This window comes from Mytilus galloprovincialis, chromosome 6 (assembly GCF_965363235.1).
Source record: "Mytilus galloprovincialis chromosome 6, xbMytGall1.hap1.1, whole genome shotgun sequence".
NCBI classification, from domain to species: Eukaryota; Metazoa; Mollusca; class Bivalvia; order Mytilida; family Mytilidae; genus Mytilus; species Mytilus galloprovincialis.
In genome coordinates this window covers 43,569,453-43,641,541 of record NC_134843.1, presented here as the reverse complement: position 1 = coordinate 43,641,541, position 72,089 = coordinate 43,569,453, and the positions used below count along the sequence as shown (strand labels likewise).

At 31.3% G+C, this 72,089-nt stretch overlaps 1 protein-coding gene and 1 long non-coding RNA gene across 3 annotated transcripts; one reads left to right on the top strand and one right to left on the bottom strand.

The window, feature by feature from the left end:
* Positions 1-26,227: 26,227 nt before the first annotated feature.
* On the bottom strand, positions 26,228-65,438 carry LOC143079653 (sal-like protein 1). Of its 2 annotated transcripts, XM_076255113.1 has the most exons (5): positions 65,271-65,437; positions 48,679-49,506; positions 48,136-48,324; positions 36,030-36,146; positions 26,228-30,394 (listed from the first exon to the last, which is right to left on the bottom strand). In XM_076255113.1, exons 1-5 carry the CDS (start codon positions 65,341-65,343, stop codon positions 27,474-27,476), a joined length of 4,128 nt encoding a protein of 1,375 aa, XP_076111228.1. In that variant the 5' UTR covers positions 65,344-65,437; the 3' UTR covers positions 26,228-27,473. The 2 variants fall into 2 exon arrangements, with proteins under 2 accessions (XP_076111228.1, XP_076111229.1); XM_076255114.1 differs by lacking the exon at positions 36,030-36,146 and having other exon boundaries at positions 65,271-65,438.
* On the top strand, positions 33,906-71,606 carry LOC143079654 (uncharacterized). Its single transcript, XR_012979455.1, has 2 exons — positions 33,906-34,108; positions 70,502-71,606. It is a non-coding gene; the product is annotated as an uncharacterized LOC143079654 (long non-coding RNA).
* The last annotated feature ends 483 nt before the right edge of the window (positions 71,607-72,089 follow it).

The window sequence follows — 72,089 nt, the reverse complement described above, 5'->3', positions numbered from 1 at the left end:
GTTTATAATTTCCAAAATTATTGAGAAACTAAGGTTTCAACTCCCTCTGGTAAAGTTGACCATAGATGAACTGGGCTATCATTTAATGTCTTTTCTCGTCATACAACTCTTTAACTATTTTGTTTCTTATACATCTTTGGCTTTCAATTCGACTTTGAGCGTTCCTGGTGAAGTAAATCAAGAAAAGCGCTTCGAACGCACGAAATTTATAAAGTGATGTTTTCATATTTTTGTAATAGAAAGGGGGGGGGGTCATTGCAAAATATCTCCTCGTGATATGATTTAATTAATTTTGGGGACTCAAAGAATGTATAAATTTCATTAGGCATGCGCAAAAAAACATCTGAAATATTTCAACGAGGGCGGTCGGTGTGATAGGCTTACTTTTAATTTAAAATAAAATGTGTTTTTCTTCCAATGGGTGTCCGACTTCTAATTTGGCCTTTCACAAATACCACCGTGAAATTAAAAATGTTACAGTGATACTTCATGAAACGTCTTAGGAGTTATATATTTGTATCCATTCAACAGTTGAATTTACCTTTGTTACCTTTCTGTAGTAGATAGCACAAGTTAACGCTAATTGTTTTTGCATTTCTGTTATTTCCTTATGTTCATCCTAACTATTGCGGCGTTCACACAGTGCCGATTATGGGTCCAATTTGAATTCAGACAGCGATAAGACACGACAAGTTGAAAAGTCGGTTTACTATCCCCAATAATATGGAATGTCCTTGTATTGTCAGAACGCAGTCGTTTACGTTCTAAACATATATTCCAACGGATGGAACGGGCCTAATCTGGAGATTTTTTTATTTATTTTTTTTTTTGGGCCGATTGAGATTGCATCTAGATCTTGCCGAATACGAACTCTCTTTGTCGAAACCGTTCCGGTGCAGTCCCGTTATCAATACAAAATTCGGCAATGCTTACCACATAAGCGTCCCGACAATCACAGAACACAATACGACTGAGACCATGGCAGACAAAGTCATTTGCTATGCGGTACAGCAGTCTGTGATAGGATTGCGTTCCGACAGTACTAGAACCTTCAGCGTCGGTTCGTTGTCTGTTCACGGCTGTCTGAACTCTATCGAATCCCATTCGGTAGAATCGGGACGCTGTCGGGACAGATTCTGTATTTTTTTACAATGCGAAAGATACAAAACTCTTCCTGAGTAATATCTGATTGTTGTCGTGATTTAATAAATAATTTGACAAGTTTTAATTAGAGTTTGAAGTTCCAGCCACGATTCACATGATCTTGATGAGACGTTAAAATAGGTTACCGATTGGGTCTTGCTTCATTTTAGGTGCCCAACAGGGTGAAAATGAAAGATAAATTGCGTAACGATTGTTTTAATTCTGCTTTTTGGTGGGGTAGTCTTTTTGACACATTCCCAGTTTCCATTCTCAATTTTATATTTAACCAAAAGCATTAAATATATAACTGCATCTTCTTCAGGTACCAAGTCTTGTATTACAACTCCAGTCAAAACATGGAGGGAAACAAGATAGTCCATTTTTTTCTGAATTTTTTTCTAAACTCATTTTTTTCTGTTTGATTATAGGTTTATGCTGAATTGAAACATATGAATAGATTTTCAAAAATCTTCCATGTTTTTTTGGGAAAGTGGAAGGATATCAAGTTTATTGGAAGTGGTGCGGCTTAGTAAACACAGCAAACAAAAAGTAGAAAAAAACATGTTTTAACTTCAGGGTTACGTAACTTTTTATTCTTCGTGGCATGACCCACTTTTTTCGATTAAATCACAATTTCACATTAGTACATACATGATGTAGCATTTTTTTATTTTCTTATTTTCAAAGATCAGCTGTTTTGCTCTTCAACTTCGTACTTTATTTGGCTTTTTTTTAAACTTTCAGTTTGGATTCGAGCGTCACTGATGAATCTTTTGTAGACGAAACTCGCGTCTGGCGTATATATATAAATTTTAGTCCTGGTATCTATGATGAGTTTATTTGCATGTAAGCCTATGGAGCAGTCAATTACAAGACTGCAACCTTCATAGTACTAATACTTGGACTGTATGATAGGAGAGCAATTATGCTACTATGAGTCAACGAGACTAATGTAAATTAATCGTGATTAATAAAATAATCTAAATGTTTTAAAATATTTTAGTAAACTGGAAAATTTGTTAAGACTCGCCGAGTCGGTGTTGTGTTTTATAACAGACTACAACTGACAATTGTAACTTATACTTTATACAAATGAAACGGCTCAAATATTTTTGAAGATTTTTTTATTTAGCATATCGAGATATAAAGAACAGATAAAAATGAAAATGATTTGTTTTGTAACATGGATGTTTTGACATTTTGTTATTTTCCCAAGGTAATTTTGTACCAAATTGCAAGATATGATTTCTGCAAAAATACATCAGACCATCAATATGTCTCTAAGATTTCAAGTGTCCATCCATTATTTCTTTTATATTTTGATAAGAAATTATTGCATACGATTAATAATACTAATATATCTTGTGAACTTCAATTGAACCTTTCAAAGAATTATATCTGGAATATGTCTAGCATGTATATATGTATATACAACGTATCAAATATGTTTAATGTTCAGAAAGTGTGATGCCATAAATATTACGTTTTCATAAATATTAAATCCGTGGCCACCCTTCCGTCAATTGTAATAAGTTCACTCAGTGTTTGGTGTTTGTATTAATAGTAAGTTGTTCATTTTGATAAAGGCTGTTACCAAATATACTATCGACTATGTCTCTTTTTTCAGGCCAGTTTTATTTTCTTCACATATAAGTGAGAGAACAAGAAATGTCATCTATATACTAGTACTCCTGGTATATATGTTAGCGGTAATAAGTAAAATTAGGCATTAAGCTTAAATCCTAGGCAATAAGCTAGCGCCTAGGCAGTAAGTCTATTGCCTAAATGATGTTAGGCATTAGTCTTAATTCCTAGGATTTAAGCTTAAATCCTGAAAAATGTGTACAGGCATTAAGCTTAATGCCTAAAATATAAATGTAAAAGACATTTATTCATTTAAATAAAAATATATTTGTTACATAATAACATTATGAGAACTGGGGCCTGTTTATTGGAACTGGTCTTAGATCGGTCCTATAAGATCTGCTTAGTTCGGATCGACTTACGACATGTCTCAGCATGCACATCGGAGCTATCTGAGGATTATCTTTGCTATGATGTCCTAACCGCTGCCCTAGGTATTGGCGTAAAAGAAAATAGCAAATGAAAAAATTGAAATTTTTTATCAAATTTAATGAACAACTTTAATTCAAAAACCGATTAATTATTAGAAAATAATTATGAGTTTTAATTTTAAGGGTTATAAATAATTTTGATATTATAAGTGTGCATTTAAACTCTTTGAAACAATACATAGGTAAAAAAAATATATAGCAACGCTTTATATTAGAATTGAACAAACTAATTGAAAATAGTTTAAATTAAATATATAATTGTGCATCTTTCTTATAAATATTGAGTACTTCAAATATATTTTATTTTATTACTGCAATTAACATGGTACGTTTGAATATGAGCAAAAGGAAAAAATCTAATTTGACCGATGCAAAACAGGGCCCAGTTTCATCCTAATTATAAAAAAGGAGATTTAGTATGATTGCCAATAAAACAACTGTCCACAAGAGACCTGAAATAAAATCACTAATAAAATCTGTTATTTATATTAAAAAGCATCAAATAATAATTTAAAAATATGAAAACTTGATAGAAATTTGTGTTAAAATCATTTTGTTATCACAAGTTGTGGAACTGTTAACAAAGAAAATTTACTAATCCAATAAAAAAAAAATGGGAAATGGTGTCAGCAAAAAATCATATCTTAATTTTGTCTACTTATGACCAGTTTAAACCAGCTCGACAAGTGAAGTGTACACATTTTCAAATAAATATTATAGTTATTCTAAACTGAGCATCTCCCCCTTTTTTAATGGGATACAATTAATTTGTAATATTTTGTAATACCACAAAAACATGAAAAAAGTATGAGTTATTTCATATAGTATTTTATTTAAGTTTTTAATTGTTAAAATTACTAGTAATAAACTCATCAGAGATACCAGGACTAAATTTTATGTATACGCCAGACGTGCGTTTCGTCTACAAAAGATTCATCAGTGACGCTCGAATCCAAAAAAGTTGAAAAAAGCCAAATAAAGTACGAAGTTGAAGAGCATTGAGATCCAAAATTCCTAAAAGTGTTGCCAAATACAGCTAACTTACTTTTAAAAATCTGTCATATGTATGTACATTTATACATGCAATATAAGAAATATAATTGAGAAACGACTGTATATCAAGAATAAATCACTAAATATGCATAAATTCAAGAGTTTACTTATTGCCTAAAATTATGTTCGGCAATAGGATGAATAATCATCTTCAGATTTCAGGAAATAAGCTTAATGCCTGAAAATTTCAGGCAATAACTTAATGCCTAGGCGTTAGGTTATTGCCTAGGAGTTAAGCTTAATGCCTAATTTCACTTATTGCCGCTAACATATAACTTAATTATAGTTGTCATTAAGCTCTTCAAGTGTTTCAGTTCTTATACTAGTATATCCTTCCAAATATTCGGCTTTGGACGTTACTTATTAAAGTAAATCCAGAAAAGCCTTTCGAACACATGAAATTTATAAAATTGTTGTTTTTACATTTTTTATAGCCGAATGTGATCCGGTCTTTTTATATATATGCACTTTGTTCTACAATTAATAGTGCTTAGAAATGTACTGATTTTTGTTGACATTTGGGTTCATACTCATCAGAATGGTTAGAACTCTCTTTCATATTATTACTGAATTTCTTGTTTCAAATATTTGGCAGCGAAACAAGATGTTTGCTTTGCACATACATATTCTTTTTTATATTTACTGTGAGAACATTGGGTGCAATACGAAACAAATATGGAAATATGCTTTTTTACTTCGAGATGGATAAAGTAGTATGGTTGGGCAAAAGACATTTGGCTTTGAGGATTGAAATTGTCCAAATCTGAGCAAAAAAGAGTGGTTTGATGCGCTCCGTTGAAAATAAGCAGCTTTATGTGCTGTCTAATTTTTGTAGTTCATACAATGCATGTGCTATAAGTAAATGTATGGATATGAGGCCTGCTTTGTTCTAGGCTGATAGGCTTGTCTTATTCAAGTTTTGAATAGGTAACGCATGTTATTCAAGTGTGTTAACTACCTTGATCGCATATATACATGTACCAACGAAGCCGATTTACTATAGATGCAGTTAATAAACTCATCAGAGATACCAGGGTTAAATTTGTATTTACGCCAGGCGCGCGTTTTGTCAACCAGTGACGCATGAATCCAAAAAAAATATAAAGGTCTGCGTCATATATAAATATGTTACATAATAAAATCTCCTTATGTAGCTTCAGTCTAAATACACGTGTACCTCAATGTCAAACTTATTGAATTTCAGAAGATTATATTGAAATGTGCACTATACGTCAGGCGATAATTTTAAAGAAAAGTATGCCTTTGTGAATTTTCTAAAATAAAATAAGTGCAGAAAAGCATTTATATCTATTGTTTATCATTTTCTAGACACTTAAGTTTTGAAAACAAAGAGTAATCGATTCATATATTGAATCGTTTGAAATCATTTTCCGTACAATAAACCAGAGAACGCGGATATTGTTGAAATACAGAGTTCTATATTAAAAGGTGGTATACACCTTGAAAATTATAAGCTAGTTAAATATGGATTTTGTGTTATGAACAGTTTTATTAATCTGAGAATCATAGAAATTGACTCATTTCCACTGAATTGAATTTGCACAAATTATGCACGAAACGAATATTTATATATAACCATATTTTATTTATTCAGAATAGCGCACAAAATGAGAATATGAAGCCATTAATAACAATCTTTTAATGTAAAGTTTATTATACGATACAATACCGATAATACTTTGATCCATATTTTTCCATATCAAATATACTTGTCATAAACTTGCAGGCTCTTTTGATAATTACGTATTAACGCAAAATAATCGCATCAAACTTGTTAAACCACAAATAAATTTTTGTCATGCAAATTTTTTACGAGTTCAACCGTCGTTTTAATACACCTCCATAGAATTAGCTGTTTTAGTTAGCAGTGGTATTAGGTACGAGTCCGGCATCACCTTTGGGAATTTATGGAAAAGAGCAGATCTTTACTAATATTAAAATATTAGCATTTTAACAATTTACTAAAAGCATCCAATAGTGTTTTTGATGTGCTTGGGCTTAATGGATATATTTCTGCATATTTGGTGATAGAGCTAATTGACGATGAAGGCAACATCTCCGATATACTTAATTCATATATGATGGTACCATTTGATGTTTTATATATTGCAAAAAATTATAATCCTATCAAATCAAAACGTTCATTAAATTACTTGATAATACTTTCAAATGAAGATTTAATTATTAAATTCACATTGACTTCAGCGATACATGTCTGCGGTTTTCTGAGAAATGTCAAAGTATTTAAAATTCTTTAGTGATCAGTGAGTGTGTGAGAGTGAATTCCATGACGTGTCCGTTAATTACAGAGACAAAAAGGAAGCCGATACGTTTACCTAAATGTACTCAAACAAAAGTACAAAGTATACAAGAGAAATAAAAAGAAAAAGTATCTCTCTCTCCACGACGGGTGCCATACGTTGAGCTGGACCTGATTACCCTTCCGGAGCACCTGAGACCACTCCACAGTTTTTGATGGGGTTCGTGTTGCTCAGTCTTTAGTTTTTTATGTTGTTTTTGTGTACTTTTGTTTGTCTGTTCGTTTGTTTGTTTTTTAGTTCTATTTTAGCCATAGCGTTGTCAGTTTATTTTTGACGTACGAGTCTGAATGTCCCTCTCGTATCTTTTGCTTCTCCTACACAAGTTTTGTTGTAAATGTTTTTTCCCCAAGAACAAATATAAAGGTTGTTCCACAATTAAAGGTTTTTTGATGTCTCTGTTTTTCTATTGTCTGACATATATGTACTATAGATGTATTTTGGCATTAAAGCACATGGTAATGTTTTTTTCCTGAATGTAAATGATGTCTTTATGCTAAATCCATTGGATGTTAGATGTGTTCTGATTGATTTTAGTCTTAGATGCATAATTTTTCATTTGTTGTTTTAGGCTTTGAACTAGCTGTCAGTAACTGTGAGTCTTCTCAAATCTATCTTTTTTTGTTGTGGGGATGTAAAAATCTGCCACGTCCGGTCTTTGTTTTTACTTGTTTTTCTGCTGATAAGTTAAGCCCTTTTCAAATGATTTTAATAGTTTGTTAATATGTTGTGCTGTCCAATGTTAGGGGAAGTTGGGCACCCACATACATATTTAACCCTGTCACATTCTGTATATATTTTAAAAAAAAAATAAGGTGTGGTTTTATTGCCAATGAGACAGCTCTCCACAAGAGACCAAATGACACAGAAATTAATAGCTATAGGTCACCGTATGGCCTTTAACAATGAGCAAAACCCATACATCATACTAAGATATAAAAGGCCCCCAAATCAAAATTGTAAAACAATTCAAACGAGAAAATCAATGGCCTAATTATATAATGTACAAAAAAATAAGGAAAAACAAATATGTAACACAGCAACAAATGCATGACAACCACTGAACTACAAGCTCCTGACTTGGAAGCAGGCACATACATTCAGAATGTGGCGGGGTCCCAAGCCTCTCCTTACCTGGGACAGTGGTGTAACACTACAACATAAGAACGAACTACAAAAATCAGTTAAAAAGACTTAACTCATCAGATGGATACAAATAGAAATACATTTAACGAAAACACAGTGTTGACGTGACCGAGTACTTGTACATCCCAACAACAAAAAACACTTAAGTACATACCTGAGAGTAGTTCTGAGAGTATATGCCTGTCCCAAGTCAGGCGGCTCCGAGCCTGTAATTCAGTGGTTGCAGTTTGTTGCTGGATATCATATTTGTATTACTTTCATTGTTTTGTTCCTAAACAAGAGGTTTATGTTATCATCTGTTTAATTGGTGACCCCATTACTACCTTGATCTTCTGAATGTTAAGGATACCAGATATTGTGGATAAAGGGTACTCGTCACGATACATACTGTACTGGATATCAATGTCCTCGAAATCCATAACTAAACATGGTGTTTACCTATCCTTTCAACCCATGGCTATCAAAATTTCCATCTTCGCATTTTCCTATTTGTCACCTCAAACTAAAATGGGAATTCATTTCCTAAAATTGTGATCAAAAGCCCTCTATATCTACTGATTTAAAAGGGATAAAAAGGCATAGCCATGCAAGAATGTAGTCCAGTACCAGCTATTTAGAATGTTCAGTTCTAGACCAAAACACGAGACCATACAATCAGTATATGGTTAGACGTCTGGATCTACAAAAGAAGACACTCATATCACATTTGTATCACTACAAATTTCAGACAAGACATAGATAATATTCAGTTTCATTCAATTTAAGAAAAAGCAATCACACTTTTCAGATTTCTGATGCGCTTTTCTGGTTATATTATACCGTCATCAGGAAAACTCACTCTCGAACATATGTGGAGTGAGGAATGTATAAATACGTAGAAACGTCAGAAGTTGTATGACAAAAAGGATTTAGTTAAAAACAAAAGTCAAATTCATCTTAAGTCAGATGTGTTTGGGAGGATTGAATCATTTCAATTCTAGTTACTTCATCTTACAGCAAAACACCAAAATCTGTGAACAAGATTTCTTCATTTCAAGGCAAAACATGCAAATCATTTCAATTTATGCAAAATAATCTAAATCATTTAAATTTAAAACAATTCATTACACGAAATCAAAACTTTCAAATCTTTTCAATTTAAGACCAGAAATCAAAACATTAAATTTCGTTTTTAAACAATCAAAATATTAAAATCCTATGACTGGATTTGACTTTTATAGTGTCTAATTCAATTAATCCCAGACAGTCGCATGTCCTTAATCCAGACGTTTGCATCTCCTAAGTTTCTGATTTGATATTTACGTTACCTGACAAAGAATTTAATTCATTTCCTTGATTTAAGACCATGTATTTTAACATCACGTATGAAGAATGATGAGTTCATACATATCCTGGTTAAGCTCATTTTTAGATGCAAGTTTTTAATAATCTCCTACGTTTTCTTTGGTTGCACTGTAAATATGTCTCAGGATCTGCTTATCTTTTGAAGAGCACCCCAGGTCATCCCACAGTTCTCTCTTAACCCTGTCTCATCCCCCGTCTATTGTTGGCTTCATGTTCCTCAATTTTCAGTTTGCTCTGTGATAATTTGTAAGGTTTTGTCGTTTTTCGTGTTTTGCCCAGACATTCCTGGACAACACACTAACGTATTATTTATTCATGACAGAACTTAAAGACAATACAAGACATTAATATTTCTTAAATCCAAAATTGCATGCCCACCGTTTTTCAATTGTAGCTCTTACCTCCTTTTAACAATATAACTGACAGTTTCTCGTATCATTGATCTAAAGAATAACAGTGACATTAAAAACTAGATCATGATGAGAAAAATGCTATGTATAAATTTGAAACGAAAAAATTTCCAGATTCCTCGTATGAGTTTCAAAATATTATATACGATGTCTTGACATTTTCGGAGAGTCTCGACTAGTGGTATAGTCTATAGGACGCAAAAGTACAATTACTTTTATGAGAAATAAAAAAAATGGACATGTTTATGTTTTGTGAGGATTAAAAATTTAAAACATACATGACAGGACGTCTAAATTGAAAGGAGTCGATCCCCGATTGAATTATTTTAAAGGCATTCCACACGCGATATTATGGTTTTTTATTTCATCATTGAGAGATTCAAGTTATTATATATCATAAACGTCTCCGCGGCAGACGTTTTTACGTAACGAGGAATGTAACTTCTGACGTTAACTACGATAAAATAACAAAAATATTATATTTGTTTAATCTATTTCCATCTAAATATTCCCATATGACATGAATATGTATGGCTGTTATTCAAAAATAGGGTAAAAAATTAAGAAAGGTCTGTGATCGAAAGTGAATTGTTTTTATTTAACGTCAGATTCAGGTGCAATTATAACCTGCGGTTACGTTTACGTTGATATGTTGGATATAATTGTCAAAGTGGGGAATATCATTTCATAGCAAATTAGTGCTTTATTGTGGCGTGTAAACTGTGAAAGTAATCTGGTAGTCTGGAATATATCTACAATGCAATGCAATGATGAATAGCGCTGATTGGTTGTTCGAAATGGAAAAAAATATATATATAATTAATGTTTATTGAATAAATGCACATTTGTACCCATATGGGTTGAAGGCATACATAAATGAACATAGTAATATATCCCGGGTAATTTATTTACTTCCTTAGACAGGCATTTGTACTTTTAATGCCTCCATATACATTTTCGTTGTGATATCATATTTCAAAAGCTTTTTATATATGAGACACAAAATTCTACCGAAAATTAAGCGGAAATGGAAAAATAGATGGGGTTCAAAAGAAGCGGTTTGATTTAAAGTTGGGGTTAAAAGTCAAATAGAAATATAAACAAAATGAAATACCAAAAAAAGTCGTAAAATGGTCGCAAAGAACGACATCGCATATATCATACTTATTGAGAATTCTTAGTAAAATGTAATGATATTTATCAATATAATTAATATTACTCAGTTGATCTTTGAATTCTCTTCTGACAAAATCCAAACAAACTAATTTCCGTGTTAATATCATATGAAAATATATACATAACATGATTTTGCTTTGTCTTCGAGTAATTTAAAACATTCTTTGCTCGTAACTATGAAATTTATTAAAATGTCATAATGAAATATGATTCTTATTATAAGGGTTTCCAAAGAATGTTTTTATCCATATCATACTGGATGTTTTTGATTGTCACTAACGGGCTTTTTATTTACATGTTTATTATACATAATTATTACTTTAAATTTATTACTGGTAGTAAAAACGATATTTAATATCCTTTATCCATGCATCAAAAATTCATTCTTTTCAAATCATACAGAATGAAAAATAGGTGATGTAATTATTTTTCGTACTTTTGCGTATATCTCTTATAGAATGCAGGTAAACACAGATTAGAGACAACTTTTGACATTTTTAATATTATCATAAATGTCAATATGTTAAGTTATGGAAAATTAAGATATTTCTGCATGAAAGGCAGATGTCCCTGTAGAAAACTCTTCAGGTTATCAGCATTCGCGTTCTTTGTCTAGATCTTTAGTTACAGGAATAAATAAATTAAATGTTTAAAATTCATGGAAAGTGTATATTAGTGACAAATATAGATATTAGTGACAAATATAGATATATAAGATGATGTAAGGCAAACGTTAATGGGACAGCAAACTAATAAATATGTTGAAAACATTAACATATAGAGGTTGACTGAAAATTTTAACAGCATCAAGACAAGTCGTGAATGTCAGACGACAAAAATAGCTGACGCCCACAACAATAATTCACGTATCTGCATGATATATTTGCCACTGGAAGTTAAGCAACCAACAATTAATCAACTTAGTCAATCTACTGTGTCATTAATTCAGTATTTTGTGTCTTCTTTTGTTAGTAGTTTTTGAGATTAGTATAGATCTAACAAATTAAAAACTTTACAGTTTATTTTATAGTGTGCTTTAATATGACTGTCTCGGATAAGGGGAGAGTTAAACGCTCACAAAATGCCAAGTCCCTCCATATTTCTTGTGTTCTCGTCCCAAGCAAGAGGTCTGTAGTTCAATGCTTGTCATTTGTCATCTTTTTTTCTTTCTTTTGGGGCTATTAAGTCGAAAATTAGCCATCCTTTTTTAATTGTTTATTTTTGTTATTTTATAGCTACCTTTTTAGCACATCGTATTTAGTGCTGAGGTGCACAAAATACCAAAAATATATCAAGGTCATCTTACGTTCTTAAGGAACAGGCAGTCGTCTATGAAATATGACAATATGACTAGATCTTACCTCCCCTTTCCTGGTCTACATATAATGTGTGGAACAACCGGTACGATGAGTCACGTTTCTTTTTTTCTGAAATACTCCTTACTGACTTTGCGAGTTGGGTGCAGCTTCTAAAGAACCATGTCTATATAAAATTGAGAATGGAAATGGGGAATGTGTCAAAGAGACAACAACTCGACCATAGAACAGACAACAGCAGAAGGTCACAAATATGTCTTTAATGCAGCGAGAAACTCCCGCACCCGGAGGCGTCCTTCAGCTGGCCCCTAAACAAATATATACTAGTTCAGTGATAATGGACGTCATATATACTAAACTCTAAATTATCATAGGCAGATCCAGGGGGGCCTGGGAAGCCGCCCCCCCCCCCTTTCGTGGGAAAAATTTGGTTGATAATATAGGGAAACACTGAAGCATGACTGGAGCGCCCCCCCCCCCCCCCCCCTTTAGGACACGTTCTGGATCCGCCACTGATTATACACAAGAAACTAAAATTAAAAATCATACAAGACTAACAAAGACCAGAGGCTCCTGACTTGGGACAGGTGCAACAATGCGGCGGGGTTATAGGCTGCTATATAAAAAATATATTAATCTATGATCATTTTGAAACAAATTAAGGTACCTGATATTCAATGTACAGCACAGCCTTGTATTTTGTAGCTTTGGATGTTAAAAATATAAACACGTGTACTCCAGGATATATGCCAATCGATATTCTACAGGTATTATTTGCATATTTGTCTATCACCTCCACAGATATGGGTCATTTTCAAAAAATGTCGAATTTTGAAATTGAAAAAAATATTAAAAGTTACTTATTCAAACAACCCTCTACATAAGCAAATCAAAACAAACAGTACTTTAAGAACAACATATTAAAAGATGCAATCTTAATGATGTCATACAAGAATATGTTGAAACATTTTTTGATCGGTGGTACATTATTTTGTCTATCCTGTTACCATTTTCAAAAGAAATTTTGGGTTATTAAGAAAAGGTTTAGATAAAATGTTAAGCTTGTTTTACGTAGACAATTAGATGGTTTTCAAGAGAATAAACTTCTATATATATTCATTCTGTAATATGATAGATTATTTGCCAATTTTCCAGGTTGTACTGAAAAATGCCTCTAAAAATTAGTTTTCAAAGGTTGTAAAAATTACCACCAGTAATGCAAGTCTAAGATAGCAATTTATATTGTTCGGCATTTTTTCACCCTTTCAAATAAACCCAACATCAAGTAAATCCATCATAAGTTAGCTTACTTTTCTTTATATTTCATTGGTAACAGGAACGTACGTTTATGATATATCACTATATAAAAGTCTATCCTGTTACCTTTTTGTCTATCCTGTTACCGATATCAGTATTGCACCTGCGAATGCTTAATTGGGAATATTAAGACGTTATAACCTTAAGATGACTTCAAACAACGAAATATTTCATTCGTTTTGCACCTATATGTTAAGATAAAAAAATTAACGACGTTTTAGTCTACAATTGTCTATCCTATTACTGTAACCATAGCAACCATAGTAACAGGATAGACATAACAGGATAGACAAATTTCTTCGTTTTTGATTGCTGTTGTGAAATAACTACTCCCTTTGGTGAAGTGATTAAGTTTTTCTATTGTGAATTTGGTTTCCAACTCGTTATTGCACTTTTTACAAGTATACTGTTGGTGTATTTAATAAAAATTGGTGGTAACAGCATAGGCATGAAAAAAAGTACGCTATATTTTTTTCACTAAATGTCTTGAAATTTCTTTTCTCTACTCTGTCGTTCAAGAAACGAGGCGTTTTAAATGTAAAGATTACTTTGTACTTTTGAGATCAACACTGACTGATTCAATATTCATAGGGAGAATAATTTAACGGCTGATTTAAGTAGCGGTAACAGGAAAGACATGAATCTCCTGTACGCAGATTCGATTTAGTTTGTAAATAATATGTTACATACAATGATATAGAAGCTACGATTTTTCGTTAAAGTAATATATAACGTTCTTCAAAAGTCCCTTTTGCAGATATCAAGCCGATCAGAAAATCGCAAAAAAATCATTTGAAATGTGTTTTTCTGACACTGTACGCAGAAAAATACCCCCAAAATGGGTCTTAAATGCAGTTTATTCTTAACAAAATAGATGTAAGATGTGTTTATTATTAATGTTCTGAATCACAAATCTGACAAGCTTTCATTTAAACCATTACAACTGAAATTTCCATTAGAAATAAAAAAGTTAGCATGGGTGTACTGAAAATTCGACATTTTTTGAAAACGACCCATATGGTCAATTGTGTTCTCTACAACTGTGTTAGAATCCAATAAAGCTTATTCAGGACAGTCCTCTTTGTTACCATTTGCAAATGACATGAATATGTAATATTTTAGAAAATAATCCCACAACATAGGCGGATACAGGGGGAGGGGGGAGCTGGGGGGCCCGGGCCCCCCTTTCGTGGGAAAAATTTGGTTGGTTATATAGGGAATCATTGAAGCATGACTGGAGCGGCCCCCCCCCCCCTTTAGGTCAGTCAGCGGGCCCCCCCTTAGGAAAAGTTCTGGATCCGCCACTGCACAAATTATTTAATCAAACACAAGCTAACAAAGAGGAAACTGAAACAACCAAAAAATGTAGGAAAAACTAAACAAAAAACGACCAAGTACCTTAAACTTAGCAGGTAGAACCTACCTTATTCCAAATTAATTTCTTAGTTTTCTTCTTCTACTTTTTTATTACTATTGATCTGCAGCGTTCATGCATTGCAATGGATTACAAAATACAATCGTCAACTATTGCTTACTGGTTGAAAGATGGTATTCATATATCAATTTCAGTGATATTTACAATTTAAAAAACAGTCATACCTTTTACAAGTCTATATAATCAAATTCCCAACTGAGTACTTCCTTAAAGCAACTATATATAGGAAGACTGCTGCTGTTAATTATTGACTGAAGTGTGAAGATATTCTTATAAAAGTATTTTTTTCAGGTAACGACACTTAAATATTATAGTTTGGTTTTGAAGCAGTGATTATTTTAGAGTGATTTAAAGCTTCCATCCTCCCTTGAATGTACATCCATAATCATTTTCATTGAATTTCTAACTTGATTACAATTATGAATTTCATATATCCAAAAATACAATGGATATACAGTTTTCGATTATCAGTTGATATCAATAAAAATGTTCAGGTATTTCACATCCAATATTTTATGGAAATATTCTTTATAAAGCACAAAAATGTCAGTATTCACCTCAGAAGCTAACAAAACCTTTAAATAGACTTATTAAGAAGGGATATAGTTACGATACTGTTGTCAGGTCATTAAAGATTGCATATTTTGGTGTTAATATTGATTCACTTATAGGGTCTTTGCATCGGAACTAAACACATTTATGATTAATAAACCAGTTGTTGGCATGACACGGGTTATGTTCTTCTCATATATGTTATGATGGTATGATACTAAACCCCTCACGGGGAAGATTGTGCCTGATATTCATATGATGAAGACATAATTTTTCAATCAGTTTAATTGAAGTCCGGAGCTGGCATGTCAGTTAACTGCTAGTAGTCTGATGTTATTTATGTATTATTGTCATTTTGTTTATTTTCTTTGGTTACATCTTCTGACATCAGACTCGGACTTCTCTTGAACTGAATTTTAATGTGCGTATTGTTATGCGTTTACTTTTCTGCATTGGCTAGAGGTATAGGGGGAGGGTTGAGATCTCACAAACATGTTTAACTCCGCCGCATTTTTGCGCCTGTCCCAAGTCAGGAGCCTCTGGTCTTTGTTAGTCTTGTATTATTTTAACTTTTAGTTTCTTGTGTACAATTTGGAGTTTAGTATGGTGTTCATTATCACTGAACCAGTAGATATTTGTTTAAGGGCCAGCTGAAGGACGCCTCCGGGTGCGAGAATTTCTCGTTGCATTGAAGACCTGTTGGTGACCTTCTGCTGTTGTCTGCTCTATGGTCGGGTTGTTGTCTCTTTGGCACATTCCCCATTTCCATTCTCAATTTTATAATATATCGTAACTGTAGGCAAACGTTTGTAAATATCTGTCCATTTACTGTTCCTTCGATACAAAACTGTTCTGAATCTTATCTTGCACTTTTCATGGCTGCCTTGTGTTATACAGAAAATTAGAAGGTAAACAGCAAACTTATTATTTTCAAAGAACAGAACATATTGGTATACAATGCAGGATTAGAAAATGTTTAGCCTGCTTGTTCAGTAATCCTTTTTCGCCACTTGTTTTGCTGGCATCAGTTGTTTTGTCATTAAACTTCTGTGTTTTACTTCTCTTTCACTGTCGTTTATCCTGTTTACAAGAACTGGAAGTTTTGATTCAGCACTCCGAGTCCACGAATTTCTAGATATGCAGTTTATTGAAATAGTTTTTTATATAGGGGGTTTACATATATACACATTGAAGACAAAGTTTAATAGTTAGCTGACCACAGACCAATTTAGCAACAACGTTTTATAAGGAATGGTAAAAGAATAATAAATAATCAATAAATTAAAACCAAAAAAAAAAATTTTTTTTCGTCATTTAAAAATGTCAAACTCACTGGCTAGGCCTGATTAGTCGCTTACCGCGGACACTGTCAGTCAACTATAGTAGCTGTAACGATGAAAACAAAAGAAAACATTTTAAAAGAATGAATTGAATACTAGTAACCATATCGACCGCCAATTGATGAGAATAAAATAAAATATTCTTTTACTAGCATGAATTATTATTATTAAATTCAAATAATAATAAGGAACGAATCATGAAATGTTTGAAGTAACGAAATTACTTGTTAAATCACGTACCAGCATGGCTTTACATTAATAAACTTATGAAATTCAAATGGGTATCATTTTAATATAACTTTATATGAGGGAATGTATAATCACCACATTAATATTCGCAATCACATATTATTGCCTGGCTGTGGAAATGGACCGCGTTAATAACATTTGATATCATATTAGCTATGAATATACAAAATGCGAGCTGTAGTCATATGTTGATAAATTAGTCGTTTCTTTTACAATAAGAAATCCATACCGACAATAAAATTACCCAAATTGCCCCTTATATTTCTAATAATAATTGTCTTGTACATAGGTCAGACCATTATTTCGATTATCAAGATCATTTGATCCATATTTTGTATCATAATTTGACGGATTGATAACTGAATTTACAAAGATATAAACAAATGAGAAAATTGTGAATATAGACTGGTTATTTATGGAAATAGAGGTTGTTAATATTGTATTGTTCATAATTGTTAATTTCATAACTTTAGATAACATTCTTTAGTTGTAGCAACTCAAATATGACAGCTACTTGGGTGAATTACGCCACTTGAGAGTTTAAAACAAGAGAACAAGACTGGAAGAAACAGACATGTACATATTGGTGTACGATTTAAATTTTTGAACAATAAAGTTAGTTTTACTAAGTTTCGACTTAGATTTACTATGCCGCGACGATCCTTTAGATAAACTTATTATAAAAGGTTACCAACTTATCACTGTAATTATATCTTTGAATATTGTTTTATTGGTATTAATATTGATTTTGTTATCAGTACCAGTAAATAAAAAGCTAACTAAATGTTATTGTTATATACATATGCACTTTCATGGACCTACAATCTATCGATACCTGTATCATGGCATTACACAAGGTCGTGTTCTCTGACTGTTTATGACGGCTTTACACTAAATCCATTTGGATGTTGGATGTGTACTGATTGATAACTTAGTCTTATATGCATGTTTTGTTTTAGATGTTATTGTCTTTGAACTATCTTTAAGCAACTGTGAGTACTCTCAGATCTTTACTTAGTGCTTTTTGTTGCTTGGATGTACAAGTACCCGGCCACGGTTATTGTTAGATGTATTTCTATATTTGTATTCTTTTGATGAGTTAAGCCTTTTTCGCTTGATTTTTATAGTTCGTCTTATGTTGTACTGTAACACCACTGTCCTAGGTTATGTGAGGTTTGGGACCCCGCTTACATGTTTAACCCCACCACATTCTGTATGTATACATGTGCCGGTACATAGTCAGGAGCCACTAATTCAGTGGTTGTATTTTGTTGCTGTGTAACTCTGTTACATATTTTTATTAGTTCATTTCTTTGTACATTAATTAGGCTGTTGGTTTTCTCGTTTGAATTGTTTTATATTTGTTATATCATTTCGAGGCCTTTTATAGCTTTGCTTATAGTTGAAGGCCACACGGTAACCTTTAGTTGTCAATGTATGTGTCATTTTGATCTCTTGTGAAGAGTTATCTCATATGAGATCTTCTATTTATACGAATATACCAAATGCTGCCACATAAAAATACCCGCAGAAATAACTTGAATGATTGTTTTTATCAACGTTATCAGATTTGACATTGTGTCAAGTTCTAAGTTCCGATGGTGCAAGATGATATAGTTTGACATTTTGTTAAGGGAGTTCGCTTCTCAGTTTCAAAGTAATTAACTTTTCAAGACACAGGTTTATATAGATAGGGGATTAATAAAGGAATCCAAAGAGCAAAAAAAATATATAGGTCACATTGCTTGTTTTCAAGATATTAGCCTTTGAAATTTTGGCGGGAAAATATTCTCTCTTGACTTTTCATAGCTTTATCATTGACAAGTTGACGTTCTCAAAAACTGTTAAAAAGTAATTAAAATTTTATAAGACTTTTACAGATGTCTTATCATTATACATGCTAAAGAATTTCAAAAAGAAAAATGGGGGTCACCGGGCAAATTTTTTCAAGGCATTCAAATGGATAAAAACAGAGGATTCCGAAAATCTGACAAAAAATCCAAAACATCACAAGCCAGCTTCCTTAAGTTCAGTCTTTGTTTTTTCTTTGTTGTGTTTTTTGTGATCTGTTTGTCTGGTCGTTTTCCTTTTTAGCCATGTCATTGTAAATGTGTTCAACTTATGAGTTTGTATGTCCCTTTGGTATCTTTCATCTCTCTTTTCTAATTGACGTTGGTATAAGATAGTCTGGTTTTACATTGTTTGACTTGAGTTCTAAATGAAGCTGATGCAGAATTATCTGTTTTGACATTGTATCAAGTTGTTAATGGCGCTGGTGCAGAATTATCAGGTTAAACAATGTGTCAAGTCGTTAATAATGGTAGTTCGGGATTATCTGGTTTGACATCATGGTTTGAGTTTATCTGGCATAACAGTGTGTTAAGTTCTAGATGAGACTGTTGCGTCCATAAAACTTTCGAGTCAGTTTTTTGTACTCATACTCCAAAATCAACCAATCAAAATGCTGGATTTCATGTTTCGAGCAAGATTTTTGTGCTCCGAGCACTGAGCAAAGTTTTATGACTTCAACCCCTGATTCGACGCCAGTGTGTCACTGAATTGCTTAATAACGCAAGTACAAGATAATCTGGGCTTAGGTCATAAAAAATTCTAATACCATAATCGTACTCGTACTCAGAATCAACATAACAAATTACGGGATTAGAGAACAAATTGTATACTCCGAGTATTGAGTAAAGTTGTATTACCAAAAAGGACCGAAGAGCTAGGTCTGATACTTCATCGAGATTTAAAGTTTCCAAAGTCTAGACAAATAATGAATTAATTATGCATATATATTACCAAAGACATACAACAAACAAAACTTCTGTAATCAACAAAAATCTCTCGGATTAAAGAACAACAAGACTAAGATGAAATTAAACATGACCAATGACAAGCTTGAGGTTTCTGATCTGGGATATGCACGTCAATATTTCAGAAATTTTCACTAGTTTTTCATACTGGTAAGCATTGTTTTCTATCACTGTTAGTTAAAAATAAAGAACAATTACTTTAACAAGTTCCTGAAAAGAATATGTGATTCCCCATAGGGTTCAGTGGGTACCTATTTGATTTCTTTTATTAAAATTGTATGGCATCGAATCAACATGAACATTTTCCTTTATATTATTTTTATTAAATGGGTAAAAATGGTCATTCAGGGGCAATAACTCATAAAATGAGCCTGTAGATAATTTAGATTATGAACTTATATGTAGACCTTTCTTTGCTTTAGTTAATTGCTATTCACCATATTTTTGTCTATAATGGTTTCTACAAAAAGTCAAACAGTAGATAAAAAAAAAATCTTAGACATTAACTCCTGTAAACGGTCGATTGGCAATGTCCACAAAATTGATTAATCTTTACATCATATTTTGCTACAAAAATCTTTAATTAATTACAATTTCTCTCTATCTATTTTAGTTTCTGCAAAAAACGCAAAAAAGTAATGAAATATGTTTTTCAAGGGCAATAACTCTTGTCGACATTACATACGAAAATTGCGAAATTGGCAAAATAAAATGACATTTCATTGACAATAATTCCAAAATTGGTTGTTTCTGAAATAATTCTGCAGAAAATAGAACAAGAACTATTGACCAATGTAATCATGTAAGGTTTGCTGTTATTGCTTTTTGAGATATAAGCTCAAAACTGCCGATTGTAACCCATGTTCTATGTTTAGCAACAACGGCAATGTTTGTCGATCATTCCCGAATACAATTTTTAAACTAAATACCCGTTAGTATCCAGGTAAAGTTTGGATTTGGCCTATTAGTGTCAGGAAAGAAACAGGAGCTCACATTGCCTCTTAAGTACAGGTGAGCCAAAAAGAGATTTTGCGTCGTCTAATTTTCCCATGCTTCAATTTAGAAGAATCAAATCTTAAAGTTATAATCAGAATGAAGGAGTGTGAGGAGTTATTATAAAGGAACCCTCAATTAAGCATTCATGTTTTTTCGGTTTTATCTGGATTTAGTGTTTTAAGGGTTGACAAGTTTAAGGACTACACACTGGAGTCTTGTTGACCAGGCGAGCCAAACTTTTGATATGCTTTCATGTTAAACTGGAAAAGCATTCTAGATAATTTTGAAATCATGCATATGAAGGATTCTCATAGATTCATTGTTTATAAACTATGATTTTCCCCAATTAAAAACAAAACGAAACGAGATCTTAACTGATTTTCAGGACAATGATAAAGTTTAATGCGATTATATATATTTAGACCTCATGGGATTTTTGTGTCGTTAAATTGTTGTCTTTTTGGCGTATACAACGAAGCTCCTACTGAAAGCTACAAAATTCAATCTAATTCATAATAACACTAGTCAGCTAGTAGTACACACGACTGCTTAGTTTATCGTGAAAGAATTTCTGTTAAAAGTCTTTAATATGAAGGTTTTACTGCAAGTATCACATAAACTGAACATAATCATCCATGTATATGAGGTAAAGGTCGGACGAACCCTGCGAGACAGAAATGTACACCTTCCAATCACAGAATACACCAAATACATCGAATCTAGTACTTATAGACTTAGTATTTGAGGATAAAAATTAATAACGAAAATTGTATACCATGCAATAATTCCATCCACCAAATATAGTTGACTTATTGATTATAGGAATCTGATCATCAGACATAACCATGAAAACTTATCATTGACTTATGAACCATAAAAATGAGATCAATGTCAAATGAGCCATAACACGTAAAACTTACACTCATTCAATACCCCAAATATAGTTGCTCTATTGCTTGTGGTATGTGAAAAACACACCAATCCACAATGAATTAACTTTGACCAATGAACCATCAAAATGAGGTCACGGTCATTCAGAACATCAAATACGAAGTACAGTTGACCTATAGCTTACAGTCTCTGAGATACAGGCTTGATCACAAAAACTTAACCTTGATCACCGATCAATGAAATGAGGTCAAGGTCAGATGAACCCTGACGGAAAAATATATCTTGCAAGTCTCAGATACACCAAAAATATAGTTAGCCTATTGCTTATAGAATTTGAAAAACATACCTAATAACGAAAATTGAACAGTGACCACGGAACCATTTAATGAGGTCAAGGTCATGTGAACCCAACCAGACAGACCTGTACACCATGTAATTATTCTATACACCAAATTAAATTGACCTATTGCTTATACTATCTGATAACCAGATGCTCCGCATGGTACAGCTTTATACGACCGCAGAGGTCGAACCGTGAACAGTTGGGGCAAGTATGGACACAACATTCAAGCTTAATACAGCTCTGAATTTGGAGTGTGATTAAATAGTTGACACAACATAGGTTTCTGACAGAGAATGGAGGTGATCTAATGAACCTAAACAAATTAAATTTACCAATTATGGTCCAATATCCAAAATCTAAATACATGGCCATGGATTGATTCAGCATATCAAAGAATCCCAAGAATCCAATTTTTTATGAAATCAAACGAAGTTTAATTTTGACCTCAATGTAGACCAATTTGATAACAGGGCCCAAAAATCAAAAATCTAAATACATGGTTAGATTTAGCATACCAAAGAACCCCATACATATAATTTTTGTTGAAATCAAACAAAGTTAAATTTTGGACCAAGTTGAAAACTGGGCCCATAATCAAAAATCTAAATACATAATTAGATTCAGCATATCAATGAACCCCAAGAATTCAATTTTTGTTAAAATCAAACTAAATCTATTTTGGACCTTTTGGGCCATAATGTAGACCAATTTGAAAACGGGGCCCAAAATTAAAAATTTAAATACACGGCTAGATTCGGCATATCGAAGAACCTCAATTAATCAATTTTTAATGAAATCAAACAAAGTTTAATTTTTGACTTCATGTGGACCAATTTGAAATACGAGGACCAAATTCCAAAAACTTACTACACGGTTAGATTCAGCATATTTAAGAACCCCGGGAATTCAAGAATAAAACCCCATGGTCTATTTTGACCCCTTGTGGCCCCCATGTTCCTAAACTATTGGGACCAAAACCCCCAAAATAACTCCCAACCGTCATTTAGTGGTTATAAGCCTTATGTTTAAATATTATTGATTTCTATATACTTAATATACTAAAGTTATTATCCGGAAACCATCCGTCTTCGGACGACGCTGACGACAACGACGACGACGTGATACCAATAAACGATCATTTTTTTTTTTTAATTTTTGCGGTCGTATAAAAAGACTTAAACACAAAACCTTAACATTGTCGACTAATGAACCATTAAATAAGGCCAGGGTCAGATGTACCATGACAGAAAGACATGAACACCTATATATCAGGCCATACACCAAACATAGTTGCCCCATTGCTTGAAGTATATGTAAAAACAAACCAAATCACAATAATATATTAATATTGACCAATAAACCATGAAAATGAGGCCAAGGTCAGATGAAATTGCCTGTCAGACATGTACGACTACAATTATTATATACATTAAATATGTGTGACCTATTGCTTGTATTATTGGAGATGCGGACTTGATCACAAAAACTTAACCTTGATCACCGATTCATGAAATGAGGTTAAGGTCAGAGGAAAACTACCTGTCAGACATGAAGATCTTCCAAGTATCTCAAATTCCAAATATAGTTATTCTATAAGTTATCTCATGATAAGTGAACTTTTTTCAAGCAGTCGCTGACAGGGGCGTAGCTAGAAGAAAACGATGTGCAAGCAACTACTGCCGAGCGGAGCGAGGCGAAAATTTTTTTGGACCCTTTTAATGCAGAAAAATGTTTTTTTCGGTTTTCGGTCATAGGACGGTTTAAAGAGGAGCTACATGTAGATAGTACTTATAAACAATTTATGAACATAAAACTATTAATACTTGAATCTTCTGAATAGAGTAAATCATGGTTAATTTAATAAATAAACAACACATTTTTGAATTACAGAATTTACTCAACATTGATCAAAATCTGCTCTTCGGGTCTAAGCAGAAACGAACTTCTCTATTACTTTGTCAACATTTACACTGAAATCCCGATCAATATGCAGTAATGATAGCGATGATAACCTGTCGTTGTTCATTGTTGATCGTACATTTGTTTTCAACAGACTTAATAAGCTTATAGATCTGCATGGTAGAACTCGCGAGATGTTATAAACCAGCGTACGTGTTCTCCATCGAGCGACCTCCCGATTGAAATTGTCCGCCAAATACATGCTAGGTCATTTTGTATGTCTCAGACAATGTTGAGAATTATTCGTTGGTTATATTTCCTACAACACGAGGAAGCAGATACGACACAAAGAAGCTATTTTCTGATAATACCAGACACCCTCTACTCTCCAATTCCATTATCATATGGTCTACGTGTGTGAACGCAAAATATAATGAGACTTTCCAATGCTGTTTTGGCGTGTTTTCAGGGTGATTGGCTCTGGTAGTCTGTCGAATACATCGCCTCGGCATAGTTTTAATAATATCAAAGGGTTTCGATAAATCTAATGGTCGATTGGTACATCGCATCGCAAACAGATAAGCCGTACTCTGTAAAATGTGCTCCGAAACTACACGTCTTAGACAGAGTATAATAAATTCAAATCTGGTAAAAGATACAAGTTACTGTCCGATTTTTACATTATATGATCTCCAACAAAACATTTATTTTGAAATGCTGTTATTTAATGACAGTTCATCAATTAAAAAAGTGACAACATATGTGTTTCCTTTAACCATAATTAATTTATAAATTTTTATTTTGGCATTTATTTTTTTTTTTTGCTTGTCGAATCGATGTGCACGCAACTGCGTGTTAGCGTATAGGGAGCTACGCGCCTGGCTGAACCATGAAAAAGAGAGCAAGGACAACGGACATATAACATAAGGCATCTGCATCAAAGAAAAGGTAGGAATAACAAAACGCGTGTCCCATCTGTGGCATTGTCTGCACACCCTTTCAGAGTTCCTGATATCACCATCAATTTTTGATGGAATTTGTGTTGATCAGTCTAATTTTTCTATGGTGTTTTGTGTACTTTTGTTTGTCTGTGGTCTTTTATTTTTTAGCTATGGCGTTGTCATTTTTTTCCCCAATTTAACGGTTTGAAGGTCACTTTGGCATATGTCGCCTGTTTTAAAATCTCACTTCTTGTTGAACACGTGTAGAAGTTTTAAACTTAATTGTTAACTACCTTAATCCAATATGTTATATCTAATGGTCCGAGTACACAGTTATTTCGTAGTGCATTTCTTTTAGACAATAAATGGAAATAAAAAAAACCCCACCTGCGCTTTCTCCATAATATTTTTACAGTGTGTTGTACTACTTTTGGGACAAATTATATCAAAATTATAGAAAACGTCATCAGCTCTAACTCAAAATATGGATAATTTTATGTAAAGGGGGTCTTGAAATCTTTTGACAGCTTCCGAAATGCTAATTTTTTACCTTTTTCAACTGGACCTAATCACTACTTTACATTATAATTCATGAATCAAATTTTTTTACAGTGTAGTTTTATCCCCCATCTTGCTACTTGAGGCATAAAACATAAATAAATTTGGAAGGGGTATAAAAAAAATGACAAGTAACACACTGTCCACACTAGGGACTATAATTCGTAATCAAGGGACGATAACTGTGTACTCTGACCTAATACAAAAAAATGCAGACCGAGAAACGTATCCCTTACTACTAAACTAATGTAAATGGGGTTTATTAGGTTTCATAAAAATTCATTGTCGATAAAAGGTACAGTGTGCAGGAAAATTATGTGTTTTCAAAGTTATTTATATATAGAGCCACTAATGTGAAGCTGCAAGCTCTACTTAAACTAATATTCGATTTATTGAAATTCTTGAAATATTTGTAAAAAGCGTATGTTGTTTTTCAAACGTTTAATACATTTAAAACCATCTATACTTGCTACCAAACTAGCGGAAACTTACCTTGATCGCGGAGATGTAATAGTCTATGACGATAGGACAGAATGGAAGTAGTAGAATGACCAATGTCATATGCTTCCATCTTATAAATGCTCAAAAAAAATACAACATTTCTCTTGTTGTTAAATTGTCAATAATTAATCAACGGTATATTGGTGTTTGCATGCTTAATATTGGTGGCACATATTTTATATATCTTCAGGACGAAACAAAACGATTGTGTGAAAATATTAGTCTCGGATAACAATAAATTAAGTTGTGCGTGTGTTTTTTGTTTATTGTTTTGTTTACCATTTGCTTCGTTCGGCACTATCCTCTGGTTGTCCATAAAACACAGTAAGGTATCTTTTAATTGTTATTATAAATATATTTCCAAGGCATAAAACAAGTACTCAAACATGTATTGGTCATATTTATTTGTCCTTTTAAGACGTAATATGAACAACTGACTACAAATTCTTGTTCATAAAAAGAATGGACAATAACAAAAATAATGAAAATGACTATAATAGTGTATTTCATGCCAAAAATACATTTTCATTAACACCAAACACAGATGTAAATTTCTGTGTCGGTAAATGCAAAAACATTACATAATTTACATGCGGATATGTATACGATTTGGAAAACATTGGATTTCTATGATAAAATTATTCCACTTATTTTTTTGTAATTTTGAAATACAAATAAGGATTTCATAAAAATTCTTCAAACGCTTTCACTAAAAAATCGACTTTACTGCTTTCATTTCTTTACTTGTATTCTTTGAAAAGTATTGTATCTGATCATAAACAATTTTAAAAAAGCAACAGACGAACATTCGGCTAGTAAATTGATATGGAAGAAAGCTACTAAATAATAATAAAAAGGTATTGAATGGAAGAATGGGGGATAAACAAATGAAATTAAGCACCTTCTCAAAATACATAATGAAAAAAATGTAAAAAATTTATATATGGATCTCATTCTCAAACATAACAAATACATAAACATAAAATCTTAAACATATACAAATAGCAACACATAAACACCTACAGATATTGCAAACTTAAATTAGTATATACAGCTTACTACTTATCTTTGGTGGTTTCGAGAAAATACAACTTCTGGCAAGAACACTTTTTGTGCTTGGGTATAAATGTGGTGTCACATAAACAGAACACAATAACTTGGGAATAAATGCACCTTTTTAAATTGCGTAGAGATCATGCAAGCATCGGAAATTAATGAAATATGATCTACTTTTTAAAGCATACAAGAAATTTATCCAGCTCATAAAAAGAAGAAAATTTAAGTATTCATATAAAAAGATGTATAAACTTAAAAGTGTGAGGTTCAATTACTTTTTCAAAGACTAGAAATATCTACATCAAATATATACAATTAAGATAAAATTTCAAAGGCTAATTTATACCTACACATTTTGGGAGAACAAATGATAGTTCTCAATGTTATTAACATATATAATTCACAACCAGTGTTTTTGTCCAAGTCTCGTGTCGTAACAACAGTCAATGATCTGTTTCAACAACAGCTGCTTAATACTGCTACAACACAACATAGTCTTTTAGTCACTTTATTTGTTTACTTTTTGCAAGTGTCACGTTTTTGTTACGGAATGCAATATTGTCTGAAACAACTACGTTTATTTAACGGCTGTGACGTTATGTGAATCGACTTTCATGTGAAATGTTTGCATGTGATGGTCAAGTGCTGTAGGTGACAAAAAGTTCTGACCACACAGATGACAAGACGTTTTCCATGATGACCATGAACTAGGAGTGTCACTTGACGGTGAAAACTTTTTATTTGCAGATTTCATGCTCAAATCAAGTTCTCCGTTTGATTCCTTTTTCAGTTCTTCATCCTTTCTCCAAGTATCAGGTTTGCTATCATGTTTAGACAATTGATGCGGTGACGTCATATCCGCTGGAAGTGACATTGGTAGATGGCTCATTCCAGCGGCGGCCATGCCCTGAATTACTGATAGTTCATTCATTTTTGGAGGAACTCCATTCATAAACGGCGGAAATTGAAATGGAAAGAAATCAGGTGCTCTTGGTGCAAATCCTGGCATATATGGGTTTTCCTTGTGAGACATCATGAAGGGAGGTTCAATTGACATACGGCGTCCTCTTCGTGATGGACTGTTATTCCACATGTGTGTTCCCATGTGAACTTTGAGATTACCTTTAGTTGTAAATGCTTTCCCACATACGTTACATTTGAAAGGTTTGTCCCCGGTATGTGTACGGATATGTATCTGAAGTGCACTTGCACTTGAAAATCCTTTTTGACATACTCGACATTGGTGCTTTAGTGGAGTTTGATTTCTAACAAACTGTGACTTGTCTTCCTCTTTTTCATGACTAGGAGAAGTTTTTACTGGACTGTTGTCAGCGTTATTTGTTTTGTTACTATTCACATTTTCATTTGGCTTATCGTCAATTTGTTCTGAAGCAAGTTCTTCTGAAGATTGATTTTCAATGTCACCAATGTCACATGAATCAAGAGAATTGTCTAGATCACTATTATTACTATTATTGTCAAATGATTTTGGCAAGTCTCGAATTTTGTGTGTCAACATGTGTTGTTTCATATTTCCTCGTGTTGTAAAAGATCGGTCACAAACTTTACATATGTATGGGCGTTCTTTAGTGTGGCTACGATAATGTATTTCTAGAGCACTGCGACATGCAAATGTTTTGAAACAAATATTACAAGTTGTAGGTCTTTTCCCTGCATTTCCTCTCAAATCCAGCCCACCTAGCAAATATCCGCTGGTATTTGACATATCACTGGTGACAGACAGTGCTGGTGTTCCTGGCTTGCTGCCTTCTCCACTTATGCTACTAGAATCCGACATACTTGTATTGAGACCGTTGTGTGTGGGTGGCGTTGAGTGACTATCACCATGTCTCATAGGAAATCCATTGTTCATGAGATAGGCTTGATTTATACGGCTCAAAGACGAGTCATTCATTGAACTATTAATGTTTCTCACACTGTTCTCCAACGCTGCTAAGGAAGTAGAGAAAATTGGTGTTGAATGCATATTTGCAAAGTTGGAATACATTGCAGCTGAAGTGGCCGAGAATGGTGGAGAATGGCCCTCTGATCTTGGACTTGGTGATCGACCAGAGTCAAGAGACAAGGAAGACGATGCTGAAGCTGGTCGTTCTAGAATTCGCCGAGCTTCCTCTCGTTGTTCTTCGGTTCCACTATGTTGTCCGTCGCTAGCTGTCCCAGAATCTCCAGATGGTTGGTCCATCTCGTATTGTTTTTCTCCAACTTCCTTATCTTCGTCGTAAGAGATATCATGATCATCTATGTTCATCTTTTCATCGTTGCAGTCATCATTGCTTTCATTTCCATCGTCTCCGTGAATACTCCCATCTTCGTGCATTTCACGTCTACGCTCTTCGTGTCTATCTGTGCTAAAAAGTGCTGATTTACTTAAATCAAGTTCTTTTTCTGGTTCTCTTTTCATTGACAAATCATAAGCTCTCGATGCCATGTCAACCATATGTTGATTCATACTGTGGTACATTTGGAAATGGTTCATATCTGGCATTGGCGGCATCGTCGGAATCCCTGCATGACTTCGTATATGTTGTTGAAGAACTAACAGATTTGTGAAACTTTTATGGCAAATGGGGCATTGGTGCATCATCCTGATTGGTGGTTTCATACGATGAACACCCATATGTGTTTTTAGATTGCCCTTAGTTGTGAAAGATCGACTACAAATCTTGCATTTAAATGGACGTTCGCCGGTATGAATGCGGTAGTGCATCTGTAAAGCACTTTTACAGCTGAGAACTCGGTGACAGATTACACACTGGTTAGGATCCGATACTTTGTTTTCAAGATTATCAACTAACTGTTGTAACTTGGAAGTCTCAGATCGATCGATTTCCATATATTGTTCCAAACTTTCTTCATGTTCTATCATTTTAGTCGGCAGAATGGAATCCCGGTGTCCAAATGGAGACGACGGTACGAGAGATGGAGGTGCTGATGGCAACGAAGCCATTATAGGATAAGGACTAGCCATTGAAACATGAGGTATAGATGGCATTGGTAGTGACATAGTACGATGTGGTGGAGAAGGTTTGTTCATTGATGGCAAGCTGGATGAAACCAATGGTGGAATCTCGTGATCCTCTTTAGAAGTAGATTGATTTTCTGTGCTAGACTCTCCATGTTTTGATGATTTCGACGTCTCGGATGACGAGTTCGATGTTAGACTAGACGACAGCTTTTCTTTAGGGAGATTGTTAAGCTTGGATACAATACTGTTGGTGAACACTGAGGTGGCTGATGACGAGTGTAATGAAAACGGAAACATTTTTTCTGGAGTTCTAGGCTCTGGTTTTGAATGATGTGACGACGGAAATGAGGTACTCATTAACGGTGTAGGAACTTTATCTAGGTGTTCTGGAACTGGATGAGGATTCATTTTGACGTGCGGATATCTTGCTCTATGTCGTTCAAAGTGGACTTTAAGATTTCCTCTTGTAGTAAATCTATTACCGCATATGTTGCACTTAAATGGTCGTTCACCTACAAATATAAAAAAAAAACATATTTGAAAAAAAATTGTTAGTCAACCTTTGCACAGACAAATTTTGTGATGTCGAAATGATAAATAAATCATCTTAGTACATTTTAAAACCCGTTTAATAGTATATAATATCTGGGTTGATCCATCATTTAAAAGTTAAAGTGCACAATTTTGTCATTGCATTTTTAGGACAAGGACAGACGACATTTCATTGCTTACTCAATTGAACAAAAATAGTGAGATACTCCCTAGGATTGTAAATGCAATCGTTTTTAATATGGATTTTATACGAATGGCCATTAAATCCACCTCATCTACATTTAAAAGTTTTAAAGTGATTCGGTCCATTATAACTTTAAAGTAAATGTACTTGGTGACTTTACGCAAATGTTTCCCTATATTAACCAACATGAAAACAGTTATATAATTTCGTCTAGTGGTCAATCTGACCTGCTATTATTTATGAAAGGATAAAGAGCAATTTATAATCTGATGTTATAGTTATCAATTCTCTTTATGATATAGTGAGACAAGATTAATTTCACAGTTGGTCAATTCGGTTCTATGGCTAAAGATCACAGAATCCCCATTTCTATAAGTATTAATTAATACTCAGAGAAGATCAAATTTTTATTTTCTATTTTCATAGCGTTAGATCAAATATGTCATAATTATTGAAAAATAAATTTTACAAAGAACTATCCAATTTAATTTGTGCTGGAGACTGACCGTTCTTTTGATGTGGTAACAGAGGTGTGTTTGCCCATGACGAGGCTTTGTGGACACAGGTAATAACTACGCTCACAAAACATGAAAATGGATATGAAAATGTAAATAAAAGATGAATTTCGTGAACTTTACAATCAATTTTAATCAAATATTCATTTAATATCCCATGGCAAAAACTTTATTGTTGGTCGTAAAAAGAATCTTTTCAAAGCCTCTTTGGGTTATGTAACATCCTTGACCCAATCGTTTAATTTATAATATGACTGGCCACACACGTTATTAGTGAGGTCCTGTTTTGTTCATCTTGACCGGGGCAAAATCAAATAAAAAAATATTTCAAAATATGTTTGCTTTTATATCTAAGTTCGATTTTGCAATACATTTCCGAAATATTGCAAAATGTTTACGCTTTTTTAATTTCAATGTTGCAACACATGACTAACATTTACGTCTATATTAATAAATGATTTAACTTTTTTCGATTTAATGATATTCAAATACATTCAGAATTTCAAATGACGTTGTGGTGGACAAACTTGTTTTTTAATAAATTTCCGTGTACATTAATTATTTAGTGGAAAATCCAACAATACTTTGTAGCGTCATTTAACATTTATTTGCAAAGTAACGTACACAGAAATTGGAGTCCGACAAGAAACGTAAAACACGACTTGGAACAGATATACTACTGTCACCATAATTATTTTTTGGCGGAAACCTGCAACAGTGCACAGACATGCACGAATGTAAACAAGCCGTCCACATCTGCAGATCTCGATACTTGAACGTGTCATGCTTCATCGTATAATACAGACCCACTTCCACATTTCAAATATTAAAATGAATGTGATAATAATACGTTATAAACTTTCTTACAACTGAAATGATTTCTAAAGGAAATCCCTATCCATTAGTTACGGATTATGTTATAACAACCTTTCCTTATTATGCGAGTGATCTATGTTACTCAACTTCAATAAGACATTTCAAGACACCGTATTATTATTAATTCTCCCATTTTTCAGTAGATTTTTAAAATATAATTCTCATGCAAATTTTTCGAGTGTTATTGCCTCTTGCAAATCTTCAGCTTTTGGCCATCTGCAAAGCTGATCCAAAGATTTTGACATGACACTTCTTTAACAAAACTTACCTATTATGAAATATTATCTTTTCATTCTTAGACTGTTAACGGGGGTTAAACGGGGTGTCCTCTAAATAATTTATCAATGTGACAAGGCAAAAGATATGACGTCTCAAACAAGTAAAAAATAGTCATTTAAAAAAAAATCAACTTTATAGTAACGAAAACAAGTATTATACTTAGGTCTTCGCAAATGTTTACTCATAAATATAAAATATTATATGTAATTGGCTTTCCGTAAACGATTTCTAGTCAATTTTACTTCTTTGATATTTTTTCTGCAAACGGTACTTCGGAATATCCCTCGTCGATATTCAAATCAGTGGTCAGTTTTTTTTCATGTGGGTTACTTAAATTTCAATCATTTATTTATTTTCATCCTGGCTATGAAGCAAGTTTATTATTATTATAATAAGTATCGGATAGACCACCAAGCTACATGGTGATGGTCAGAGTGGCGTATTCCTTTTAGAACCTCAAGAACCCGTGCTGTGTATTTAAATATAAGTATGTAAAGGATTAAAATCCCTCATCTTCAGACATTAAAATATTTTATCACTTTTATTAGCATTTAATTTCTAGCCATCTTTCAAACTTGTCATAGGACCACCTGCCATCTGAGAAGTTAGCCTTTATTCTCTATCCAGCCATGACCATAACATCTCAAACTGTCCATCGAGAATTAGATAATCATAGCACTTTCATCTGGGTCACCTTTCTGATTATCGAGAACAACAATTTTGTTAATCTTTGAGATTTTCCCGTTTGGTAATTACCGCCTTCGTGTTAGTAGCTGTTCATCCATTTGCACGTCTGATGTGAAGGATGGGAATTCAATCAAAGAGTTATGAAATGCATATGCATTGGTTTCAAATTTAACTTATTCCAACAAGATCTTCCTTTATTTATATAGACTATTGGCTTTATCCCAATCGTCAATTCAAATATATAGAACATCTTTTTTTTGTGTTGGGTTTTGTTTGTTAATGGAATATGTGTCGAAGAAACTATTCGAAATTTAGAGGCATCAAGTCTTCTGATATCAAAATTCCAAATATGTAAATTTTGCTATTTTACGATGCTGACTGACTGATTTTTTACCTTCAAAAGCCATGGAACGTTAGATGAAAATTTACGGTAAAATTTACTCAGCATATTTGTGGTCAGAAGAGAATCTGCCCATATGATGACCACTTTACTTGTTAATTCAAAATGGTCATAACATACAATTATAAGACATCTGACCTTTATTGATGGTTTCCTGTTTCAAGAACTTTCTTGTGAGAAATTTCCTTACAGGTTTTCATCAGCTCTTGTAATCTCAGGCCGAGGCTTTACAAATAAAATACTTTTGTCCTTTCACAGGTCTTGTTTTCTATGTTCCCAAAGATTCATAAACTTATCAGGCTTATAAAATATGTAAATTATTTTATCCAAAAATGCAAGTTATTTTCAATAAACAAATTATTTCCGGTTGTACAATTTTGACAATTAGAATTTGTAAAAATTAATGACATTTCAAAAACGACAAACAACTCTGACAAAAATATTTTGTATGAACATGCTAAATTGTCATAATAACTAGCCTTGTACCTGTCTGATGATAGTCCAGACTGCACATCTCCCAGAGGCTAAAACAATCCATACCGTGTTACTTTTAGGAGGACTCATGACGTTCTTACATCATTTTTTATGTAATTAAATATGTAATATACGACCTAATATGCTACATAAGGTTGAATTAACAGAAATTGGTGAAAAATAAATGATAAAGGTTTTTTAGACGTGATGCTTTCTAATGACCTATCAAATTCTAGACATCGTTCCAAAAATAAACGCAGTGAGTATGATATTCTTCTTTGAAACATTCTCATCTAAATTTCTCAGAAAATGATGACCATTTGTCATCAGGCAATGTCAACAGAATTTTCACTTTACATAAAAATGTGGTGAAAATTACGACCTTTTTTCATAACAGATGACAAAGTTTTCAGAGCATAATTCATTTTTCTGCTGATTAGGGCATGGTAGCTGGAACTAATCTAATTCTCCAACAATTTTGTTATAGCTATAGTTGTAATGAACTGGCATTTTTACAAAACAACGAAAAATTATTACTTTCAAGCTCACAGCACCCAGTTCTCTACTGCAATTAATCCGAGTCAAAATTCTATTTTACAATAAATCGACAATAATTGAATTACTAGCATCTTTTTTATATCATGTTGATTAATGCCCTTTCTTGACTTCTCACATTGTCTCGCATGCCAAATACGGTGTTATTACCATCAGTATGCTGAACAAATTGTCTTAATTACACTTAAATCGCCTAATAATCATTAACAAATGAAATATAATGTTTCTTTGAATTTCTCCCACCAGACGCAGGTCTAATTCACTTACAGTGCATGAAAGTTTCCATTAGAGTAGTGAAATATTCTTTTGGTTTAAAGTAATCAGAAAAGATTGGAGAGTTACTAATTTTCATATTCAGCAAATAAATATGCTGCATGATAAAGTCCTTCTAGGTGCAATATTCCTAAAACATGTACATTTTCCAAGCCCAAAGAAAGAAAAAGGTCTCTAAAGGACATCATTTATGAATTTGTACAATAAATGCCCTCTTTCAAATGTTGACATATTTCATCATAACTACACAAGAGATGAATATTACATGAAAAAGAAATAATTCATCTCTTATAATGCGTATTTTCCTCACATCCCCGTCACCTATTTATGACTAACATCATTTACAGTGCAAAGTTGCAGAAAAATAGAATATTTCATCTCGAGCCTATTGGCAAAACTCGTTAATAAATTAATATCAAAAAGCAATTTGAGTATGAAATATTGCCAAAACTTATGTCCAAAAGCCCAGAGGACTGGGAGGCCATCTGTAAGGAGATGACTGGTATATGTAATAGTTTAATAACTTTTTATTTTCCTATTAATTACTGGATTCTTCATCCATTTGATGTATGGCTGAGTATTGACAACTGGTAATAAAACTGTTTACAACATTAGCAGTCAAAGAATCACTTTCATAGCATTTAAGACTGAAATTAGCTGTCAAAACCTATCTGAATTAAAGCTTGGACCTATCTTCATTGACTAAGATTTAACTTATGAAGTCCAAAATAAATTGCAACTTTAATCACCATGCTTAAATTTACACCAGATTTTCCTCAATCCCCCACATGGTATGACTTATGAATCATTACTTTGTGTATCTAATTTTTGGTTTCATGAAGACTCCGGTTAATGAAGGTTATGCACTTTTATAAATTGTCACAACTAATTAAAGTAACCTCTTTATGATTTTTAAAATTTGTGTGATTAGTCATTCCAGAGTTACTGGACTTGACTTGTAAACTGCAGGACTAGACTTTTTTCGTACTCTCCCAGAAAAAGAATGCTTAAATGAATCTGGATTATACCATTAAAATTTGTATATTTATTTAATACCAGGCATGAAATCAAATGTGTCCATCCTAACTGCACCATTTGTGCACCATTTGTGCCCCCTGGTGCAGCTTTTTTTTTGAAATATGTATTCCATTTTACTTTCAGCAGAGTAGAAAACAAACATAGTTTTGAATCCTATGGTCTCAAAAGCAGCAGAACAATGGACCATTCTAAGAGAGATTTACCAGACAGAACTAAAAAAATCACTACTATTACATCGAGTGCTACTAAATTTGACTATTTAGGTTTATTTTTTGCCAAAGTGCATTAAGGAAACTTCAAAAATGACTCCTTACCAGTGTGAGAACGTATATGTATCTGTAATGCACTGTCACTGCCAAACACTTTATGACAAAGTCGACATTTGTGTCTAAAGAAAGGATCCTCACTAACATACTGGGACCTCTCTACCACTGAAACACAAAAAGTCAAAATCAATGGAATGTACTATAGGCTTCTACTTAATTATTAATAAAATTGTATCTGAATTCTTGCTATTAATGACAAGAATTCGGCTTGTTCAAATCAGAAAATCGGTAATCTTTGTAAAAGATTTTTTTTCTCAGTAAAATAATGCATTGTGCATCAAAATAATCTGTAGATACATCATTTGTATATCATCAACCTAAATAAAAGGTTTTATGCATCTTTAATCTCCACATTTTTTTTTTATCATTTCAATCATATTTAAGATATATCAAAAGCATAATTATTTCTCTCTTTTTTTACCCTCTGAAAATTTCCTATCATCACTAACAATAACAAGTTTGACTCTTCACAGAAACTTTTTGGAAAGGGTTCAAAATAATTTGCTTTCTAATAACTATCTCCCACAATGAGGCAACTTATGTGGTGGATCCAATCCCTTTTAGGAATATTTAAAACAACTGCCATTCAATTTTTAGAACTGTTGAAAGGACAAAGATAATTTGCATTCACCAACTGAACATTGTGCTTTTAGATGAATATAATGACAATTTAATTTAACAACCAACAATTTGAAGTTCACTCAATATTACACACAGCAATGGGTAAAAAGTCTAGCTGTAAAAATGGCTGCCCTCAAAGCATAGCTCTACTACCAACAGCAACAAAGGCAAAACTTTCATTGGGGCAAATAAGGTGCCTAAAATTGCAAAGAAAGTTGCCTAAAATTATCTTTTTTTGCCCTCATCCCATGATCAAGAGCTTTTTTCTGCACCAATGTTATGTTTCAATGGCCCATTGTCTATACAGTGGTCGGAAAATGTGACCGACCCTATCAAGGTAAATTTTCAAAAAACATTGCAAGATTTAAGTTACTTTGATTATCAAGTGCGAATTATTTACACCTGTTTGGAAATGCAAACACAGAAACCAAGAATTTGTTAAAAGCACAAGAAACCATTTTTTTTTCAAATATTTTGAGCAAAGGAAATAAATCTCACATCATTTCTTTTAATACAACATTAAATCATGCCAGATATCATATTTGATTTTTTTGCTTCTACAGATGTTTTCCATCTCTTTTTAAAGACAACCTTTTCTATAAAAATCAAAGGAAAATATATATTTAAACAAAATGTGTATGATTGTTCCCACATGTTCTATCATATCAACAGTTTTATGAATGTTTAGCAGATTGTTAACTAGAATCATGATGTACGTGTTCCAACTGCCAAAAAATGAAATAAAAAATCTCAGCTAATTTTCATCTTTTATCGTATTGTGGGAGCCCATCAGTATTGTAAGAAATGACAAATGGATCGGGCTGGCAGGAATGTGCCACTGTCAGAGTTATTGCCATTTCAAAAATAATAATTTTAGTATAGAAAGTTATAAAAGTGAATTCATCCATGTGTTTGTTTAAAATGGCCATTTTCCAAAAACTATATATCTATGAAAATTGAAGTGCAGCTGTTTAGCAGGAGGGAGGAATATAATTCTGTCAAAAATGTCTGATAAAAAAGATCATATTTTTCAAATTTCCAGCCTGAATTTTATTAGAATCAGCAGTGTTGTCATTTCTACTCTGGTGAATTATTATATTTAATTCACATTTAATCTTCTTCACAGAATCTGTCTAACTGACTCTGGGGAACAGATGAGCTACAAATTGAAGACGTGATGTTCTAACTATGTCATTTTTCCTCAGTTATTTTATGAGGCACGAAAGTGCTCAAAATAATTAAAACAGTAAAGTTTTTTATGAAGAGAAATGATTTAGAAAGTGCAAGTGGACACTTTATCTAAACATTATGAGTCTTAGTAAGGTAAAACTTACAATGAATTACCATTTGTCAATTTTACAAAACCATTTTTTCATTGAGTTGTACAGGCAAGTCAATATTCGCCACCATTTGAAAAGACCAGTCGAAGATCTCTTCTTTAGAAGACTTCAAGAAACAAAGTTGTACGTTGAAAAATGAAGGTACAATTTTACACCCACCCTAGCATCACAGTGCACCCCTTTCCTTGGTTTCCCTTCCTTCTCCTTAACTCAACCATACTCAGCTGTGAATATAAGGGGAAATAACCTAACTTCAAGAATATGTGATTAAAAGTCTATTTACAGCATTCATTTAGGGTTGCATCTTGAGCCTCCTGATTTACTATGGTTTATTGTAAGGTTGTGAAATATGACAAATTGCCACAGCAGTAAGCTAAATATCTGCCATCCATCTATGATAAACTAGCTAAATGTCAGAACAAGAAATTCTATATCAAATTTAATAAATCTCTTCCAAGTACATGAGCATGATTTTAACAAAGATTTCAAATTCTGTTTGAACTGGGTTTCCTCAATGGGAGTTTTTAAATTGAGATATATTTATATCATTTTACCATTTAATTATTATTTGTATGATAAATATTGACACTGTATTATTAATATTATTGATGGATGTAGGTATTTTGGGTGCAAACTGTTTAGATCCATGACCTAGGTTTTAGGTAGATCCCACCACATTTGAAATTCAATCCAAATTTATGGCATTTTGAATGAATGCCTTTATAATTCAATCATAATATTGATATTAGGTGACAACGATAAAAGAAATTTGTTTTAATTTAAAACATATCTATTTTAACTTTTTCTGAAATGTTAGGTTGTAGATGTAGGTGCCAGGGTCCTTTGGGATCAAGAGGCCAAATCTGTTACAGAGATCGTTCATAAGATAGAAAGAAGAACAGGGTACTGAGATGACCAGATCATTTATCACAAATTTGACAAATGTTAAAAGAACATGCAAGTCAAGGACTTATAATAGTCCCCTTTTCTATGTTATTTTAATTAACCATGAATTTATTGAAATGTGAGGTGGACCTTTGATCTCTTAATTCAGTGGTGTTTCATTAAATCTTAATCAAAAATTCTTTGTTGAAAGTATTTAATGACATCTCATCCTGGAAAAATATTATATTTGTCATAAAATGAATAAACATATTCTGTTGTACTTTAATCTTGTTTAAATTAATCTTTAGACTTTAGTATCCAGGCATTGATGTAACATTACAAAATATCTCTTATTATTTCTGTCCTTTTGATCTTTTAATTTTCATATCTAATAACAAATTTAATCATTTATTTCAACATCATTTGTTTTTTTTTGCTTTTCAACTTAATGAAATATAACCAGCAAAAATAAAATATATGAAATACCTTCAAAGTTTTTGAAGAAATGAAAAAGTAGATGCACAACATATAGAAGATGACTAAAATATATAATATTCAAGTATCTAAACTTCAGATTTCTAATAAATTATTATCAATAAATATTAATTTATAACGTTTGAATTGTTTTGTTAAGTCTTTAGCTAGGACTTTTGGTAATAAATTTTACAATATTATCAACATCTTCCATACAATTCTTTATGACAATTTGTCATCTTAAAGAAATATCAAATATTTTTTGTCAGTTTATGAGAAAATTGTCTTATGATTTATGGGCTGATATGTACTTAAATGTTAATATCTGCCATATATGATTTTTAATGAAATGACCCCTGACCACTAAACCTTTTTAAAAGATTAATGATTGTATGCAGTATACCAACAGAGAGGATTTTTTGCTAAGATACAAAAAGTTTTAGCATGTAATTCAAACATCCTTGATGTTATATAATATGATATATGATTTATTGACTTGAATTTTCATATCTTAAGATTAACTATATTTAACTGTCCTTTTATGGAAAGAAATGAATGGGAAAGTTTATTTGAATTAATCTGTATTTTATTGAATATAATTTTCTTTTTTATATATATCAAAAAGACCACTTGGACTTATTTTAGTATCTTTGAATTTAAATACTTTGACTCTGTTAGTAAGAAAGACTGAGGGTCCAGTGAGTGCTATCCCAATTTGGTACTATTGGTATCTGGTGTCTGTCGAACCTTGGCTTCTCATGCAAGGATTGAAATCATTGGGTTTGTAAGATTGGGCCATAGTACATGTACAATAAATACAATATCTCTTCTTATTTCAGTTTCTCTAACACATTAACATCAAAATTCATAATCAGGTGTTAAAACAATTGTTATTTCAATATTGCAGAAATTGTCAGAAAATATTTTATACTGCTAACAAGGATACCGTTATTCAGTGGGTGGCCTTAAAATGATTGACAGTTAATGCACCTCTTTTAACATCAATAATTCCCTGCACATGTTATATTTTTAATATATTTGTATAATATAAAAATTTTCATGCACCTGCAAATATTATTGTTTTTTGAAGTCTAAAAGAAAGAAAATCGCATCAGAGGCACTTGAAGGGTTGTTATGTTTTTTGTATTGTTTTACAGTGAAAAATCTCCTTTGAAATTTATTCACACAGCAACTTGTTGATATAACAGTCACATGATAATTTTATAAATCAAAGGCAATATTAAAACTGTGATGTTTCAGTAGAGTATAAATGACTGTCACAAAAAATGATAAAATTGACAAGAAAGAGAATCAAGGTGTGTTAAGTATGAATCATTTATAAAATAATTTTTCAGATTGATAAGCAATTATTTCATCTACTGGGTGATAATTAGATTTTGATGAGGCTAGCTGTGTGGGTTGGGGCAAATTGTCTTTTACAAATAATCAGGTTCAGAACTTAACATCCGGCACACATTTCATTCTTCTGGAGTAATCCCAAAAAATCTCAAAAGTGTTTAATTTAGTTATGCATCTCTGCAAATTATCAAACTTTTCCACTTCAAAAAATAATATACCGTCAGCCAAAATTATTCCAGAATGCACGCTTTCACCAGATTATGTATATACATCATTTTAAGAAAAACCTATTTTCTTTTATAAACAGAAAATGCCACATATCAAAGTTAATTTCTTGCATATGGTTTGAAAATCAAACATCAGAATTGAAAGTAAATATATAAGACAAGACATTTATCTATACAATTTAGACAAAGTCTAGATATACAACAGATCATTACTCAAAACCTGCTCAAAATTAATCATTTTGTTGATTTTAAATGTAAATGAATTGGATCACAATTGCTAATTACATAACAAACTTAATTACATCATCAAACTCTTTGAATTCAGAAAATTAGAAAGGGAAGTAACTCTATTTTTTAATTAAAAAAAAAACATAAGGGAAGATAATCCACATTGTTCAGCGCCACCTCTCTATTTGTTGCTAAGGATTTTTGTTTCCAATCACAGAAAAATGGTTATAAAGTGGAACTTTACTTAACAACACTTTGATAGATAACTAAAATTCTGCTTTTAATTAAATGTACTTCCAGTTTAGTGCAAACAATTTCACTTGTCTTGTTAAGCTTTATGATTAATTTAACTGATTAAATGATTTAAATTTAAATCTAAAAATGTTTAAAAAGGTGGCATTGATAGTTTAAAGATTATCCTTTTAAAAAATATCTGATTATGCAATATTTAAAAGAAAAAATTAATCAGTCGAGTAATCAATAACCCTACCTCTAAACAAATATAAAACAAGGACCGAAATGCCCTTGCCGTGTCAGGTACTTTGAAAAAATGAAGTATTTTTATTCAAATATTCTATAAAATTTGATAAGAAAAATATATTCATAAAATGTGACACATCAAAAATATCGAGCTTATGATCTACATGTCACGATATTTTTTTCCACAAAGAAACGGGTAACTACCACCCATGTTTAGGTTTCTTGTCATAACTAGATTAATTAAGTGATGGATTAATTATCGTTATGACATGCCATTTTGAAATTTTGACATGGAGGTAAATCTGATCTGTGCGTTCAATATTGAATCAATATTTAGAAATAAACACAAATTCTTTACTGACTTTGATAGCAACATTATTCTTGTTAGTAAGAGATAGGGCAAATTTTCTACTTGATCAATTTCGATCTCCAGTAAGAACATTTTCAAAAAAATATTGACTATTTACTTAAATTTAAGGTATAAAATGTGTGTGCATACTTGGAACAAAGAGAGTTTCAGACAATAGCATGATCCATACCCACTTCTCAAAATCTACATGGGGGATTTTTAGCACAAGAGACTTAAAGCATCCCTTACATGTCATAATTGTTTTTAGTCTTATATACTAAGGTTTTGAATGAGTGTAAATAAATACTTCAATGCCATTTGAAATATTAATCTAGTTAAATGAAGAAAAGGAGATTTGAGATATGGGTCATTGATACAGCCAACCAACAGCACAAAAATTATTAAAAAAAACTTCAATTTTGAAACATAGTGCCAAATTAAGAGATAAACAAAAAATAAATAAATATACTTATACTTTATAATATCAATTTGCTGATATAAAATTGCCGCAAACAGGACTAAAGTATGATTTTCATAAACAGGCGTAAAAAAAAATAATCACGAAAATGATATCTAACCTTGTATTTGTTAAAATCAGAGGATTATATTCTAATTTCAGTTTATCAATATCAAATCTTTATCTCTGAACAAGTGAGTTACTGTTCTTAATTGTCGAGGGTAATTTTTCATAATCTCTGACCCATCGAGCAGAAAATCACAATATTGTGAACTCACAGGCTATCGTTATATGATTCATTATGCCATTACCAACCAATACAGATTTTAAGGTTGTGATTTTGTATAAAACCCTACTGACAAATTGACTAGAGAGGTGAGCTCCGTCACGCTTCAATCTGACCTTCACTTAGCAGTTTCAATGGTTTAAATTGTAGATGATTCTGACAGTATGATCCCTTTATTCGTCTCTTGTCAGATTTTCTGATAGGACAACTTTCTAAAGCTGTCATTTTCCACATAACATAAAAGTGTCCTGTATCTCATCTTAATTTTATCCATTAAAGAGTTTTTTGTTAAAAATTTTAATATTAAATCTGGCTTTAATAATTTTAACAGGTATATGCTAATTTACAATATTTTTCAACAAAATACTTAAAACCTTCTGCATGAATACCACTTGTACTTTTAAACCACATGGTATTTAACATTCTATTGTAATACCTAAACTTAATTTCATTAAGAGTAACAAAATACTTCCAATTTTCTCCTTTCCCTTGAACATAGGGATCTATCTAGCTCATTCCTGCATTGATTCAAAAGTCTCTTTTAATTTTATAAGTTTTATAATAAAATAAGATGTATTTATTCACAGTTTTTCACTTATATGATTTTGAATCTTTGAAAGTTAAAGCATGAAAGAGGATGATCTTTTTTTTTTATTACACGGATGTAGAAAAAATAAGAAAATTATTTTCCTATATTTCCTTTCAGCACTTTAGTTTTATATCTCATTGTCAAGTTCTATAAAAGTAACAATTGTTTTATTGTTTGGTATATTGCGTAGGGGACAATGGACCAATATACAAGATGTGCTTCGATACCTCACTAACAAGACCATTAATTCTGTTAGCAAAGCACTGTAAAGCTAAAACATGGATTATTGGTATACGAATCGGTGACAGTAATTTCATAAATCGGATGTATTTTCCATAAATCATCTCTGACCTGTCAACGTCGGCAAGAAGTGCAGTAACTTTGCCAATATTACTTGGTCTGTTGGGAAAAGAAAATCATATTTAGTCGTGTCTTTCAAACGTCAGATTACGGCTTTATTGATGAAAATATGAATGTTGTTGAAACGTATAGCCACTGGTAATAGATCATTTCAAATTTAATAAATCAATTTTCCTCGTGACTTTCACGGAATCCTGTTTGATACAAAATTGATTGTCATGACCCTAGCGCCTTGCAAATAAAATTGTTATGTTATTATGCACTCCGATGTCAATACGTATCATTGCCAATTTTTGTGTTTTTCCCGATGCCTAGTCTATGATATAATCGTGTTAGTGTGATTCTTTGGTTAACTCCTAACACATTATAATGGGATCTTCATTCTGCCTCTTTTGACCCTACTGATTTGATTGAAATATATATTTGATATCATCATATTGATTCTAGCATGTCTGAGTAGGGTTGATTGTTCATACAATACTGGTAAAAATTCCAACCTGCATCAATTGTTGAGTTAATCTACAGAATATTGGAATGTTCATAGCTTCACAATCAAACCTTTTTCTGATTACAGTCGTGTTTTGATAAATCATCGTGAAAAAATGTTTTGCTCAAAATTTTATAAAATTGAATTTTCTTGTTAGTTCCATCTCTTATCAACACAGTTCATTTTCTGAAATTTTATTCTATTGTTTGTTTTGGAAGAAATATAAATATCCAATTAAATTTAGGTCTATTTTTTAGTGCTAATTCCATCATTTATAAGGACTTCCCGTCATAATCAAATTGTCTGGGTTTTAGTATCTACCAATATCATTATGAATCTTTCAATTTCTGGATTATTAAATCAAACTGATATTCTTCTGTTGATTTTAGTACATGTCGCATAAAGGGGAGATAACTTAATTTAAAGCATAATTTTAGCTCTGGATGCTGGCAGCTCATAGAGATGATTACTTGTATTGGATGTTAAAATGAGGCATTGTTGGATAGCACCGAATGCTAACATGTGAAGGAAAATACTTGCCACAAAATTGTTGAAAATAACTTCAATCATGCAATATACCACTATAATGCCAAGAGGACACAAGAAATATAAGTGGTGGATCCAGAACTTTTTGTAAGGGGGCCCGTTGACTGACCTAATTGGGGGGCCCGCTCCACTCAAGCTTCAATGATTCCTTATATAATCAACCAAATTTTTCCCATGAAAAGGGGGACCCCCCCCCCTTTTGGATCTGCTTATGAATATTCATTTTGCCTGTTTGTGGCACAAAGCTTTTAGTCTTGATAGTTCTGTTATTATCAGTACTGGACAGTCCCACAACATTGCAAATACTTTCACATAGGCTGGTACTTACAGACACAATTTGTTTGCTTAACATCACCAGACAGTATAATTTAGCCTGTATCAGAACAAAATTTCAATATTTGAAATGACAATTTTGTTATATTAATTCATCATGCAGTCATTCTTCAGATTTTTTTCCAAAAAAAGACATTAAAACAATTCACTCTGAACAGATCTTTTGATTAAAGGCAAATATGGGAATTTTGTGTCAATATTTTTTAATCTGATGGATCCCAAACTAATGGTGCATTGAAATTTCTTTTGGATCTAGAGAACAATCCCTTGTCTATACTTACAATCTATCATATTTTATCTTCATTAATTGATTACAACACTGTGTCAATATACTTTGATGAGTATGAAGTACTCTATAATCAATATCACAAGAAAAAAATAACGTAATTTGTCATTTTTTTCTGTAACTTTCACTTTTATCATGGAGTGTAACATCTTATATCTTATGATACGTAATATGTTTGTATAAAAATACTGCAACGTAACAAAAGGGTAACACACAATGCAAAAAAAAGATATAAACCTTTGATCAAGTCATCGTGGAAAATTAATGTCCATATCGGATTAATAAAAAGAAAATGTATCATTCTGTAATTATCAAATAAATCACAAAAATATGAGAGAACTTGCATCATGAAAAATGAAAGGTTATATACTTTTGAGTGATGTTTTCCACTTTTATGGCAAATGGTCCATGTGTTATTATGTATACGATTATTAACTTGTTTTATAAATAAACAAAAACAAGAAAGAGAATTTTGTATGACAAACTTACGATTTTTCTGACAATCTTTTGATTTGCCTTTTAATTTTCAAATGCAAAGAAAAAGATGTATTCAAACAAATCAATTAAAGAAAAATGTCAAGAATCAAGTCACAAAACTTTCTTATTAATTTCATTATCGTTTTTTTGCAGTTGTTAGTTTCTCATTTTATAAAATTATGGATATCTGCTACAGCTATAAAATATAACATGTATAATAAAAAGACTTATAATTGCATATTTTCTTGATCATATCAAACTTGAATTACAAAATCCATGGTAACAAACTGAAAAAACAAACTAAATATGACTTTCTATGAATACAGTTAAAATTTATTGTCAATTATTTCTGCTCTTGCGAAATAGATCATTTTGATTTTATGATTTTGTATTATATAACCATTAAAAATATATTACTGGATGCATATGTCTCTACTTTTATTACCAAGAAAGAGCCCTTATTTTTAATTTGGAAAAAAACCATTAGTCTCAGAAATTGAAATCTGATCTTTCTAAAAGCAAAAACAATATTTCAATCAAACAGATATTCAATTTTTTTAGAACTTTAATAAAAAAAAAAATCATCCTTTATGCTGAAAATTCAGAGGAAATTTGTATTTTTTGACATTAAATTTGTGCCATTAAAAAACAGGTAATTCACGAAAAACTAGTATACCAAAATTTCCAATAAATTCAAAAGGTTGAATAATTCAAATTAAGCATAATCCATTTTTACTGTACATTTCCATTAAAAAACAAATATTTTATCAGATTTGTGGTATTGACTTGAATTCTATCACAAACTTGGCTTTTAAAAGTTGTCTGGTGGTAATAAAACTCCCAGAAGTTGTGATCTTCTGCTATCATTATATAATTACAGATAACTATTGATATGCATTAGTTAATATTTCATAAATTGAACCAAAAATAGAAAGTATAAATTTTCTGTTATAATTAAACTTTAATACTAATTACTTGCCATTAATGACCTTAACCTTTAAAATAGTCCCTACGCAGTTTAAAAAAGGAGAAAAAAAAGTAAACTTTTTTTCATTTAAATTTAATTTACATTAAATGGATCCCTAAGGAGATTACTTTGAAAAAATATGTCTGTGTGTCTTCAGCGTTAAGTAAGTCCTGTACTTCTGTAGAAAGTTGCTGTCACAAAGATGAGAACCCCCCCCCCATTTTAAAGCAGTTTCCAAAACAATAAGAAAACCTGTTAGCAAAAAAAGTTGGTTAAATACTACGACTGTAACAAAAACTATGATTTTTTTTCTAAAGCTTTTAAAATTTTGAATTGATCTGTTTGATTGTGAGACATGAATTTATTGTTTTTTAAAGATTCATATAAACACTTCTATGATAAGCAAATGCTTCAATACTCAAATCTGTCACTAATCAGTTGTAAAAACCTACAGCAGAATATTGCTATGGCTCAGTTTATAGGACTTTTAAAAATCTACAAAACTCATTTTGAACTTGTGATTGTTGTACCATTGTATCCTCTACCCTTTTTTTTAAAAAACTGATTCATTTTTTAGGATATTTTATGTAGTAATAAAAAACAGTTCCATTAAACTTGGTCTATTGGGACATTTAAGAACATGATTTAACCAGAAAAGAATTTTTTAAATAATTTTTTTTTATAAGTTATGATACTTAAATTGAATCCTGTCCCATCTTGCCATGAAGTAAGAAAAAAGAAAGGACATAAATTTATTACTCGTCAATTATATTTAATCATATAGTTACACAAAATACTGCCATTTACTTGTCACCTCATGTATAAATCATATTTTATGACAGACAAATTATAGGTGAAACCAGGTGTACAATAGATGCCTGGTAGAGTACACCTTAATCTGCATAAATATCATCTTTATATGTATTACAAAATTATACCTTTATTTTGGTATCATTTTCACATGAATTGTGGGATTATTTAACAATTGGATTAACCAAACTTTTCACAATTAATGTTGATGACCACCCACAGCCGTAACAAAAGCAACAAAATCACACATTTGTTATTTTTTTCAAAAGTGGTTAAAATCTAATTTATTACCAACTTGAAAATGTCTTACATGTTATAGAGACAGTACTGCCTCATTGGGTTCTGTGGGATCTCAAGTACAGAGATAAACACTTCCCTTTTCACCTGCCTTTTGTGTAAGTCTTCCATACATTTTTGGATTAGGTTTCTTTAAATTTTGGACCAAAAATCATGCAATAAAAAAGATATCCATCTAAGACATGGCAAATCTTGCCATTAAAGAGTATTTATAAATATTATATAGTGGTACGTACATTTTGTAAGTTTGGCAAATTCTGATGGTGGACCATTGGATGCTGTTGAATTACTTCCTGGCAACGGCAAAGATGACGGCAGACTTGTTTCTGTTGATGCTGCCATGGATACAGCAGGAGGTGGTTGTGATGGCGTAGTACAAGCACTTCTAGATTCACCTGTTTTTTCTAATGGTTTCTCATCTTCACCTTTTGATTAAATTTGTATAAAATTTATTTGAAAAGTAAGTTTAACTTTTGGAGAAAAAAAATTATACTTTTAAATTTTAATGAATGTAGGAACAACTTGTTAACCAGGTTCATTGTTCTGGTAGCAATGTTTGATAATTTAAAAACTTCCAGTGTACTAGTGTAAAGGTTAGTATTGCCTTATACTTTTTTATATGCTTTTCAGGTGACTTCAACATTAATAAGTTAACTGACATAACTAACCTTTAAGCTTTTCATTAAAATATCTCAAGTCCAAACTCAACCATATACTATGAATAGATAGGTATGGAATATCTTTATTAACAAGTAAATTTTCAGTTATAATCTGCATACCTTTTTCACTTTCTAAGTCATCACTGTCTTCATCATCCTCATTCAAGTCCTCTCTTGATGGGAGCATGGGTAACCCCATAGGGAATGGGAAATGTCCCATGGGTAGATTAGACGGTGGTATTCCCATCATCAGCTGTGTCTGTAACTGTTGTATCAGCTGTAACTGTAAAATCTGTTGTTGTTGTAAACTGTACAATGTACTATGAAGAACGGCAATATCGTTTGGTGGCAAATTGTTATTTTCTGCAAACTGTGCCACTGCTGCTTTGGTTGCCAACAATGGTTCTAATGTCACATTGGAATCCATGTTTGGGAATCCTGGTCCAAATGGAAACATTAACTGTGACAATGTGGCATTCATATCAGCCTCGTGTCTGACTTTTTTTGAATAATCAACATTTTGATTATGATCCTTATGTTCATCATCTTCCTCATCATTGTCACTATGATCTGATACATCATCTTCATCATTCATCATCACATTATTTTCATCATCAACAACATTGTCATTTACAAAATCATCACCGATTTCATTGTTCTCCTCTTCTTCTTCAAAATGTTCCATGTTTCCTTCTCCGTCAGATCCTGCGTCAGGCAGGAACGTTTGACTATTGTCTAAGTTTGATTCTCGACAGTTCGAGTCGAGTCCACTATCGGAAAAGTCCTCGCTTTCACTAGCGTCAAAAAATACACAAGGCTTGTTTTTCAAACACTGTTGTTTATGTTCTATAAAGTCAGGAAGTTCAAGGAATTCTTCACAACACTTTCCACAAACATGGGCATCAACACGGACTGGAGAGGGCGGGGAAAGGGCTGGAAGCTCAGAACCTGAAAAACACAATAAAATATATTGTTCAAATTTACATTAATTTAACCATCAATTTTTTCCAAACATGCCTGTACTATTGCAGTAAAACCTTTTGGCTTCCAGATTATATTCTTTCTGAAAAGTAAGAATTCAACCACTATTCATAATAATAATAGTGCTATATGGATATGAGAGACGTATCAATAATGTTAATATCTAATAATTAGGGTCTCTCCTTCTTTATATAACCATCAGCAACAATTCACAGTTTTGATACCTAAAATGGGAACATGTATTCTATAACAAGATTTCAGCTTACTTCAGTCAACCAAGTGTACTTTTATTTCTTACTCACAGACCTCCAAAGATGACAAATCAAAAATTTTGACAGTGAGATTATACTGACCAATTTACAAATTTGAAATCAACTGTGAAACCACATAATAAGTTTGATGTCTGGTAGACAATGTTTGGTATAAAAACAAGCAGATGGTAACACTTTAGTCATGGGATGATTGGTACAGGTATCTTGTCTATGATATGCCTTGTTAATCTTGTTCAGGCTAATAATTGGACATAATTTTCTTGCTGAGTTTAAATTCACCATCAAAATAAATGATCCTAATAATTTCAGGATTTTTTCTAAATATCATAGTTTTAAAATCTCTTAATGTAGCTTTTTATTAATGTAATGTAATTTCATTTGTTAAAAGTGAAAATAAATCCAGATTGGTATTCAGATAAAACTTGACTAAATTTAAAGCACATTTTAATACCATTTTATCAATTTCTATATTTATTTTCACTTTAATATCTTTTATTTATTCAGCATAATATTATTATTTTTCAAATTAATACCCTTGTACAATATTAATCTCCGTGTTCATCTACCCTGTAAACATACTTCTGAAATTGTTTTGATTTAATTATGATCATAGATATCATAAAATACTACAAACAACACACTAGAGAACTGACAATTTAAATATTGAATATTTGTAATCTTTTTGACCATATGCCTTGACGATTCTATCATTTATTGATGAAAATGTGCAAGTTTTAATTCATTCCATATAAAACTAATAGACACCATCAACATTTGCCGACATCTGATGACTCTTTTTGATATGATCTGTGAAAATTTCATCTTCTGGGAGTGATAAAACATTCAAATGAATATGATTTTTGAAATCTCAGAACTCATTATTTGAATTTTGATTACAGAATGTGTGTGATTATAATTATAAGTTCAAAATGTCGATATTAATACACTCTTGTCATGCAGGCCTTCCACATAATTATAACACACTTAATGTGGCAATGATGTAAAAAAAAAATCAAAAGGATTATCATTGTCAAGTCTGAAAGCTGTTATTAGATGTTGAAAAAATGAAGAACAGTTTGTCAAGTTATGAGAGAGGATGATAAATTGATTTCCACATGCCATATGGCCTGTCTTTGGTATATAATAGAAAAACTCTTGTTCATTGAGTTGAACATTTTGATTTCAAGTTTTCACCCTTTTTCAAAAATAATTTGGATTGGGGGAAAATCTTTTAAGCATGAAGTTCATGATGTCATTTGCACCCTTATACTGTATATGTAACCGAATACCATTCCAAATTTTAATATTTATCAAAACTGAAAGAGTTACATCCCCTTACATTCATTGAAAATTAAATACATAATTTAATTTGCATAGCAATTGGTTAGACCAGAGTAAAACATCAAAAGACATTTCAATAAACTAACAAATCCCTTTGTAAGTAGGGATAACAAAAGGGTGTAAAAGAATAAATATGCAATAAATTTGTGAAGTCAGACACCTAAGGACCACCTCAAATGCTAAATAATACTTGTTGATGCATAATATTATACACCTCAAAACTAAGTATATATTAGACAGGTGTTTTTGTGACCAGGTACAAAATGTGACTCACCGATTATAAAATGAAAATGACCAGCCTTATAGACAATTTTATATACAGTATCAAAATACATGATTAATCTATTTTCTTTTTATTTATTATGGGTTATTTTCATATCATTTTCATGTTATTTTAAAAACGATCTGATTTGTTACAGTTATCTGGTCCTGGGTGGGTTTACCATCACCAGATGTAAAACTAATAAATTTACCTTTAATTGCAAATTTGAAATTTTAATATGGAAACTTGACATTGTCAGAAGTAGGAGATTAGATGCAGTTTTCCCTCTGATCAAAATTTGGATAAATTACCGCATATGAAGAGATTTAAGTATAGGGCAAAAGTGTCATGGAAAAAAAATTGCTGAAATTTGTTAATACCACCTGGCATAGCATCTCAATTTTCTCCTGCATAATATTACAATCTAGTACTTTTTTTTGTTCCCTATGATTTGAACTATCATCATTTTTGAAGGAACTTAATTTAAACATGAAAGATGATCCTGACCAACTCCTCAGTTTTGCCTCCAAAACAACTGCAGTTGCAAAGAGTTCTGCTTTATGGAAATTGAAATACCCCAAATCCTTCAATAAATTATTACCTCAAATTCTTTTATATTTAACACTGTATATTCATATAAGTTTTATAGAATGAGATATTTTAATGATGATATCATTGTAATTTAGTGTCAAAGTATTTCTTGCTTATATTTTATGATTGGGTATACTTAACATTGGGGAAGATCATATTCTTTTCTACAGGTGCAGGTAGAGCTAATAAAATATAATTTGAGATCATCAGATCATTTTTAAAAATAAATATTATTTTTTTCAAGAATTTACAATAAAACAAATTTTTCATAAATTGAAACACAAAACGTGCCTTTGAAAGTGTCAAAAATATTAAATTACAAATTTGTATCTTCTTTTAGTACGTTTTCACTTGAATTATGAATCAAGGTTAGCAAAATAGATGTTCTTTTGTACTGCGTCAGATAATTAATTGCTGCTTAACATAGCAAACATAAAACATCCTCTTAGTTTGAGAATTTCAAGCGAAGTTAAATATCTTAAAGTTTATAGTAAAAAGAAAATCAAATAGATGCCTTTTTATAGTTCCCAAATGCAGGTCCTCATCTTATTAAAGGACTCCCTCCTATCCATTTTGGGGGAATTTTTGGATAAACTAACATATATACCAGTAATGTAGACAGATGTCTATTTAAAGACTTCCAAAAGCTACGTCCCCTTATAAAAGGGCTCCTTTTTATCATTTTATTGGGATTTTAGGTAAACCATTATCAGTTTATTTATTTAGAGACATTAATACATATGTCAAAGCCCTCACATAATATTTAAATTTAAACCCTTGTCTTATTTTTTTACCTTTAGGTCTATATAAATATTGCATGTCCATTACAGGTGTCATGTCAAACTTAAAGAAAAGAAATGCAATGTCTCATGCACTGCCAGTAATTAAAGCTTACATATTGTGTCATACAAAATAGTAACATCTATATCACAACTAAATCTCAGGGTCAGATATAAATTTACATGATATTTGTTGTTATTTCAATAACTGTTTTGTTTAATTTGACCTCAGGTAGGTGGAAGTCCTACTATTTACAATATATGTTGAACTACCACCCTACATGTCATAGCCACAGTCAATGTGGTCTTTTTTTATTTCGTTACTATTAAATATCACTTACTGCACAGTTGATAGCATCTTTAGAGATAAAGATATAACTTAAGATTATAAAATTGAAAATGTTTTTTGACAGGTCAATAGAAAAATAACATTTTGTTGGCAAAATTCAATATCTTAGATAATGGAATATAATGTAAAATCTACATCAGAATTTATAGCAGTTTTGTCTCAAGAACAGATTTTATTTCAGATTTCTGATTTTTGAATTGATTATATGTTAATTTTTCATATCATGAAGCATGTCTTTGCATTTCATCAATAATATAATAAACATTTGGCGACAAAAAGTTGTGAAAACTTTTTTCATGTAATATAATAAATGTGCAAATAAAACAAGAATTGTTCAAGTTACATGTAGTCATAAGGAAGATACGAGAAGGTATTTAAGAGTTATTCATACATTCTTTTTTACACTGCAATTTTGCCTTCTTAAATTTCAATGAATATTAAAAAAAAAAACACATAACTAAAACTTTGAAAAAATATTGAATAAAATTAAAACCCATCCTCAAAATAGTACAATGCAATGTGCAGGGGAAAATCATCAAATTGATTTGTCAACTTGATTCACACTTCCATATCTTAATTGGTTTGACAAATATAATAATTTGATCCTACTACATGTTTGTAAAGTGGGGGTAAACACCAGGTTACCCTAAGGGGTCAACAATGTTAAAGCTCTTGTCAATAAACTATGATGGCTGAACAGTCTAGATTTCTATAACACCAAAGAGCTTGTACGACCCTTCAGTTGAGGGTCAGTTATTCCATTGGTATTGATAGCTGATAAATAGACTCTAAATAATCATTGGTATCAATATGGTTTATCTGGGAGATTCTTTGATCACTTGTAAAATCATTCACCTGATGTTGACAAATGCCACAGTACTTTGATAGCTCTGTACTACTGTACGATTGTTGACAATTTCTACTATGTTGGAAATGTAATATACATTCAGATAAACAGTTATTACCCCTTAATTTTAGATAAGATTTTTTGTAAATCTTTTAATCAGTTCATAAATTTATTTACAAAAATTTTTTAACTAATTTCTAATGTACCCTATGCACTGATAATTTCATAAATACCTAAATGTATGATTCAAATGATTAAATAGTTTAAAAATTCATATAAATATGATGCAAGATTAAAATGCAACATAATATATGATTTGTGTCAAAACGGTACTGATAGAAAGGTAAAAGTGGTTTCAGTGGTATACATCAGTAAGTAAATACTTCAGATTTTACATATTCTGGATAAATCAAGAATATATAATTGCCTTCAAGATGAAAATTGAGAAAATAATTGTCAAAAACATTAAGATATGATGTAAACCATGTGTGAATTCTCTTCATAAGCCAGACTAACCACACTCCTATAACATCAATTTATGACAAATTTTCAACCATTATAATGATAAGTTTAGTCTGAAGGAATCACAGATAATCATTACTAAACATGATTATTTCCAGAGTTAAACTATCATTTCCTGCTGAGAATTTATGTTCTCTAGCTGTGAGTGGTGCCCCTTTTGACAAATTACTTGATAAAATGATACATTAAGCTCAAAAGGGAAACAACTCTTTGTTTAAAATATACTCCTATTTTTCTAGAAAGTTATTTCCCTTTAATCAAATTCTTTACAATAAAATCATAAAAAATCTTTAAATAAAAAACCAACATTATGAAATGGTATTACACCAAGATTTGAAAAAAACTATTAACTAGCCTTGAACAATTCCATTTTTAAATTGTGGCCATTTCCAACAATGATACTTGATTCCTACTTGAGACAGATTTGTCAATAACTTTGAACAAAAACAATCTGGTCAAAATATCAGAAAAAATAATGAAATTCTAAATGAAAAAAGTCTGTGATGTTATCAATCAATAGTTCAATATAAAAACATTCCAACAGCACAATCCTTTTAAAATTCCAACATCCACAAAAGCAAATAAAAGCTGAGATAATTGATATTTTACACAAATTGGGGGTCACAAAGTTAAATTCATCAGCGAATTATTCATTATTTTAACAATCTCTCAGGGACTGATTTGACTCATAATCATAAATTTATCAAGATCAGATAAACATCTATGAGTTAATCACATTTAAATTTAAAGTTAATAATTAAAATACTTATATTTGATTGTTTTGAACATTATGACATGAATGTCAGACCACACACTGGGTTCTTAGGTTTCTTGTATCAGTTTAGGTGTGACTAAAATCTATTTTACTGCAAATGTATGGTATATATTTGTTAGAACTTTGAAATTTATAACACAAACAGGTTAATAAAAATGACAATTTTAATACAATAAACTAAACCAAAGTCTAAAAGTACTCAACAATGGGGAAGTCTGCACTAAGGATTTATTTAAAGGTTCAGACAAGAACTTTACTACAATATTTTGAAGAAAATGGCCTTAGAAATTAAATGTCAAACAAACAATATATCTTAACTATAATATACTACAGATGAAAGGAATAAAAAACTAAAATAAGTCAATAAGGGCAGAACATTTACTCATCAGCGCATTCTGTGCAAATAAAATTCCTTCCAAACCAAAAGACATTCTAAAGTCAACCAGTACATGGACCAATGTTCGGACCCTGAGAAAAATATGCATCGCAGAATAACTTAACCTCCCTTTAAATCAATCATGACAAGTACTGCATTTAATAATGTGCAAGATATGACAAGCTACTTGTGAGGTAGAGTTTTTGTTTAAATATCATCATATTGAGATAACTGCAACAATTACTCCAAGAATCTAAGTTGTTTCATGCCAGTCTTTGAAACATAATTTCAGGAAGTTAATATGGAAGCAAGAAATTTTAGTAATGACTTTGATAGCCTTGTAACAATGAAATATATGCCTATTATGATGTGGGAAGATGCTGATACTATTTTATGCATGAACATCAAATGCAACCTGTTACCAATGTTTCATCTACAGAACATTGTTCTTCAAAGATCCTGGGAATCAAATAATTACAATAATAAATGTCTGAGGCATTTATGAAATAAATGTACAAGTCAGTAATTCATAGTTTGAATATGTCATAAAAGAACTGTTCACAAAATTTAAAATTTGTCAAGTGAATCTTCAACTATAAAACATTTTTAAAGTCAGAATAAATTCATAAATCAAAGAATGAGAACCTTGAAATCTGAAATCAAACATTCCCCCCTAGCTTTTAATTGTTTACTTCCTCAAAAATCAAAGAAAATGAAAAAGTGTTATTGTCCTTCCTGTGAAACCTGGCACATATGTAAAATATCTGTGGATATTGTGAAATATTAACACTTATCGTTTTATTTTGTTTAGATTAGCGAAAATCAAGCATAAGTTCTAAGGCCATTATATTAACTCTCACCCTTTGATGTTTATAAGTTACAATATGAAATTTTAATTTCTCCATAAAGCCTGTTTATGTAAGCTAAATTTACAAATAAAAGTCTGAACAAGTGTACCATATTGAATATTTTATTGTTATACACCTTAAGTTGCAATTTCATATCAATCTTACCAATTCATTTTGCCTGTTATCGATCAATTTATATTCATAATTTGATATCAAAGAAACATTTCATAATCGCTGTTTAATGAGTCATTTTGCTGAAAATTCAAATTTCATGCACATTTATTGATGCACAAACAATACAAAGTTATTGTCCCATAAAAGTTTCCAAATAATCAATTTTACATAGCTGTTGTTTCTATTGCTTACCAATAGAGTGATTTCTCTTATGGACACTGTTAAGATAAAGCCTACTGAGTTCCATTCAGAACACACATTCTTTTATGAAAACTACAAACTTACACACATCTGTATATTAAAATTCATACAAATTGATACATCAATACAAATTGAAATTACAAAAGCAAATTTTAAACAGTGTAAGTATTAATTTATTTTTAATGAAGTGAAAATGTAGGAATTCCATCTTTCTAATTCAATTACTATTCAATTAGTTTTCAGAGTTATCTCCCCTTCAAATAAAAGTCACAGAATTTTGTAAAATGTAGAGACTTAGTGTAACCTGTCAAAAAACACATAAATTACCTGTCAAATAAACACCTGAATTAATTTACCTGGCAAAAAATTGACAAAATTCCTGTGTTCTTTTTTCTCCTATTTCTGAATGATATTGTCACCTTGTCACTGATCAAGTTATTTCTGACAATTGAAACATTTTTGTCATTATCAGATATCTTGGGTAAACAAAAAGTCCAGATAATCTTCCAATAATAAAAATTTTCTCTGGTCTGATATTCAAGGATAAAGCTTTCTCCTTACATAATTCGAAATAAAAATTGGTATGTTACATCATGATTAATAAGAAATGTAAACTTTTGGCAATTACTTGACAAAGCCTTTACCCATAGGACATACCTTTATTTTTAAAATGTTGTAAAGAAACATCAATAAAACGTAATTACAAACATTTTAATGTTTGTTTTAATATAGAAAAGAATTTCGTTGTAAACTACATGTCATTTCACAATTTTCCCATAAAATTTGAGTTTCTTGTTACTGTTTTTAATTACTTTCTGATTCAATAATTCATAACTCATATTAAATTTGAATCTAATAGTATATGGAAAATATCTAATATCTTTAATCCCTCTATGATATTTGTTGCATGCCTCAATTTGCAAAGTTTAATAAAATTTTGATTAAATTTTGTTGCATTATGTAATTTAGAATATTAAAGTTTAAATCGTGTGATATTTAATTCAATCTGTTGAATAATATATGAACATGCACTGAAGAAACGATTAGCAATTTAACTGCCTTCAGTTTGATATACCACATTATTCCTTCGCGACATTAAAATATGAGGTGAAAGAAACATGTTCATGCATATTTCCACTCATAAACTTGCATCAATATCATACATATATAATTTAATTGAAACTGTTGACAAAAGCATTTAGGGAGAAATATTCAAAATGCCATCGATCCTTCTGCTTGACTTATTTATGACGATTAGTGATAAACCTATTCAATATTTTCACCTGGTCGTCCCTTTCGTTCCTAGTTACATTTTCCTAATAAATTGCCAATACTTAAAATATACCAATATATATCATTCATGTTTCTATAATACATATCTCAAGCTTTGCAAAATTAATCTCACTATTGTTGGCCACAAAGGGTTCCTGGTGTGGGTATTTGTCTCCTTCATCTAGGTGCACCACTTAATCGCTTGCCATATAAATTATTATAGTCTTTGTTGAAATGTCAAGCTTTCAGAAATGTTTGAACTTTTACAAAAATATATCTAAAATGTACTTGAAGTTTTCATAGATACAAAAATATGCGTCTTAAATTAATCCCATATGACAAATTTTAAAAGTATTTTTGAAAGATATTTTAAAAAAGCAAAAACAATTTAAGAGTTAATTCCCCTTATCAAAGGCCAATGCACTGCAAATTGAATGTATCAAAGATTATCATTTGAATAAAATGCTTAAATAAATTCAAACTAACCAATGAAAAAGATCCTATGTCAATGACTTGAGGATGCATTTGAAGGGGCACAGCACCTGCAGATGGGTTACCCGTTACATCGTCTTGTGAGGTTGAGACAGAGAGTTATCATGGAAATCTTAAAATTAAATTGATTTGAGAAATTATCCCTGTAATAATAGCAAACTTTGATGCAATTATTATTTGATGGGTATGATAACATTGTAATGGCATTTTAATTTATTTAAATGACACATTTGACCATTGTCCACTGTGACAAGTTTTTAATGTCCAGATTTCAATGCCAACATTAATTTATAATCCCAGTTATTTTCTCCCACAATAATTTCTCTTCTTTTCAATTTATTGTGTAGAATATTATGCAATTTTTTTTCACAATGTCAGTACAGAGCATAAATTATGTTTCTTACAATTAAGCAGGAAGTCTTCCATTCTCTAATTTGACAAAGGTGATGTTTTTGGCTATTATATTCAAAATATCTCATGTCCATTTTAATGACCATTTTTATATAAAAGCAATATGGACAGAATCCCTACAGAGAAATAATTTAAGATGTCATAGATGTGTGCTAATTCCACCATAAACCATTGTGTCCAGGCAATTTCTATAGATGACCACCTATATGCTGTTGTAATAATTCTTTTTTATCCTTGGGGCCTAAACTAAGGTAAACATTAAAAATTTTATATCTCATTTAATTTGTTTTACATAAATATTTGGTATTTCAAAGGAATTTAGATTACCACTTTTATTATTCAAGAAAAATTAAAATCCAGTAAATTTTGATTCTGGATATTATCTTATTAAGAGGATTTTAGAATACTTTTGTCTTTGTAATGTACCTACAATTGCAACTTCTTCATGGAAGGAATTTAAAGATTATAATCTTATTCTTGAAAATTTGCTAAACTAACAAAATTAACTGCTTTCATTCAAGATTTTTAAACTACTACATGAGGAAGAGGATGAATTTCTTAATCAGTCATGTATGCAAAAAATGATAATGTTGAAGCATGGCTCCTTGATGAACCCCCAATTATTTGGACTTTAAAAATTGATAATAGATGTCAAAATTGAAATTGTTGAACCTTATTATTTTTTGGCCATCCTTTTCTATTGAAACTGATGAATCATGGTCATTTTATATATCCAATTTTTAAATAACACCTACATTTTAACCATGTTAACTGGCCATTTATTGTCTGTGAAGGCATTAAACAAGAAATATGAATCATTTTAAATGATATTTTAAAGAGACATTAATTATTTTACCCAGGGTGGACATAGGTCACTGTGGTCTGTCATGAAGGTGTGTCAATGTGGCCACACAGATGATTTTAAACATGTTCAATGTCATTTAAAACAGATTTTTGGGAATGGGTTTCTTTCATTCAGTGAATCATGAAACATAATTGAGCAGGAAAAGGTCAGCACTTCCCATTTATTCTTTACTGTAGCCCCCACATTTGACAAAAAAATTACATTATTTTTTTTGCTTTAAATGAAACATGTGTAAATCGAAAAAAAATCAACTTCAATAAAAAGTTTATACAGAAAAATTGTTGCTTCAATCAAAAGAAAATATAGTCATGTTTTAAATCTAATGTTTAAAGAAGATTAGTTTCTGAATATTTGCTTGGTAAGTCAATTATTGTACCTGTTTGCAGGGGGTTGGTTTTTTTTAATGAAATCAAGTGGGGCTACCCAATAACCAGTGGTAAATGTTCCCAGATCATTTATTCTGCTAAATCAAGTTTTTTGGGCAAATGTTTTCTCATTTGAAGACGAACTGTTCAGGTTAAATCATTGGCAACTAAAGCAGATATATATCAAGCTAAGACAGAAAGATGGTTAAGAGCATTAAAAGAGCTATACAATGAATGAATGAATACATCTAAAAATGTGAATGAAAAAAGAATTGATATTAAACCATTTCCATATAAAAACTCGTAATCTGAGATGTGTACATGTATCTTTTTATAAGGATATATTATATTATATATATAAATAGTATTTAATTAATTAAAAATATAAAAACTACATTTAATATTGGTTTATCCATTTAGCATCTTGTTCGCTGATAAATTGCCATTGATACAAATGAAGATATTAAACAAACCAACAAAATTTTAAACAATTATCAAATAGCAATAAATTAAATGTGGTGAAAAAAGTTAAAACCAACAAAATCCAATAACAATCAAACCATTAAAGTGTTAATTTCAAAGTTTTTAAATTTCTCTATCAATCATTTAAATGAATATATGCAGACAAATTCAGTTGATTAATTTTTTCAATCCATGCTATTGAAAATGTACTTAACATCATATCTTATCGCTCAGACATAACTCATGAGCAAACAAAAGTTAAAATGTTAACCCAAATGCAAAAGTTATTTTATTTTGGTGAATATCAATATTGTCAGCATAAATCAAAACTTATAAAAACATAAGTTACCCAGCGACCATCAGCCTGTTTCTAGACACAAGGATACCTGCAAAAGTTTATGCCTTTTCTTTGGCCTGTCAATGAAAAAGTAGCAAATTATTAATTTCTGTCTGGAAATCACTCCAGCTGCTTCAAAGTAAATGATTTCAAAGGGGAATTAGTTATACTTTGCTAATATGGACTTAATTGTATTTTTGTTATTGTATTTTAGTTATTATATAAAATACCAACTGGTATCACAACTTTAAATAAAAAAAAAAGTTTGAAAATCTACAAGAATGAACATACACCCATATGTCGTTAAGAATCAAAATCATTGACATTTTCCAGTTTTGTATCCTGTCAAAAAAATATTTTTCTCAGACTATAAAGCACACTTTAGTCCTATAAAATTTACTTATAAATTGTCAAATTAAGATTATCAAGTACTTTTTATCTCAGATTTGAGTAATTACTGACAAAGATGATTGGGAACACCATGCAAAACTTGACAGTTTCAATTGAGTGTCATTCAAACAATTTCTTAACTTCCAAGATTTTGCACAAAAAAAAAAAACAGAAAAAAAACCAACTTGTGATGAAGAAATAGTGTAATAAATATGGCAAGTACAAATTAATACTAAAAGAAACATGTGCAACAAAAAAGCTACTCAACTTGAAATAATCAATACTCAGATAGTTTTGTTAAACCTCAATTTTTCTATTTCTATTTTCATACTTAAAACACTGGGCCTTTAAGATATAAACTTCAATAGTTATATTTTTCTATTAAAGTGGCTACCTAAGCTGTGATACATGCAAACTTAGTAAGAAAACACTCTCTATTTACTTATAAATTAACCCTATCAAAAACTCTTTTAAACATCATAGTATTACAAACTACATACAAATTGTCTAATTTGTATCCATTACTATATAGGTAATATCAACAGTACTTGCTTGGATAACTTTCTACTTTTATCACTAGTTGTCCCGATACTTATAAACATATACAGAATGTCATAAGACAAAATATTTTGGCAGATAAAATTATGTACATTAATGTCGACTTCTTCATCAGCTTGTTCCTAGTGATCTTAAGATTTGTTTACATAAATTTTCATAAACGGATGCCTTGCCCAAAATTTTTGCTCCATGAGCTGTTAATTGGAGTTTGTTTCAATTTGTCAAAAATGTGATATTGCAATTTTCCATTAAAGTTTTGATATCAACCTTGTAATGCTTTTAATCTTAGATTACAACACTTCCTTTGTAAACTTTTATACAATGTCCTCTCTTTAATTCTTTCCCTTCAAACACATATATAACTTCAAATATTTATTTAATGGGATGAAGTCTATACTTCTTGGTATCATCTTCAAAAAAATCAAACATCATTCCAAGATTTTATAGGATGAATTTCAAAATATAGCAACTACAATTTTATTTCCCCATAGTCATATACATGTATGTATACTGTGTGGGATACATTTGGTCAATAAGGCAATAATGATCTCATGTTTTCTAAATCCCCACACTATGTTTTAGCTCCTTTTTAACAATTGGTGGTGTCTTTGTTGTAAAATGCAACAGAAATGAATTAATTAGTCGTCTGTGAAGCACTAAATTCACTTGGCAATGTTTCTGCACTTTAAGACTTTAAATAAATTAAACTTCAATTTCAAATTGAACAAAACCTAATTGGAGTTAAAATTTAACTAGATTTCCAGACATTTGAAATCCATTGAAGAAACGAAGACAGGTGAATCTGACTTTTGAAAAATTATTTATTTACGCTAAGATGATATGAAAAATGATAATTGCATCATTATTTGTGACATAAGTATTTATTGTTTTTTTCCCTGCATGTTTTGAATTTTATTCTTCCCATTTCTTTTAAACAAATATGTGATTAAAAAAACAAAGAAAGTCAAAGTGACATTTATCATTTCAATAAATTTTCATACTTATCTTCATAAGATATCTTTACAATTTGTACATTTATTATTTTGAACCATAACAGCTGATTTAAAATAACAAATATTTTTATTTTAAGAATGCAGATAATATCAGCATACAAAAAAATATCTATTTGTTTGAGTCATGATGCCAACATTTTTGTTATGATTTTCTTAACAAACTCAGAACTGCCAATTTAGCAAATGTTGCTAAATAGTCTGTCAAAATTTTTCTGAAAATCATCAGCTTAACAGCTGTTTGTATAGTTTCTTTCTGTCTAAAATGTCAATTTCGCATATCTATCATTTCATATCTGACTGCCCATCTCAATATCTATCTTAGCTTGTCATCTATTTCTAACAAAATTGGTTTGAAAACTTGTTAATATCCAACTTCCATTATCAAAAGTATAAAATAACAATTGACTCCAATTCCAACCTTACCAATTACCAAAAAAAATATTTCAGATTCAACCACTTAAATTTTCTTGCTCACACATAGTAAATAAATAATGACAATGTTCATGTTTTTGAATAATTGTGTACACCAAAGTATGACATTGTTATCTTTGTATTAAAATTGGCAACAATGCTCAATGCAAATATGATAAAAATCAAACAATAAAAATATAAATATTTGTCAATTTCATTTTATTTCATGAAATTGACAATTTCTAAAGATCATGTACATTGTACATTTCACAAGTATGAGATCAATTACAAAGTAAATATCATCTAGATGATAATTATATCTAATTATTTTGTATAGATAACATGATCCTTAGGGCCTTTTCTCACATTTTTTATCCCCCCTTTCAGAACTGTAGATACAGAAATAATCAAAAAGAATTTGTTGGATTAGCTTGTTTGACATGCTTCCCTTTGGGTAAATTACACCCTTATCTAAAAATTGTCAATTACTACATGAAATATATAACTAAATGAAATAAATAGCAATTTCCTTGATCCAGGTAGCAACCCTGAGTGTGTCGTCACTGAGAAAAACTCCACAATTTCTTAAGAAGAGGCATTAAATAGTCTTATCAATTTTCCCTTTCAATACAAAGTTATCAAATTTTCTTAGTTTTCTTTAGAAATATTACATACCTAGCGGATATTGATATGAATTAGTTTATGATTTATAATAATCTTAAGGACCCATTTGTTTAAATTTCTAATACTTCTCACCCAGTTTTCAACATGATTCCTTCATCCTTAAGTCCACGAAAAGAGGACTCAAAATTTTATTTAAGCACTGGGACGATCTTTTTATTATTTCATAAATCTTGCAATCTTTTACAAAAGGTTTTTAATATTTCAGGTGTTCTGTATTAAGCTAGATCAATATTGTAACTTTTTCATACAGGTTCAATACTAGCGAACCTACTCCTTTTTTATGTCTAGGTTTTTAAGTAATTATAAATACTACGTTCATATCAAATACAGATGAAAAGCAAAATTGTGCATGATTTGCTTAATTTCTTATCAAATGAAAAGAAAATCTTAATATTTGTACCTAATATCAAATGTTTGTATATGCTACATTAAACGAGACACTGTATCAATAAATATTAATATTCCTTTTATCAACAATTGCTTTATAAATTTGTATAATTCTATAAAGAGATTAATGCATTCCCATGTATAACAGTTACCTAAGCATGCCTAGTCAATAGTAAATCTTAAGTGAAAGTACGAAATATATTTCAATCAAATATTAAATAAACATTGTCCCGTCATCTTAAGATTCAAAGAGGTTTTTTTTTTAATCTAAAATCTCCTCGTTTTCTTCCGTACTTGTCAAATGTAACTTATGCATGACACCTTATATACACTCCTGTTAAAATAATTATTGTAATAAAACTGATAATCATTAGCCACAATTAATTAAGTTTAGCACCTATAATTAAGAAATAACAAAATACTACTTTACCGTTCGCTGAGCTCTCGATGAATGTAGTCTGTTAATCCCCACGTGCTAAGACCAAGTCGGGTGTAAATTTCGCGGACTTTTTAAAATAGGTAAACAAGCCGCAATAAAGGAGTATTTGTAAATAAAGAAAAACTAAATGTAATACATTACCGTTCGCCTGCTTGCTTCCAAATGAAATTAAATTATTGACCCAAGTTGAATTTAAACCTCCCTAAGGAATCTGGATGAAATGTAATCACTCCGATCACCTGTCATTTGAAACAAGTTGTGTATTCCGTCTTTTCTCGTGTGTATTCCCTTTTTATCAATGAACTTACCATTCTGGATTAAGGAGGCAATTTCAGATTCCGTTTCGATATGTCTCGGCTTTGTCTGTTTACGCCGTGACATTCTTTAAGAAAAGTAAGAAACAAATGACAAAGTTTCTCTAGTTATTTTTCTGATTACTGCATCTCATTTGCGCATGTCAGAAAATATGATTATCGATACATTGAAGATTATGATAATAAAATAGAAACAACGTTTTTGATTGGTTTTGAAATAAAGAGATTCGGGAACATGAGATGAGTAAATCAGTAAAATGTAATAGCTGAGTGACTTTCAATGCGCAGGTTCTTCGTTATAATATCTGATGATTGTTTAAATAAACAAATGGTATATTGGACATTATTTAAAATCTACAATTATATAATAATTTAAATGTATTTAAGTAAGTAAACAAACAAAAGAAATTACATGCGATAGTATGATAAATTTGTATAATTAAAACCTTCAGGCATTTTCATAGCGACAATCATATTAGCTGAATTGTCGTTACAAAATAAATGATATTTATATATAAATATTATTCTAACTATAAATGGTTTAAATTATGTAATTTTATTTTTTAAATTACAACTTATTACCTGCTATGTTTTTTTGTTCGTTTTAGTCTCATTTAACGCGGAGTTTTAAACGAAGAAATAGTTATTACATTATTTGCAAGTGCAGGGGATTGCATGTCAAATTAATGTTAATATTAGTTATGATATTAATTTTCATATTGCATGTTAAATCAAATGTCTCAAATATATAAAAAATTGTTCTATTAAAGGGAATTTCTTCCTCATCCATATTTTAACATTAAACCCACCTTCCTTTTAAAAAAAATGGTCTCAGATGGTTTTGCTAATTAATTGAAATGAATTTTAACTTACAGAAATTAGCCTTTGCTATTTGGAATATGAATGTTTTGTCAGCAAGTGCTAAAATAACGGCCTATCTTTAAAACTTTATTTATAATTAGATTAAAGAACGGGAGAGCTCTTTTTACCGACAAAGATGCGCCTTAATTACATTTCCAAGACTTTAAGACTACAAATGATTATTTAATGAACAATTATTGATTTTTAGATAAATGATATTCTAGTGTGAAAATATCCTCAGGGTTTATATGTTTTTTAATTGTCGGATGTGACATAATTATTAGTTATTATTTCTGAAGAATGTCAAACAATTGAGTTTTGTGAAAGAACCTTTCTTATTTGATTACTAACTTAGATGACATTAACTCAAACGCGCTAATCTAAAAAGCTGTTTGTTTTTCAGATAATCCAATTCAAGCAACGATTGTCAACCTCGCAAGAATTACTCAGCGCTTGTGATAACATTTCGTAAAAAAAATAATTTACAAAATTACTTTTTGATTCCTGACAACAATTTAAAATCATAAACGAAAATGATTATAATTTTTTTTTATGTAATATTAACTAAGCAAAAGAAATTATTAATGAATATAAAACATTTTCGCCCCTGCTAGAAGGATATATAACAAAATATATGATTCACACAAAATTTATTATTATTATATCGTTTGATGCAGATTCGTGCAATCTAAATTCATTAATTTCTTCATAAAATACATGTTAACAACCACCCACGCCAAAATCTAAAAACATTTGTTGTAAAGGACCAGCCGTTGTTATATGACTGCAGAGCAAACATTTGATGTCATAAAGTTGATGATGGTAATTAATTAAATTAATGAAATTAAATATGCACGTATATATCTATAATTTTTCAGTCCCTTTCGTGTCTTATCAGCAGTTTTCATTTTTTTGACACACATGCTAGCAACCACCCTTGCAACCCCATTTGTTTGCCCCTCCAACTTATTTTCAAACAAAAGGGAGGGCAAAAAAAAAATATTAATATAGATAAGCATTGGGATTTGAAAAAACTAAATTTCATGTATTATTTTTGGATATATCGAAACTAAACAATTTCTATTTAATTGTTTTGAAGACTTTTGTTCAAACGAAAATACTGGCATCAGTAAATTCCTGTAATAATCAGGAGTCAAACCTGGACTGAATATCCATATTTTTATATGCAAACACGCATGTAACCAAACAGTCTGATGGCCATAAAAAATGTCTCCAAAAAAACGGACCTTTTGGGGCATGGAACCTCATTTGCATCCTCTGAGATTATTTTTTTTAATGAAGTTGTTTATAACTTCAGTTTAATTTCTTTCTGTTATCTATTTGATACGTCACCCTGTCTTATAGTAACATCAGTATGCAGGTTCTGTACCTCTACTTGTAAGATTATGAATAAAGGAAAAGAACACTAGAAACTGTTAAACAAACTTTATAAGTTGCTGAAGTTGATGGCCATTTGATATCCGGGGGGGCGGTGGTTTTTTTTTTTTGGGGGGGGGGGGGGTAAACGGATTGCTATATCAGTTTCATCTTTGCTACGTATGGATACTTACTCTCAGCTCTTACCAGTCCAGGATATTTCTCATATGCTCCTACACTCCCACACCAACGTTGGAAATCAAACATTCGTTCTTAATACAGAGGAACAAGCTTTCGTGTACGTACCATGATAATTGTGGTTCGTGTTATATTTGTTTTAAAGCATACTTTTGCTTATCCTTTCAAAGAAGTTGATGGATTAAAAAAATATTGCTCGAGTCAAAAGGCCGAGTTCAGTTTATATTTTCTTAATCACACGATCGCTTACCAACCAATGAATGTTTGGGATATTACATGAATAGGTTCTTTTCTTACTGATCCGCAGGTTTCACGAAACAGAGGTGTGATGCAGTCTCAATAGTACCATGTTCAGTTTTAACAAAATCTTACATTACAATTTCACTTAATTTCTCATTAATCTTTCGTTAATTTTTTTTGTACATATGTGTTACTCGCGACAACTCTACAAACTATTTTCTCAATTGGACAGGGGAGGCAAAATGTAAACTGGGTTTCAACGTTTAAATATATATACTGGCGTCAAGACAGCGCAAGTGCCGGGTCTATGTCATTACGAATATATCATAAAAGAAAGTAAAATATTTGATAGAAAAAGAGAGACGAATATAACAACGGCATATTCGAACGCACAAGTCGGAAACCAACGGACAAAGGCCACGAAAAAGTACGAAAAACGACGGAAATAAAATTTTTCAACAAACACGAATTTAACTGAATCTGTCTGTTAATTTTACATTAAGAATAGAATGTCCACCCTCCTCCCTTTTGGTTTTTATAACTGGCTCTGCCTTATAAAAGACTAAGTGCTTTGGAGTAATATCACTCGACCAGTTACCAGTTTCGTGCTAAAATGATATTAGTTTAAACAGATAATGCTTTAACTTCAGTTTTCAATCCATAAAAATCAATCATTTATTATAGTTTTCTAGTTTGTAAAATACGGTTAATCAGTTTCCAATGTGCCCACGCTAAGTTACAATTGATAATCTTTTTTTTTTTTATTTCTCTTTGGATAACACCTTCCCTCCTTCAACATTTCTTATAATGGGCCTTCAAAGTTTGCTTTCGATTTTGAACCCCCAAATACTTTAGCCTCGAGCATCAATGAAAATAAAATAAATAATTATGAAACATGCATCTAACGGGGGTCCTAGATTACCTTTTGACAAAAGAGAGGTTCTTCATTGTTAAAAGAAGTACGGGGATCTGTCTCTTTTTATTCTTAGCTAAATAACTATCATGGAGACAAAATTAGGCAAAACCACATTTTAAATATGTATAATGCTTGTGTCAAGGTAAAAGGTATATTTTGGTATTTGGATGGAAATCATGCTTCATTTATAATGCAATGTTCCATTGTGTTTGTTAACGTCCTTCAAACAACATTAACTGTAGCTATCTATATATAGAATGGCTATACATTCACGTAAATCACATTGTTGGAAATGTATATATGATATTCAAAGACCTGCCAGAGTTGTGATTTTACAATGCTGATGCTATGATGAAAAATGCCCAGCCAAAGTTTTGAAAGGAGCAAGCTTTAACCATTTACCATATACAAAGTTTCAAAACGTTAAGATGATGATGATGATGATGATGTCAAACTGTTATTAAGATTCGTCCAGCGATACTAACTGCAAAGCTTAAACAATAAAACTGAAAAATATTGCAGTGCTTTACAAAAAAGTTCTCTTTCATCTTTTCATTCAAATCATAATTTCAAATGATATATTGTTCAAGCAGATAGACGCAAGATGCTGTTCGCAACAGGAATACTGCAACAGAGGGTACAAATTATATAAGAAACTAAGTATAAAAACGATATTTATAGACCTGAACCATTTATCATCAAGCTTCATATAATATAAACTTTCAAACGTTCTTTCTTTAATGTTATATATGAGTGTAACATCATCGGATTTTCTTGTGATTTATGTATATCTAATTCCACCTATTTTCTTATGAGAACTATAATATAGAGTTTTCGTACTAATTTATTATCATGTATTTGAAGTGCTATATATTTGTATTCTTTTGTATATAGAAATGCTTTTATAAAATGATAGGTTTAAGTAATTTTATATGCGACCTCAAAACAAGTTTGTGACAAACTAAAATTGAAACTACAATATATGCCTTTTTCTTGAATAAGAGAAGTCATCACAAACAGTATTTATTCCCCCATATTTAATGACACTTTATACTCGACGGGAAATGGCCCAATATGAAATTACTCGCAGAACGAAGAAAGAATTTGCTTCATCTCTGGAAAAAGTTGAATTATCTTTATTTTGTGTAATAAAATCAAGAAGCGACTTTCCGGTTGTCTCCATAAGGTTTTTATGATATTGCAATAATTTTAAGGAAATTCCAATAAAAGCACGTAAAGAGCTTCATACATCATACTATAACTCGTTACTCGTGTTTCTACCAGCTTCAGATCAAAGATTACTTGACAACGACTTAAATTGACAAAATGTCTTTCTATTAATGGACAGAAAATGTTTTATGAAAATGAAATAATTGCTTGATCACATCAATTTACTTTGTCATCAGAACTTGTCGTTCATCATTTAACATTCAGTTTTATTGGAAAATACCGAAATCACGACCATAATTATTATAAAGGTTTTGGTATAATAGTATCTATACGTAATTGGCAAATGGAATTTATCAGCAGCAGTTGTTTCCCTTCTGAGGCTGAAAATATCATAAGCATACATTGATGTCCACTTTTCTTTTTCAATTTATACAAGTTATTATTTCTTCCGTTTTTTTTTCAGACACTTTGGTGAAATGCATTTAATTTAAACATCATTCCTGGCATGTGTTTGTAAAATCACCGCCCAGTGCATCACCACGTTGTCATTCTTCCAATTTACAATCATGAAGACGAGGAAAGCACGAGGACCATTACTTATGATGCTCCCTTGGACATAGTAAAATCTATGATATGAAGTTTCCAATTGGACTCCCAAAAACCATTAGTTTAGTTTAAACATATTTATTAAAAGTGGATTGGGAAACAAGTTTTTCAACTTATATTAATCCCTTTCCACTTTGCGGGTGCGAGTGCTGCCTTGTAGCGGCATTAGCCTGCTCTTTTTCGAAATCTACAAGGGTGTCTTTAACGTGCAAGAGATATGGATCTCTCTTAACACGGGTCAGTCATTTATCGTCCCCCTTCGACGGACTATCATCGTTTCCTCAAGACCATACTCGCAAATGGTGTCAAGGGAGAGCCGAAAATTAAGTCCCTGAAATTTTCATCCCAGACGGGAATCGAACCAGGAACCTTTGTGAAAGTAGTCCGATGCACTAACCACTACACCATGGCTCTCTCAAAAACCCTTGCAGAGTATACCTTGATATTGCAACGTATAAGAACCTTTACCACATCTTTATATAGTATATTTATGTTGGAAAGATACTCAGTCCCCAATTGGTGAAGGTTATTCCAAAATCCACCAACATAGAAAAAAATAAAACAGAGAGACATATAAATGTTGCAGAGAATGCACATGTAAAGATTGGCAGACATATCATAATTATATACTCCAATATAATCCAAAACTACCTCCGAACACTGGATTATGAAATAATGTAATTAAGTAAATATTACAGATGTCAGACAAGTATGTAAATATATCAAAGAATGGCATAGTTACGCAAAATATGCAAAAAAGAATCACGGACCTAATGAAAACATAATAATCTGACCACTTCAGCGTCGCTGCGAGTATCAAAACGAGGTTAATAGTCTATTGCTGAATACATCATACCACTTACCAAATACGTTCTGGATTTAGATTGAATGTTTATTTTGTTCTACTGTATTGAAGTTTTATGTAGTTTATTCTAGGCATTGAACAAGATCATGTCATTCTGTGCTGTATTTTGTGTATATCTATGAACATATTATATTTATATTTATATTGATACTGATACTTATAGGTTTCATAAGGAGTGAGAATTAGATATCGATTGATATCAACTCGAGTTATGAGTTTATTATTATTGAAATTAAATAACGAGAGTTGATATTAAGCGATATCTAATTCTCACAAGTTGTTAACCTATTTCTCTTATGGCAAAAAGTTGTATGTGCAGGGGCGGATCCAGCCATTCTAAAAAGGAGGGGTTCCCAACCCAGAGTAAAGGGGGGTTCCAGCTACATGCTCCCATTCAAATGCATTGATCGGCCAAAAAAAAGGGGGGGTTCCAACCTCCGGAACCCCCCCTCTGGATCCGCGCCTGATGTGCGTGGCCTATTTGTTGCGAGTTGTGTTGCTACGGCTGTTTTTCTTTGCAACGCGTACTTGTTTACTTATGACAGATATTTTTAATTTTTTAAATTAAAATTTACCAAAA

What these genes read in the sequence shown, in the direction of transcription:
- LOC143079653 (XM_076255113.1), bottom strand. Translation starts at nt 65,343, where the DNA reads ATGTCACGGCGTAAACAGACAAAGCCGAGACATATCGAAACGGAATCT. An exon ending in TGACTTAGAAAGTGAAAAAG is followed by an intron (nt 48,325 to 48,678) that starts GTATGCAGATTA and finishes TTTAATCAAAAG; the next exon opens with GTGAAGATGAGAAACCATTA. An exon ending in ACATATACGTTCTCACACTG is followed by an intron (nt 30,395 to 36,029) that starts GTAAGGAGTCAT and finishes TTATATTTGTAG; the next exon opens with GTGAACGACCATTTAAGTGC.